Here is a 66,549-nt window from a genome sequence, read left to right as displayed (position 1 = left end):
TTTATTAGGGCGTTGAATCAAATATCTTAAATTGGGGCCTTTGATATTTAATTTGATTGGGTTTTTTCTTTGATTCAAATTTCTTTAATCAAGGCTTATTATAATTAATTTGATTAAGGCTTTTCTTGTATTTGATTATAATTGTTTTTCTTTAATTAAGGTTATGACTTATCATTTTTTATATTTAATTTTATAGTTTATTTATTATTTATTTTTCTTGTAGTTGAGGGTTATATTTATGGTTTATTTATGATTATTTTCTTTTATTTTAAGTTTTATGTATTATTTCTGTTTTTAAAATTTATATATAAAAAATATGAATTCTTGTTTTTATCAAATTACCCAAAATTTAAATATTTTTATACTTGAATCCAATTAAGATCCATATTAGAGGCTAAAATTTATAATATTTTGATAAACTTTCGTAATTAGATCCAATATGATATTTATTAAAAAAATTATACCCCAAAAAATATCAATTCTTATTTTTTTCTCAAATTACCCAAATTTTATACATTTTTTTGTATGTCAACCCAATTTGAGATTCATATTCGGAACTAAAATCCATAATAAACATGTTGAAACACTCATATGTTGGGGTGAATTGAGTTGTACCATCTAAAATAAAGTTACCTAACCCATTATTCATGTATCCAAGTTATTCGCAAAACCTAAAAATCAAGCAAAAACAAAGATCACAACTTCTTGTTCAATCAAAGCAAATATTGGATGCATTAAAGTTATTGCAGAACATACATGTTATGCCTGTTATATTCTATTGTTCTGTTCAATTTGAATAAGAAATAAAGTTGTTTGTCCTTACGGGCGGGTCACGTAGTGGAGAGAGAGACGAACTAAGAATATCAACATTACGACAGGTTCAACTGACGTTGAAACCGGCAAACAAAACAAACAGGACCCAGAACGACAAAGAACACATAAGCCACAAAAAAGAGCACAAAATACAAAATAGAAACAGAGACGATCAGTCCGGATCCAGGGGAGGCCTTAGCGGCAAGTGGCGCTGAAGATCAGGGAGACAGATGCGTAACGAGACGTATACATCTGCCATAATATAATTTACTATTGAAATGAATCGGGTTCCTCCTGAAAATATCATTGTTGCGCGCCATCTAAATAGCCCACCAGGAAGAAAGCAACTAAGTTCTCCAAATGATCTGCCAACTTTTACATCTACAAACTGGCGAGGGTCCCACAAGAGGTCCACATCGAAAGACTCCTGGTGCACGCACACGATCGGCTTATTCCAGGTAACCTTAAAGATATTCTGAAAGACCTAGCATTCCCAGAATAGGTGTAGTGTAGATTCCTCGGCCACCTCGCAGAGAGCACATTTACTCACAATACAGAAACCTATGGACTTGAGGAAGTTATCTGTCTGCAACCGATCGTGCAGAATAAGCCAAGCAAGGAAGCACGCTCTCGGAGGAGGACCTTTGCCCCCAGATAATACTCGCAGGGCATCGATTCACACCTGACGAAAGGAGAGAAAGGTAGGTTGCTCTGGTGCGGAAGGAGTCATTCGGGGTGATCGCTCTACAAAAGAATTGGCTTTGGTGACGTTGTCACCTTCGCCAACACACACAACAGACCAAGCTTGAATCCATAATCTACGCAGGTGCGAAAGGGGCAACCTAATCGCGCGTTGACCCCCAAATAAAGACTCCACCAATCCGTATTTAGCCAGAAGGAAGTTTGCACAAGGGGACCCTGGTTGGTGCGCAAGCCAGCTTTGCTTAACAACAAGAACAATTCTTCTTAACCTGGAGTCTAAAATCCCCATCCCCCTCTATTCTGCGGCAACCTTATATAATCCCAACCCATAAGGTGACATTTTTTATTGTTACCTTGCCCAGACCACATAAACCTGACCAATAACATATAGAGCTTCTTATTGATCCCCATAGACATAAGGAACACATAGATAAAAATTTCTAGCATAGCATTTAAAACATGCTTGATGAGGGTAAGCCTACCGACAATCGAAAGGTAGGAGGCTTGCCAGGTCGAAATCTTAGTCTGAACCTTTTGGAGAGTGTCGTTTCAAGCAGCCGATGGAATACGTGAGAGCTGAAGCGGCAGACCAAGGTAAGAGAAAAACTTATCATAAGTGGCGCACTGAAAGATCTTCTGACCGATGGCCTGCATATGCGGAAGAACATTAATCATCGAAATACAACACTTATTATTGTACAACGAGAGACCCGACATCGATAGGAAAAAGTGGATGATAAGCTTAACTCTTAACATTTGTTGGATGGAGCCAATGCCGAAAACAATCATGTCATCGGCGTAAGTAAGAACATGGCTCGAGAACTCCTGAATTCTGATTGGTTTAATAAAACCACAACTCATGACCCTCTTGAACAAGACCACAATGCCTTCGGAAATGACGTTAAAAAGCAGAGGAGACAAGGGGCATCCTTGCCAAATACCCCGCCCAAGCTTAAACTGCTTACCACGGACCCCATTAATCTGAAATTGGGATTGTGCATTAGTGACCAACTCACACACCCAACTAGAGAAGCGTCGACCAAATCTAAAGTTCTCCAACATGTGAAAGAAGAAAGGCCAGTGCACTGAGTCATAAGGTTTGTGGAAGTCAAGCGTAAGAGTAAAGAACGGGCTTCCACTGGACTTGAGAGAGTGAACCACTTTCATGGCCAGAATAAACGAATGTTACATCCGTCTATGGGGAATGAAGGCAAATTGAGCATTTGAAAAAATTTGATTAGCGACAAAGCGCATTCTGGTAGCCAATACCTTGGCGATGATCTGATAGATTCCTCCTAAGACAGAGATGGGTTGGTACCGCGCTATGTCCACCGATGTAGTGTCTTTAGGAATAAGAGATACAATAGCCAGGTGATAGATAGACGGTAACCGACCGCTGCGGTGGAACTCAACAAACATACGCAGAATATCTTCATTAACGCACGACCAAAAGGTGCAATAGAAGTCCATAGGATAACCATCAAAACCTGGGGCTTTCCAACCTGACAAAGTTGTTACTGCCGCAAAGATTTCCTCTTCAGAAAAGGACACCTGCAAAGACTTGAATAACGCGTGGTCGATGCAACGAACAAAGTCCGTACCCATCGGCCGAAGCATTACCGACATAAAGCTTGATGAAGAAATCAGTCACCACTTGGCGAACCCGATCCCCAAAATGGTAGACACCTTCAATGTTGATGAAAAGAATGGTCTGCCTCAGATGCCTATGAGAGGCAACGAAATGGGAAAAATGTGTATTTCTGTCACCCGCTTTAAGCCAAATAGTACGAGACTGTTGCCTCCAGCGAATCTTCTCTTTCAGGTGCCACGACCGTAATAGCAGAGTTAACTCTACGGATCTAGCATTCAGACTGGCAATATTGGAGTTTGACATGGAGGCCAAAACTGAGAGAGACTGATGGATCGATGATAGCTCGTGCTCTCAATCCCCCAAATGTTGAAATTTGCCGATATGTCTCGAGATAAGCCACAATTTAATTGCTCGAGACAAGCGGCGACACTTAGCCACGCAACGAGTATCCGCCCTAGCTACGGTGCACGAGCCACACCAAGATAGACGAACTACAGACTCAAAGTCTGGCTCTCTAATCCACCATTGCTCGATTCGAAAATTGATGTGATGAGAAAATCCATGAATCCATCAAATAACCAACTGACTATGGTCAGAGACAGATGGAGGGAGAAGACAACACGAGAGGTCATTTAGTGAGGCCAGCAGATCCGGGGAGACGAGCACACGTTCAAGCAGGCGGTAGCATGGGCGAGAGCAGCGATTGAACCAAGAGAAAGCTTCGCCACAATGCGGAACAGAATACAGTTGGTTTGATTGAATGAAATTTTGGAACCTAATCATAGAAGCCGTGCAAGAGATAGGATTACTTGAGTCAGAGGAGAACAACAGGCAGTTGAAATCGCCCATGATGAGGTGCTGGTCCCCGAACGACTGAAGGAGCCTATTTAGGTCCACCCAAAATCCCCCCCGACAGCTCTGGCGGTGCGAACCGTACACCATGGTGACCACTGCCGACACTGACTTAGCCGAAAGAGGAAAGGCGTTGGATAGTCAAAATGCGCTTTCATCAAGCTGGTAGACTCTGAGACGACCTCCCAAGAACAAGGATACCACCCGCAAAGTGCAACAATAGCTTGAAGAAAGAAACCGCGCCATGCCAGATCTCAAAAACTACAAAGCGAGGAACCTCCGCCATCTTGGTCTCACAAATAGCGACAAGGTCAGGGTTTTCCTGTCGGATCCAACTAGTAAGGAACATGCGCTTTTGAGGGCAGTTCAAGCCCCTGATATTTCAGCATGGAATCTTCATGTCAGGAAATCAGGAAAGCCTCATGGAGAGAGGATCCTCGCTGAATGCCTTGGAGATACCCCAAACTGATATGCAGAGAACTTTGAAGGCTGTCGCCGACCCCTAAGGGAGCGTCATCCCGCCCGGACGGAGAAATCCCCCCGATTGCAGACGAGGAAAGCGAGGAGACAGAAGGGGGACCAGAGGCATCAACGTCCACCAAAGGCAAATCCTTGATGATATCAGCGAACGACTCCCTCATCAAGATAAAGATGTTGCGAATCTGCGGCTGAGAGAGCAAGAGATGAAGACACTGAGCTGCTACGTCCACTGAACAACCCAAGTAGGAAGATAAATGGTTGCACTGAGAATACAGATCGACTACCGAAGACGATGGCTGAATGGGAGAGACATTCTGCCCAACAAAACCTGACTCCCCGAAGGGATGCAGCGCAGTAGATGATAAGTGTGGCCCGACAACCGCGAAGAAAGGGGAAGGAGGGATGAAACTGCATAAAATCCAACATAACGGAGAGGAGCAACAATGATCACCGATAGCTGACACCACGAATGAGGGACCCTCTTCGAGGAAGCAACATATACAAAGTTATGCCAAATCACCAAACAGACGCAGATTAGATACCTCCGTAGATACTAAACTCTTCGAGAACTGAGCCGATGGCCAAAGCAAGAACAACCGACCTGAGCAAACCACGAGAATAGGAGAGACGCCAAAGCCCAGAGCCCTAGGAGCCACCGAGATGCCAAAGCCCAGAGCCCTTGGCGCCACCAAGGTAGAGACCACCAAGACTAATGGCAAGGATGCAGCACACCGATCGAATAGCCTCTGAGCCCCCCAATACGAGGGGGGTGAGATCGAGGCATAACAGACTCGATAACACCGTCAGTCCACCATAATCGAGCCTGACGCCTCAGGAAAGGTCATTGAGAGGGGGAAGAATAAAAGAAAAAGAGTTGTGGACACCACCCCCATACAAGCACCAGCCTCCCAAGTGACTCAGAGCGCCCCCCAAAGACGACAATCAATACTGACTACCGTGCTCATCAACTGATAGACGACGATAGAGGAAAGCAACATGGGAACTGACAGGGACGGATAAATGCTCCATGCAGGCCCCAAGATAGGTAGTATAGGAAGCTGCGACAGATAAGCCGATGCACGATAATGAGTACCACCATGGAAAACAGGACCCACGAGTGATATAGCCTTGAAAGACGAGTGGATCGTGACCCACAACCCCTTGAAGATCTCAACTAGACACGAGAACCTAGCAACGACCAAAAAAGATGCCACCAAGGCCAAAGGCAACATCGAGCCTCGAGCACCGATAAACCCACACACCCTCCCAAGGACAATGAGCACGAGGATGAGGGAAAACGAAGGGGCAGCCCGCCATTCCTCTGGCCTCAAAAATGCCTTGAGAAGCAAAAAAAGGGGTAGGCAAGGATAAAAAACGTCGGCTAGGAGAAATCATAACACCCTCGGAACTCACCGAGCACATGGACGACCTCCCAGACTTGCAATCAACACTGAAAGGAGACTCTGAATAGTTGGTGGCATCACTCGAGAGCGCTGAGGCAGGCAAGGCATCACATGATCCAGGCGGGGCGAATTAGGTGAGAGGATCACCGAGCTGGACACAACCCAAAACAAGCAGGAAGTGCTTACCGTGAACGACATCAGAAATGATGGCGCCAGAAGGGTTGGCACCCAAGATGACCCGATCTTGATTCCTAGGATAGAAGAGGAAGGATCCTGCAGCTTGGCGATCCTCACCCAAGGCGAGAAGGAGGCCTTGTGCCACGAGATCTTAATTTTAGATGAATCTCGATCGCAAGGAGGAGGAGAGCTGAAATCACCAGAGCGCCTGCAGACCGGGTGGCGCCTGGAATGAAAGGGCGAGGCACAATGAAGGCAGGCACGACGCTTGCAAAAATTGAGTGCCAAACAAGCAGCACACCACTAGTCACCTGACTGAGCTTGGAGAAGACATGGACCAAAAATGCTCCATGAAAAGGACCGCTGCCAGGAAGGCGAAACCTCCTGCCAAACGCGAGAGCTGCCCGACCACGAAAAGCAATGGTAGAAAAATGGGGCCCGAAGAAGAGCACCAACAAAGCAAGCCTGAAGTAGTTACACTCTGACGGCCCACGTGAAGCGACATATGTTACGAGGAAACAACGAACCGAAGGCCAGACAGGAATCAAATATCTTTGAGAGGGAAAGGAACAAACAAAAAGATAATAAGGATGACTCAACGACGCAAGGCAAAAGCGAGCCCCCATTCGTTCAAAGGCTCTTGGATCGAGGAAAGGGCCAGCTGGTTGGAACACAAAGAGAATGAAGGGCATAAGCCTCAGAAGAAGGGGGAAGGGGGTGCATGGGGCCACGCAGAAAAATCACTCAAAACCCATCCGAGAGGAGACAAGAGAGAGAGAGAGAGAGAGAGAGAGAGAGAGAGCTCAGGGCAACAAGGTGGGAGAGATGGGCGAGAGAGAGATATCTCAGAGCGACATGGTGGGAGAGATGGGTGAGAGCGAGCGAGAGCACTACAAGAAAAACTGAAATTAACTACGGAAATTCGTGACAGATTTTTTCTGTCACAAATTTATGATGGATTAGCTAGAGAAAACTATATGTCGCTAATTAGCGATGGCATTTGTCCATCGCTAATCTGTCGATAAATAACGACAAAATTTGTTTGTTGCTAATCCATCGCTATTTGTCGACAAATTAGCGACGATAAAAAAATCGTATCAGACTTCATCACAACTTAGCAACGAATTAGCAACAAAAGGCATTCGTTGCTACGAAAGTCGTTACTTAGCGATGGAATTGATGAACGACCATCGTCCCCCTTTTCAGCAGGCGCCACCGACCGAAGTTGCTAGTGACCCTAAGTACTCCCCTTTGCTCCCGTTCGGCAAACCCTACGAGCAGAGCCACCGCCTCTATCATTGACACACCGACAACCTCTCGGTCACAATCTTCATGCTCCCCCCTTTTTTGTGTCATCGCTGTAGTCCCCAACGCGCCTCACGATCGTCGTTTCCTTTGTTCCCCGTCTGTGAGCTCCTACAAGCCGGTCCTCTGTGCCAGCCCTATCGTCGTTGTCTTTCCCGGCGTCTCCCTGGTAAACTCTGCGACCCCCTCTTGCCTTTTCCCCCTTTCTTTTGGGATCGCCGGAGCACTGACAGAGGACCAATGTCCTCTGTCGGAGCCTCCCCTTTCCCTGGGGTTGTTTGGGTTCGACAGGGGGGCAGTGGCCTCTGTCAAACCCTCCCCCTTTCTTTTGATAGTTGTCTGAGGGCCGATAGAGGCCCAAATGCCTCTGTCAAAGCCCTCCCCATCCATCCGGGATCGATGGAGGGGGTATTCATCCTTGCCCTCATGATTCCGTTGGCCCCCTGTTTTCCCTCAGGTTTTCAGTCTTTTTTTCTCATCATTTTGGTTTCTTGACCGCATTTGTTTGATCCGAGTTATTTTGTGTTTCCCCGCTCGAATGATAGTGTTTTCCCTTGTTTGTAGTTGTTTATGCTTAAAAGAGATCTTTGAGCTGGGTTCTCTGAGTTAATGAGTGGAGGATGTGAAGAACTGGTGCTTGTAATTGCACCTTTGGAGCATTTTGTGTGGTGCAAGGTCTTGGATAGTTCGTACATTGTTGATTCATGCAATATTTTTTGCTTTTCTGGATGTTCCATAGTGAAATTAGTGATGATAGATCTAGTAGTTGAGATTGCAAATGATTTTGCTTGCATTGCATTGATGATGTAAAATTATTGCAACGATGATAGAGAGTTGTGCCTCTATTTCTAATAGCATATTTGCTGGAGTTCTATTACGTATATCTTTGTTATAGATTTTCAATTTTGATTTGAAATGCTCTTTTTTTAGCGAACATTATTCCTTGCTCCTTGAGATGGATGGTTCGTTACAAGACTGTTGTGAGTACTGCATAAGAGAAGATCTCTTTACTAAATAATTTGCTTAAGTTGTGTTTAGGACTTTGATAGTTTGCAACAAACTTCGTCTCCAAAAGTCTATCAAAGACCTCACTACGTTCAAAGATCCATTCCATTCATAGATCCTAGTTTCAGTTTCTTATGCTTGCTTGGGCGTTTTATTACAGAAGCTACTTCTGTTAACTTTAATGCTAATTTTTTACTGAATATTTATTTTTAATTTGTTTGGATAGTGTAGCTGAGGGTATGCTTTTGGTAAGTCTTTAGTGATCTTTACCAAGATTTTCCCCTGCTCCAGGGGTATCTTTAGTTTGAAAACTGATATTAGGCTTTTATGTTCTGCATTTTTTCTGTATCATGATCACACGGTCTTGTAAAATATTTTTTGTTCCTGCTTGTGTGACATCTCTGCTATTTTCTTCTATTTTTTCTAATATTCGGGCGAATTGTGATTATTTATATATCCATTGAGATTCTTGAGCTAATATTAATTTCACTAGTGCCTTTCTGATATTGATTCCATTTTGTGGTATTTCAGGAATGAGGCTAGGGAATATGTATTGTGGTCCATTGATGGTTGTTGGCCATAAAATCATCATGAGACAACGTTGGACACCAAGCCAGATGCATCTTCAAGTACTTGAGAATATCTTTGAACAAGAAAATGAAACACTTAGCAAGCAAATAAATAAAAGAGATAGCCTCTGAACTGTTGCACCATGGACCAATTTCAAAAACCAATGTGTATAATTGGTTCCAGAATAAGAGGGCCCGGTCAAACCAATGTGTCGGTGATTTTCTCTTCAGGTTTTTCTTCTTCCCTCTTGAAAGAAAAGAAATATTAAGAGTTCTATCTTTTGTTTTCTTTTCCAGTTCTGCTAAATATTTTCTGAGCCTCTTCAGATTCCACATTCTTAACCTTGCATCTAACTTTTGGTGTGTGAATGCAGAGATTGAGCATCTTATGGGAAAAATGAAAGGCCCAGACTTCAGTCCATTCCGCAAGAAATTTTTTTTGAGGCGTGCCTCGCCTCGCCTCGGTTTGAGGCGCGCCTCAAGGCGTATGAGGCGCACGCCTTGGGGCTATTTTTTTTTAAAAAAAAATTTAGAAATTTGGTGATGGATTAGCGGCGAATATTATCCGTCGCTAATATGAAATTTTGATGTTTTGCGACGGATTATATTCCATCGCTAATGTAGCGATGGACAAGCGACGAAATATAATTCGTCGCAAAACCAAATCAGTCTCGGATTAGCGACGGATCATGTCTGTCGCTAATCCATTGCTAATTAGCGACGGATTAGAAACAGATAAAATCTGTCACAGTTTAGCGACTAGAATTATGTGACGGACGCGATCCGTCGCGAATCCGTCGCTAAACACGTTAGTGACGGATGTTGCGATGTATCAGCGACGAATAGCGTCCGTCGCTAATACGCGTTTTTCTTGTATATATATATATATATATATATATATATATATATATATATATATATATATATATATATATATATATATATAGAGAGAGAGAGAGAGAGAGAGAGAGAGAGAGAGAGAGAGAGCTGGAACAATGTTCCGTAATACCTACGGTTGCAATAAGTTGGCCATTAAAACAAATGCAGCAAAGTTTACAATACCTTTGCCATTAATGTCACCTAGCAATAGCGAACACTTCCTTTTGTTGTACCATCTCACATATTTACTTCATTTATGACTTCTCTTAGGGTATGTTTAAAAGTGGGAAAGACGTAGAAAAAGTTATACAATATGTAAAATTGTAAGTGAAAATTTGTATGGTTTTTTCGATCCTTTCAAACAGAAGAACGATTCTCTTTGAAAGAGTTTTTCTAAAGTACATTTTTTGATAAAAAAAATATTCTTTCAGAGAAGGGTCAAATAATGTTTTAAAGAAAATTTTGTGGGCCCTCTCTCCATCTTACCACCATCTATCTTCACCACCCACCCACCACCATCACCACCATTCATCTTACCACCGCCAGCACCACCCACCATCACCACTTGGGAGGAGGGGGGATTGAAGGCGAAGAGAAAGAGGTGGAGCTTGGAGGGCTTCATGTCTTCGAGCATGACAAAGAGAGTGGCGGAGAAGATGATGCCGAACCAGCTGTCAGATTGCTGCATGTACATGAGCATGGTTGCAGCGGCACCCATGGACTCGCCGAAGAAGAAGTGCATGCAGGAGGCTGAGGTAGGCGGGAGAGTCGCGAATGGACTGGAAGAAGAGGTAGGTAGGCGGGAGAGTTGAGAATGGACTGGAAGAAGAGGAGGGAGGAGTCTTCTTCCCTTCATTTTCTAACATTTTTCCTTTTATTTTTCTCATACTGCACAAAGAGAAATTTTTTCATTTAGAAAATTTATCATATCAAAACTTTCATAAGCAAATTTTTTTTTTCTATGAGAGTTTTTCTTGGTTCCGAGCATGCCCTTAGATTCAAGGAACCTTGGGCAAAAATAGTTTCAAGTCTCTTGGATGACGTCGAAAGCAAAGATGAGTGGCATCGAGAAACCCCAAAAAGGTGGTTAGACAAATATGAACCATCCATTATGCCGCCTCCGATGATATTCATCTATGCAATGTCTATACCATTTGGTGGGTTTTTCGCCAGTCATCTTGGCGATTAACATGTAAAGTACCTCAGACACTTTTTAGGTCCAAGGTCCCACTGGGACCTGATCTTCTCTCTCTCTCTCTCTCTCTCTCTCTCTCTCTCTCTCATGGCACCATTTCCTATTATTATGTTCTGATCGAATAGCACCATTCAATCAAGCCAGTCTTTGAATTAAGACAGAAGTGCAGCAATGAGAGCAACAACGTTAATGATTAATGACATCAAAGAAATGAAATTGTGTATGAATCTTATCATTCTCATTATTAAATGGCTTCATTGTTACATAACAAGCAGTGGCTTCACCACAATCTCAGCAATGCTGGTCAACAATTGTTCCTGCACCTTATTCAATGAAAAATCATTATCATGTAGTCAAGGAATAAGTCAATGTTGAATGCATAGGGAGTACCTGCGTTCAACTAAAGAAAACCTCAGCTCAAATATGTCATAAAAGATACATACAATTCAATCAACACCAAGAAAAGCTTAAAAAGCCCTTTAAGAAAGAGACCCACAGTCCAGCAAGTATATTTGACCATGGATAAGATGATTTTGAAGCCAAAAATATAAATTTTCAAGCTTGGGTGTATAAAAGGAGAGAGAGAGATAGACTTTTAGAAGTTTTACACTACACACGGACAGTGACCGTAAGTACTGCAGGCAAAGCCAACACAGCTAGGTCTCTGATCGTGGTTTCTCGATGTAAATATAAAAAAATAAAAACTCAAAAATCTTGAGTATCAACAATAAAGGCAATCCAGAGGAACACATTCTACATGATCCGTCCAGATCAGTCAACCCCAAATGGAGTCACCTCCTTGAGCCCATATTTGAGATATCAGAAGTGATGATACGAATATGAGCTAGGGAGTTTGGACAATGAGTTTAGTTATGTGCACTGTCAAATCCTTCAAGTCAAAGGAGAAATGAAGCCTTATATGGTTGGTCATGCATAATTTCATACATTTTCATGCATGATCATGTGCGATAATCGCTTAAAAATGCTTGTTTACGAAGGTTTCTATGGTTTTTATCAAAAATGTAATTTGAGCAAATTGAGTCTTTTTGAAATAAATTAGTAAAACTAATTAAGCTTTTAGAAAATATTTTTAGAAAGAAAGGTCTTTTGAAATATTAAAAATTTTACAAACTCTTTTTGAAAGATTTTCTGAAAAAACTAATTAGAAGACTATAAATAGTTATTTTTTAGAAAGAAAAAACAATTTTTCCCCTCGGGAGTTCATGCTCCCACCTCTGCCTCTCTATCTCTTTCCCCTCTCTGATTCCTACTAATTTCTTCTGTGTTCTTCCTTTCTTCTTTCTCTTCTTCTAAACTCTTTCATCACCGGTATCTTTATTCTTTATTCATCGAAGAGAAGTGTGCGATAAGTGAAAAGGTCATCTTCTTTCTTTCAACCCTTCCGTCAGAGGTAAGCCGTAGGTAAACCTCTTTTCTCCCTTTTTCGTAGTATTTAGGACCATTGCATGCATCGTAGTTAGTTTTATTTTTACCATCTTCATCGCATATAGCATGATTTGATTTCTATCTTGTTTTATTTTCAGCATATTGCATCTTAGGTAGTTTATTGATTATCGTTTTCTGAAGAAGTAATATAACGTAGTATAGCATGCTTAGCGTTAGTCATTTTTATTATATATTTGTTTTTATTATTTGCCACAATCAGAGATACTCGATGTGTACTGATCAAACAGACCAAGCTGTGGATCAACTTATATATTTTTTTAAGAAATAAATTTTTTGTTTAGCTGATCCTGGGCACCACATTCGATCTCAGAGATAGAGTTGGCTCAGATCCAACACATCTAATCTGACATGCGTGATACGAGTTCAGTAGACACGGCAAGAGTGAGAGCCACACCACCGCAAGGCAGTACGTAACCAAAGGACACGACAACAGGTTGAGAGGCAGATGGAAAGCGTAAAGGCAGCCAGACAAATCAGCAAGAGGGGTAGAAGTGGCCAATATGGTTTGCAACAAAGAATAAGGGTCATCAACAGAGAGTTTTGAAGTGTGGATCGCCCTATGAGCTAGCACACACTACAGGTAAGTCTATAAAAAGAGGTCACAAGTGTAAATGGGGATTATTGAATCATTTTGTAATTTTGAGTTGAGATTAATAAAATTTCAACTTATGGCTTTACATTTTGGAGATCGGCCTCTACAAGAGGAGTTTGGCCTTTATCATACCGTACGCAGTTGATAAAGGATTTCCCTCACCTCATCTCCTATCAGATCCATCAGCTGGCTACCAGTTCTAATGAATTCAACAAGGAACCACATCTGCTCACTCACCGCATGTTTAGAAGATCGGACTCCGGGCTCCAGGTGCTCTAATAAGCTGAACGCTCATTGACACCTATGACCGATCTTCAGCTAAGTGCATCAATGAAATTCAAATTCGATTTTGCTTAAGAGTATAGATTAAGATATGTTCTCATGCAGGATTTGAAGTCTGTGCAGAGTGTGGTTGGCTGCCTTCCTTGTGAGCTTGACACACTATGAGCTAACAATGATCGGGATCGTTCAGAACATCTGATTCTGTGCACGTTGATTATGAAGCTCGTTTATGAGCTAGATTTTACGAGATAAGCTCCTATGCAAGCAACCAGAGTGAGCGATGTTCCTGTGTAAATGGTCGATGGTAAAAGTCCAAAGCCTGCGGACGCTGAGATTAGCTAACACATGCATGTTTTCAAAAAAGTGAGCACCTGCCAGCGCCGAGTAAATGTGCACATGTGCGAGCCGCAGTGAGCAATTGAGAGGGAATTGTAGTAGATCATGCAGATTCAACTGATTAAGAACTCTACTAAGCATCTAGAGGCAACATCGTATTGATCCTTCAAACGAGCATGTATCATGCAGAACATACATGATTATCATACGAACCAACCAAGGCTTGCTGCCATATTTTTTTCTCGAGCCCGAAGATGCAACCCGAGCAGCACATAAACTGCAACTTTCTTTCTTTTTGGGTCTGTAGCAGATCGGCATAGAGTGTATAACCGATCAGTTTATAGCCAACCCTTAAACGACTTCCTTAGTAGCCAGCCCAATGTAATCTCTGAATCAGAATCAGCAAATGGTCTGCACGCTCATCGAGCCTTTGCATATTGCGGCAGCTTGAATGCATGTGGTCTTTGTTTCTTAGTTTAATATAGCTTGCTAATTAGTTTCAATTAATGTCTTTTAGTCATTAGATTATGTTTTTTTGTCATTCATTAACGTGCTTACTTATTTAGTTTAGTGGTTAGTTTATTGTTAATTAATTTAATTCGATCATTCAGTCAAGTTTATGGTTCAAATTGATTAGATTAATTCATAGGGTGCTATAGTTAGTTTACTATGCTTATTTGTCTTTTAGTTAGTTTGTTTCATAATTTGATTCATGTTAATTATAGAGTTAGTTATGCTATTTTATCTTGTAGTGTAGTTTGGCATGTTAGTTTGTTTAGTGCTTTTGTGATTTTTTTTCAAACTAACCTTTGATTTTCTCATAGTTTTTCTTTGTATTTTTGTGTTCTATATTTTTATTTTTATAGGAGAGCGTTTAGATATGCGGTGATCCCTTAAAAATACCCTAAAAGACTCTCTGAGATCCCCAAAAGGGCCCTTAAGCCCCTAAGGGAGCCTTTAATAACAAGGAAGAAGCAGGAGATGATAAGAAGGGACTAGAGCTCAGAGCACTGAAAACTTTTCCTTATTTTTTAGTTTAGGCTATTATTTTATTTCAATTAAATTGAGTTTGTAATAAGGCACTTATTATTAGTTTTATTTGTTTAAGTCCTCTATAGGGGGCCGCACTCTCATTTATTTAATTAATTAATTTTTATTCTCAAGGCAATAAAGAGTAGTTTAGCTTTTATATGAAATACAAAGTATTTTTTCCGTTCCTTGAGATCGACCCGGACTCCACCACTCGTGGGAGCCAATTTTTATTATTTGGTGTCTAGCTTGCATAAACCATTTTCATCAAAAATATCTTTTGAAAATCTATTTCATAAAATTACACCAAATTTTTGGTGTCGTTGCTAAGGAACAACGATTAAAATACGAGTATTCACTTTATTGCCATTGTCTGTTCGCATTTACTTAGGTTGCTAGCTTTCTTTCTGTTCTTTACTTAGGATTGCTAGTTTCTTTCCCTATTTAATTATTTAGGATTGTTAGTTTCTTTTAGTATTTAGGATCTAAAACCATGTCTTTGCAAACCCTAGATACCAGCTTACCTTTCTTGCACAACCCACCTATTAGGCTTTCCCTAAGAGGTGACTGCGCACGCTTGGTACCATGCGCTTAGTTTATTTTCGAAAGATATTTGTTGGGTGCAAGTGTGTGGTGTTGTGTGTACTGCTTTTTAGTTTTCTTTTTCTTTGCATGCTTTGTAGTTTGTTGTGGTTTGACCGCTCTGCACATTAAGTAGATAGAAAATCAACTCCTTAGGACGGTTGTTGCACCGGTTTACCCTCAGGTGCATGCAGAGGTGATGCTTACTTGACTCTGAGCTTGCTGAGTTAGTTGAGGAGCCCGAGTCCCTTATTAGAAGAGCCCGTTTATCCGACCCCATGGCTGAGGATCAACAAATGACCTATCTCCTAAGGGAGTATTTCATACCTAATGAATATACTCATGCCTCCTACATCGCTAGACCCAATATAGGAGCCCATCATTTTGAGATCAAGGTCAGTATCATCCAAATGCTATCATCCTTTTATGGCCTGAGCAACGAAGACCCCTACAGTCATCTTGATAAGTTCCTCAAGATCTGCTCTACTCTACGGATCAATAATTTTGGGAATTATGCATTGAGGTTGTTCTAGTTCACCCTCAATGACAAAGTCAAGCACTGGTTGAAGGCCCTAGACACTTTTCAAATTACCACTTGAGAACACATGTAGCATGAGTTCCTCAAGAAATATTTCCCAATTGGTAAGATGAACCAGTATCGAAAGGTTATCACCAGCTTTTCTTAGATTGAGGGAAAATAATTTCATGAGACATGGGAGAGGATGAAAGATCTTCTCCGAAAATGTCCTCACCACTAGGGGCCCCATTGGCAACTGGTGCAGTACTTTTATGATGGTCTAACTGAGAAAGACAAGCAAATGATTGATTTTTGGTATGAGGGCACATTCATGATCAAGAGCAAGGATGAGGCATGGGCCCTATTCAAAATGTTGAGTGAAAATGCTATGCACCATGCCCTGTCATCAATACTTGATAGGACCATATTTGTTCCTAGTGTTCCTAAAAAGGGAGGGATTTATGGAGTTGGCTCCAAACATGAATTGCAAATCAAAGTGGATCAGTTGACCAAAAAGGTTGATTAATTACTAGCCAACACAACATAATTAAATCATGTAGAAAAAGTGTGCAAGCTATGCACTAGCCTTGCACACTATATTTTGGACTATCCGACATCGTCACTCTATCCTGAATTCGTTTAGAAGCAAGTGAGTGTTGTCCAAGGTTTTGCCAAACCAATGCACAATCCTTATGCGACCCGAGATGACGCAATTACCTCAACTTTGCATGGAGCAATCCACAAGCTTCATCTTATCTGCCTTCCCAAACACATGCAAGACCTGGTAACCTTCCACAAGGTTACCTGCGGTCCACATTCCAACAGGCCCATCCCCAACTTACCTTGCCTTGTCCTCAGGAGCCCACATCGATTCAATCTTTTCAGGAGAAGTTTTTTGAGGCCTTTTCTAACATCAAGGTCAACCTCAGTTCTCATACGCAATTGATAGCCAAGCTAGAGACTCAGATGAGACAGTTGGCTGAGGCCTTAAGTAGGCAAAGCGAAGGAAGCCTCTTAAGTCAGTCTATTGTCAACCCAAGGGGTAAAGAACCTATGCACCACGACCTGCACCTCACAGAGTCTCATTAAGAGCAGACCAACTCTGTTATGACCCTTCAGAGTGGGAGGGAACTCTACCCTATTTAGGAGAAGACTGGAGAGCACATTGGCATACTTATTGACCAATTGATCTCTCATACCAGGCCTAAGGAAAGTAGGCAGGGCCCACAACCTGTGTCTTCTCTTTCCTATATTCTTAGAGCCCTATTTTCTCAAGTCATAGTAAAACTAAATGATTTTAGCAAGCAAGGAGCCAGAATACACGAAATGCTTGACATATTCAAGCATGTTCATATAACCCCCCCCCCCCCTGTTTGACGTCATCCAACAAGTGTTCGCCTAGGCAAAGTTTTTTAAGAAACTTTGCACCCAAAAAAGAAAATCAAGGTCATTATCCAAGAAGATCTTTCTGACTTAGCAAGTGAGCTCGGTGCTTTGACACCAAACTCTACCTAAACTAAAGGATCCTGGGGCACTAATCATCTCTTGTGTTATAGGAAACATGAACATTGAGCATGTATTGCTTGATCTTGGGGCAAGTGTGAATATATTATTGGATTTCTGTTATCATCGCAAAATTGTTTCCTCTCTCTGTGAGAGAGAGAAACGATTCTGCGAGTCAAACTCGACCAAAGTTTTGAAAATTACTCGCCTTTGTTTTTAAAATTTGCGAGAAAAATCCGTAGAATGAGACTCGCTTGTCGGTACGAGGTTCAACCGTTCCTGGTGCCTTTACGAGGGGTAATTGAACCAAGGATCAATGTGTGCTTAGCTAGGCTCAATTGTCTAAATTATGCTTTTTTTTCTAAATGCACAGAGAATCAGGCATGTGCTGTGAAATTTTGAAAAGATGCACATTCTGAGAAATATGATGTTTGTTTGAAAAATCATGAATTTCATTGGAAAATGACTTTCGCTTGGAAAATAGATTCTCAAGAAAATGGGAACTTTGAGAAAATCATTTTTTTTTTTGAAATTTGATTTGAATACTCTTTATGAAGAAATCAATTTCTAAAGGAGATTTGAGAATTCTGATAAAAACCAGTTTCAGAGATAATTCCAAGATTTTGAGAAAAATAATTTCTGAAAACTTTGGATTTTGAGACTTGAGGATGTTAAAACATTGGAAAATCATGATTTGAACTTGGAAAATGCTTGAAATATCCTTTAAAAACTCAGAGTTTTTTAGAAAATTATTTTTTGAGAAAGAATTATGAAATTTTGAGAAAATTGATCTCTCTAAAATGGAATTGGAATTTGAGTTAGAAAAAAATGATGCAAAATGAATGAAATGAATGAATATGGATTTGAAAGATATTTTTTGAGGAATTAAGAAAATCTTTTATATTTTTGAGAAATGTAGTGCATTTTTTTTAAGTTAGCCTAATAGTGTAAGCTGAATGTGGCTAATACGAAGATCACAAATCTAGGTTTCATTCGTATTCTTACTATGACCATAAATACAAATTCCACCAAGTTTGTCATTTTCCTAAGAGCTTGTGCACATGCCATTCGTATCAACCATGGTGGATTTAAAAAACAAATGTGCATGAATCATACATCAGATATTGAAATTATATGAAAGCAAACTATATGTAATGCATCATATTCTAAGCAGAAATGTAACTCTTATTCCAAATTTATTTACAATTTACATCACTAATTAAATTTAAATAAATGAAAATAAAAGAGAATACAACCTTGAATATCCCTGCAAAACTAGAAAGCTTTTTAGTGAAGATATGTTGGCTTTTCTAGATTTATCCAATAATATCCAAAAATTTCTGGATTTATCTAGATATAAGCCTTTTCCCATATTTTCCCGATATAATCATAATAAAATATGAAATAAAATTAAAGAAATACTAAAGATAAACAACTTTGAAATTCAAAATTTAAGAAAAATTGACAAAAATACCCTGAAAACAAGACTACCCTGAAATCAGGGCTTTCAGAAAATATTTTGGTAAACTTTTGGGTTTAGGGCTAAAAAAGACTCAAATCAAAGCCAAATCGAATATGCAATGCCTTAGCATGATTTTAAACATGAAAAAATCCTAAAAACACAAACTTTTATGAAGAAAATAAAAAATAACACAAAAAACATGATTTTGCCAGTATTTCGGGATCCTGCGGGCACCCTGTTTTGCAATATAATCAATTCAAGCATCAAATGAATTCCAAAATTAATAAAAATCAACACCTACACTGCTGATGACCCTAAAAGTAAACTAGAATCATAAAAATTTATTTTTGACATTATTTCAATCCGAAAATTATATAAAACCCTAAAATATGTTATTTTTACCCTCAAGCACATACCTATCATAGTGTCAGACCCGAATCATGGGTCAAATTACCATGAAAATTCATAAAATTTTATAGAGGAATACTAGACAGAAAAAAAAAGATTCTTCTTTTTACAGATTGGAAAAATCATCTTTGGTTAGGGAGATATCATTCCAGCAATCCATGCTTGAATTTAACAAATATAAAATATATTAAAACAGGTGCTTCTGATTTTGGGAACAGGGAAAAATAGCAAACTTCATTCAAATTTTTTGAAAGTTAAGCAGTAAATAGAAGACACTCAAACAAATATTTTTCATTTTATAAATCATCAATTGGATCTCCGGTTAGGGAGATACAATTGACACAAGTAATCTTAGGGTTTAAAAGAAGCATAACGAGTTTTGAGAAGTAGATCTTACTTTCTGACAGAGAAAAAATAGCATACAGAAACAGAAAATTATTAAAAAATTACAAAAAGTAATAGACATCAATACAAAGCTACTGCAGTTCACGAATTGTAAATTAAACCTTGAATGACAAAAATATCACATCTGCAAGTTATACCTAAATATCAATAGCGATTTTAAGAAACAAGAACCACAATTAAACTTTATATTTTTCTTACAGAGTTTTCGAACCCAAAAACATCTGAATTTTTTATAAGGAGTTACTGACAAACCCATGGACCAACCATAAAAAAATTAGAAATTTTTACTAAAGATTTAAATACAAAATAACATGATTTCTATAGACCTAAAATCAAACCACACAAATATCTAATAAAACACTAAAAAAACTAATTTAAACATGGAAACTAATAAAAAAAAAACATGAACAACATAACGAAATTTGATTTGATGTTGGAATATATAAAATAAACACTAATATGATAAGAAAATAAAAAACAATATAGGGAATCCATGGTTGAATTTGATTTGCCCTTTGGAAAGATGGATTTAGCCCATTTAACGGGCAAATCACACCTTTCTTTGGTTAACATAAAAAATGTGTTTATAAACGATTCTAACGAATTAGAATCCTGGAAAACATTATCAAACTGGGTTAAATCATCTTCTTGAACCGATTTTGAGGTTCTTGGATGAAACCCTTGGTTGAAATCTAAGAATAAAGGGTTCCCATGATGGAATCCATGGTGAAAACATAAAAAATTAATAAAAATTATGAAATAACATTAAAGAATCTTACCTTGGGGGCTGCAACTGCTAAGGAGGAAGGAGAGGGTGCTGAGAGGAGAGAGAAGCTCTAAGAAAATCTAAGAGAGAGGAATAAGGATCGACCCCCCTATGGGCATATATTTATAAAAAAAAAATTAGGTTAAAGAGTTTGGAAAAATCCAAACACTTTCTTTCCTAATTGGATTTGTTTAGAGGGGGGGGGGGGGGGGGGGGATTTTCATGAGACATTATTATCCTACCCCTAGATCTAACTAACCTAATTAGCATCTAAGTAAACTCCTAACTAGCTTAAAAGACCTCTAAATGTGGTGCCACCTAATGTGGGCCCATATTGGGTTTTTAAAACTCCAATTTAAAACCTAGAAAAACAATAGTTAAAAACCAAAGTTAAAATGGATTTTCAAAAATTAATTTTGACTCTTCTAAACCTCTAATCTAACTAGGACACTGACCAACCCTAGTCTAACCCTAACTTATGAAAATGTGGCACCACCCCGAGTGGGACCCATTTTATTTTTTAAAACAATTTTAACACTTGAAAATGAGGAATTTTTCAAAAGATATTCAAAAGTAGACTTGAAATTGAAAGTTTTGAAATGACACAGAGTCCTGAGTGAGTCAAAACTTCTCTAGATATGACACCAACTGAGTGGGCCCCACATCAAGGTTTTGAAAAATTTGAAATGAAGACTGAAAATAGTTTTAAAAAGGAGTTAAAATCAACAGACGGAATTCAAAAGTTTTGAAATTAGAGTTCCAAGTGGGCTGAGACTCTAGACCAGAGTTCTGAACCAATTAGGAATCTAGGATTTAGATTTTTGAAAGCTAAATGAAGGAGTTTTTGAAAGATTTTATCAGAACTGGTGAAAATATGTCAAAAAATACAGTCAGGGTTAGAGTCCTAACTCAACCGAAACTCTGAAAAAGAGTCCTGAATCAACCGAAACTCTGCAAAATAGACTAATTTTGGAAAAACAAATAGAGAAAATGGAAATGAAGGTAGAAACAAGATTCAGAATAGAGTCTTGATCAGATTGGGACTCTGAGATAGGATCCTGATCAGACTGAAACTTTAGTTTTGGGGTCTTTTCTGAAAAACAGATGAAAGAATTTATGAAAACCAGTGAAAATGGCAACAAGCAGTGAAATCAAAACAAAGTTCTGATCCAACCGAGATTTTGGGGACAGAGTCTTAATTTGACCAGGACTCTAAAAATTTTAGATTTTTGAGAAAATAAATGAGAATTTTTTTAAAAATAGGTGAAAATAAGGAAAAAATTGGAGTCTGGTTCAGAGTCCTGAATTGACTAGGACTCTGAGAAAGAGTCCTAATTTGACTAGGACTCTGAGAATTTTTGGTTTTTCAGAAAGCAAATGATGAGATTTTTAAAAAGAACTTTTGAAAACAAATGAAGATGAAGTAAGAAAATGCGTGAACTAAAGAAAACCATCTAAATTAAATCTAATTAATTCTGGAATAGCCTATATTAGTAAAAGAAACTTAACCAAACGGATTATTCTACTCTAGTTGACGTCAATAAGCTAATATTGATTTACTCAACTAACTCACCACTAAAAAAACATGAAATGGTATCTCGAATGGTAGCACGTTAACTGATCTATCATGCAATAACTAATTAAGATCAAAATTGATGAGAAGAAGATAATGAACCTAACTATAAACCAAAGAAACAAACCACATATGTAGCTGAATAGCTAACTAACCTTATTTGTTAATATCTAAAAATAACCAGTAATGAAAATAGGGATCAACAACTTGATCTAATAAATTTTGAAATGACTCATTCAAGAAAACATTGATCTATACTAATTAATTATTTAGCCTACAAAATTCGTAACTATCAAACAAAGAACTAGTTATTGCCTATGCATGTTTGACGTTAATCTCAACGTTAGCTTGTGATGGTGATGTCCGTTCTTTGGATTATGCTGCCAGAAATTTTTTTAGTTAATATTTTGATTATGCAAGTTCCAGTGGCTTAATGCAAGACTGCAGTTTAGAGTCGGTACACTTGCTGATCGGGCTGAGCTGGGTTATGCCGATCGGTCTGGGCATGTGATTGGAAGATCACGCCAATATGAGTGCGTTAAACAACATGCACATCAACGTCGTTTATTGTTCTCACGCACCACAAAGTCCAGCCAAGCGTAAAGATGGACACGATTTACACTATGAAAGGAAAGCTACTATGGTGTTCGAACTACAATTTTTACTAATCTATATGCACTAAAACCACATAAAATACCTTATACCATATGCAATGACAATGCAGAAAATAAATGTGCATGTGATGATATGATCCTAAAATCTACGGAGATGGGGGAGAAGAGACAAATTGTGTTTTGCCTCCGATGGAGGAGTTAAGAAGAAGAAAAAGAACAAGACTTTTCTTTTGAGCAGTGCGTGCCTCCGTCGAGTAAAACAAGAAGAACCGACGACAGAGATACATTAGAAGTAACATGAATTCGAGGAGAAAAGGAAGAGAACATGGGAGAACCAGTTGGGAACAAAGAGGAGGAGGAAGAGAAGAGAAGAGGTCTGCATTTTTTCAAGAAGGAAAAACATGGAGGTGTGTTGGAAAAGTTTTATTTATAATAAAAATTAGGTCAAAACACGATTTCTATGGAAGTCCCAAAAATTTTCAAAAATTTCAAAACAAGTCTTCTTTAAAAATATGTTTTTCAAATAAGGTTCTTTTAAAACTAATTAAAAATTAGTAAAACACTCCTGATCTAATTAAACTTGAAAGGTTTTAAAGAAATTGGTTGAAAACATGTAAAAATAACGACGAAAGATAGAGTCATAATCTGACTAAAACTCTGAAAAATAGTCCTAATCCAACTGGAACTCTAGAATTTTGGCTCTTTTGAAAATCAGATGAGAAGGTTTTTTAAAACAGGTGAAGAACAAGAGTAAAGGATGAAATCAGGATAGAGTCTTGATTCGATTAGGACTCTGAGAAAGAGTCCTAATTCGATTATGACTCTAGAATTTTAGCCAAAATGAAGGATTTTGAAAGATTTTCTTAAAAACAGGTAAAATGGTAGTAAAAGGTAGAGTTCTGATCCAACTGGGACTCTAGAAAATGATTATTGATCCAACTAGGACTCTGAGATTTTGACCAAAATGAAAAGAAATGAACAGAGGGTGAGATCACCTCTGATTATAATCAAATGGAGTTTTAAAAGGGTTTAAAAAGATGAAAAGACAAAGTCCTCATCCAACTAGGACTTTAAAATTTTTGAGAAATTTGATAAATGAAGGAATAAAAAATTGTCACCACTTGAATGGGTCTCATCTGAGGATTGAAATTAGTTGAAATTGAGTTTAAAACGAATCCAGATTGTTTTCTAAGAAAAACATTTAAAATATAAGATCCTGGGGTTGGCAAATGGTAGAATATCGATTTAAAACCCAGGTATTTGAAATTAATTTCGAAAGAAAGTTTTAAAACTCGAATCTAGATTCAATATTTTGAAAACAAGAGTGTTGGATCTCGAAAATGAGATGCAATGACATGCTATGTTATGAAATGCAGTGAAATGATATGCCAAATGCATGCAATGATATGCAATGACACATAAAATGTAAACCCTGAATGAGGGACTTGGAATCCCGGATCCCTGACAGAGATAAAGAATTTAGAGATTCTCATCTGAGGATGAGAACTGACAATCGAAATTGAGCCAAAACAAGGATTAAATCTTGATTGTAAGGTGGAGTGTTGAAATTTTTATGAAATTTGGGCTGTGAACATCCCTGGCTCAAACATCGACCAACTGGTTCCTTGAAGACTATAAAAAGTGGGTCCCAGTGGCAGGAGGCAGGTGTTTGTAAATGAGGGTAAAAATTTAGGGTGTTTACAATTTCCTATACGACACTTTTGGGATTGGGAATTTAAAGCCCACAATGACCGTCTTACAGTTGGTCAACAGGTCTACCAAGCTCCCCTGAAGAATCTTGAAAGATGTGTCAGTCAAGGTCAAGGACTTTTATTTCTTTATTGATTTTCTCATTCTGGACATAAAGGGCACTGATATCACTCGTCAGACCCCCATCATTTTGGGCAGACCATTCTTGGCCATTGTCCACGCTCGTATTGATTGTCGTACTGGAGAGATGGATGTTTCTTTTGGTAACAAGTATTTGCACGTAAACATTTTTTATGTTGCCATGAGAATGACAAGAAATAATGAATGCTTCCATGTGACAGACATCAAAGGGAAGCAATTCGATCCACAGTTGAAACCTTGCATGGGTAGATGTTCGGTTTATGACTCACCATCTTGTGAGAATAGTCTTCACATGAAAACTAAGTTTGTTCTTAGCAACCATGAGAGTCATTCTAGGGTCTAGAGGGGTAGAGTTGTAGAAAATGTTATGGGTAGAGTTATAGATGAACCCATTTTCCTCATACCTCTCGATTGAGTATGACTTCACGTCTATTGATCTCATGGACAATGAAGGATCACCAACGATCCATCTGGCTGAAGACATAAAATTTAACGCTCTATGGGAGACAACCCATATTAGTGTTGTGATATTAGTAGTTTTGAAATTTTTCTGTCATTTTCTTTATTCTTGAGCATGAATGTTAGATCATGTATGCATTGCATTTTATGCATTTTTATGAGTAGTAAACATTAATGAGACATGGAAAATCTCTGTAGAGCCACTACAGAGTGGCATGAGTAAGATTCTATAGTATGAATCAGGTGACTTCTACTACTTTCCTCTTATTATTTTCTGTTGTTCATGTGCATTCATATAGTTTCATGCAAGCATGAAAGAGTGCCACTGGGGACATTGTCATTCAAGCATGGGAGAGGGCGTAGTTTGCACAGATTTTTTGCACTAGATTTTTTTTCTTTTTACTTGTACATTGATGAAAACTCATAAAAATTGGGCTTTTAAGGAATGAGTTTGACCTTATATGAATGTTTTACATAATCTAATATTTTTAGAGAATTTTTAAGCCCCATAACTTTTTTTTCTCACATTGATCTAGAAAAACATGGTTATTTATGTGGATTTCAAAAAAATGGTGATAGATGCATGTTAGAGTTTATTTTGAATCACAAGTATAAATATGCACAGTTTATTTTTTAAAACTAAGCAAATAAATAACATTAAAACTAAAAGTGAAAAAAGAGCATACATTTAGTTGTTTGATCTCTTTGTATTTTTTAGTAACTAGGCTCAGACAAAAGTTGAAGTATTTGATTTCATGTTGAAAAGAATAACAAAGCAAGTCATTTCTTTGTCTAAGTTAATATTTATGGCCTATTTGGTTCAAGCAAGTAGAGCTTGAGGGGTATTTACACCTGGTGTGTAAGACCCGTGAATTTTTTGAGGAAAATTTAATTCATGATGTGAATTCTGAGATAAATATTTTGTATGGCTAAAGGGATTTTTGTACGCATAATCAGTCAAAGCTTTATATATAAATATATCTAATTATGCATGCGAAAATCCTCATAGCCATACAAAATATTTATCTCAGAATTCACATCATGAGTTAAATTTTCCTCAAAAAATTTGCGAGTCTTACATAGTGCCTTAAAGCCATCTTGTTTGGGAGCCACCGGGCCGAAAGCCCATTACATGGACTTTATAGAGAGCCTAATAGATGTTGACATTGCACATGACAAGAAGTAAGCTATACGTAAACTATGAGAATGAAAGGTCTAATGACTTGAATGATTAAGTTCGAGGGAAACTTTGTATCTGGTGCCCTAAGGTCGTCTGACCTGGGAGTCATTGACCAAAAGCTCATTACATGGGTTACGAAAACTAGAAATTTGAAATAGTGCTTAATAGAAAGAAAGAAAAAGTGTGAAAATTGAAAATCAAGAAAAAAAAAGAAAGAAAATTAAGAGTAAGGAAGAAAAAGTTCATTGCTTAGGAATAAATATTGAGAAAACTTATGCAAAAAACATATAAGTGGGGAGTAATAAATAATGGCATGCATGTATTTGATTTTTTTAGAATAAAGCATAAATGATTATGGTTTTCTTAGAGAAAGTATAAGAAAAACTTTTATTCTAAGGTGGTATGTAAAAGGCTCTAATTATGTTGTGAAAGTATAATGACAAAATATTTGTGAAAACAAACTTCTTAATTACCTAATACTTTTTAAAGTTAAATTTTTATGCATACATGACAGAGATGTTTATGCGTAGCATCACTGCAAACCCTTACGAGACCTTACTCGTCCACTAGGGTAACCCAGGAGTTTAAAGGGCTTATTACATACGCTAAATGCAACTGTGAATCCTACGAAAGTGAGTTAAGTTTTTGTTCTTTTTAGTTAGTTTGTTTTTGTTAGGCCAGTTTGCTCGAGGACTAGCAAATGATAAGCATGAAGAAATTTGATCATGCATAATTTTATGCATAATTTCATACATTTTTATGCATGATCATGTGCAATAATCACTTAAAATGCTTGTTTGCGAAGGTTTTTATGATTTTTATCAAAAATATAATTTAAGCAAATTGAGCCTTTTTGGAGTAAATTGAAGAAACTAATTAAGTTTTAAGAAAATATTTTTAGAAAGAGAGGTCTTTTAAAATATTAAAAAATTTATGGACTCTTTTTGAAATATTTTCTGAAAACCTAATTAGAAGACTATAAATAGTTAGTTTTGAGAAAGAGGGGACATTTTTTCACTCTAGAGTTCACGCCCCCTCCTCTGCCTCTCTCTCTCCTTTCTCTCTCTTTCCCCTCTCTCTTCCTACCGGCTCCTTTCTTGTTCTTCCTTTCTTCTTTCTCTTCTTCTCGTCTTCTCTTCTTCTAAACCCTTTCATCGCGGGTATCTTCGTTCTTTATTCGTCGAAGAGGCGTGTACGACAAGTGAAAAGGCCATCTTCTTTCTCTCAACCCTTCCATCGGAGGTAAGTTGTAGGTAAACTTCTTCTCTCCTTTTTCCGTAGTATTTAGGACCATCATCCATCGTAGTTAGTTTTATTTTTACCATCTTCATCGCATATAGCATGATTTAATTTCTATCTTGTTTTATTTTCAGCATATTTCATCTTAGGTAGTTTATTGATTATCGTTTTTTGAAGAAGTAATATAGCGTAGCATAGCATGCTTAGCGTTAGTCATTTTTATTATATATATTTGTTTTTATTATTTGCCACAATCAGAGATACTCTATGTGCACTGATCAAACGGACTAGGCTATGGATCTGTTTATATTTTTTTTTAAGAAATAAGTTGTTTGTTTAGCCAATCCAGAGCACGACATTCAATCTCAGAGATCAAGTTGGCTCAGATCCAGCACATCTAATCTGACATGCGTGATCTCTTGATCATGCAAATCAGACGTGATTATCATACGAACCAACTGCCATATTTTTTTCCCAAGCCCGAAGATACAACCCGAGCAGCACATAAACTGCAACTTCCTTTCTTTTCGGGTATGTAGCAAATTGGCATAGAGTGTATGCTCGATCAATTTGCAGCAAACCCTTGGATCACTTTCTTAGCAGCCAGCCCAACATAATCTCTGAATCATCGAGCCTTTGCATATTGTGACATCTTGAATGCATGCGGTCTTTGTTTTTTAGTTTAATATAACTTGCTAATTAGTTTCAATTAATATCTTTTAGTCATTAGATTAAGTTTTTTTGTCATTCATTAACATGCTTACTTATTTAGTTTAGTGGTTAGTTCATTGTTAATTAATTTAATTAGATTGTTCCGTCAAGTTTATGGTTCAAATTGATTAGATTAATTCATAGGGTGCTATAGTTAGTTTATTATGCTTATTTGTCTTTTAGTTAGTTTGTTTCATAATTTGATTCATGTTAGTTATAGCGTTAGTTATGCTATTTTGTCTTGCGTAGTTTGGCATGTTAGCTTATTTAGTGTTTTTATGATTTTTCTTCAAACTAACCTTTGATTTTCTCATAGTTTTTTTCGTATTTTTGTGTTCTATATTTTTATTTTTATAGGAGAGCATTTAGATATGCGGTGATTCCTCAAAAGTACCCTAAAAGAGCTCTCTGAGATCCCCAAAAGGTCCTCTCAAAAGGGCCCTCAAGCCCCTCAGAGAGCCCTCATTAACAAGGAAGAAGCAGAAGATGATAAGAAGGGACTAGAGCTCAGAGCACTGAAGACTTTTCCTTATTTTTTAGTTTAGGCTGTTATTTTATTTCAATTAAATTGGGTTTATAATAAAGCACTTATTATTATTTTTATTTGTTTAAGCCCTCTACACGGAGTCACACTCTCATTTATTTAGTTAATTATTTTTTATTTTCATGGCAACAAAGAGTAGTTTAACTTTTCTATGGATTACAACATATTTTTTTCATTCCCTGAGATCGGCCTGGACTCCACAACTCATGCAAGCCAATTTTTATTATTTGGTGTCTGACTTGCATAAACCGTTTTCATCAAAAATATCTTTTAAAATCTATTTCATTAAGCTTACACCAATGGTCTAATTCTTCATATTGGATCTTGATGAAATTCTAGAAGAAGCTCCACAAAAATTTATCAAGTACAATGGAGTTGGGGATCCTGAGACCTCATTGTTGCTTAATGACTATCGATTACCAAAACAATGCTCGAGCTCTCATCAACTGGTTTCCCAGAAGCATAGAAGGAGAAGATCTGGCCTAGTTTTTCATATTGAACATTCACTGCATTAAGAAATTTGATATGATGGCTGATTTATTTATGGAATGATTCATATACAATGTTGATGCACTGACAACAATTAGTGAGTTGTTAGACCTGACACAAAAGAAGGATGAGGACTCTCAAGTATTCATCAATCGATGGAGAGTTATGTGCCATCAAATTAAAGAGCCAGTACAATAGTCTCATGCACTCACTATCATTCTCAACAATTTCAATAAATCATTAAAGGGTCTTCTTGTCACACATAAGTGTGATACTTTTGTAGAGTTGATACAACCACCTGGTTGAAATTAAATTTTAAAAGATGACTATAAAGGGACTATCATAAAAATGGAGAAAGCAAGAACTCATGCTCCAAGAAGTCTGACTCCAAGAACCAAGTCAACACTATGAGCTCAGAATGATCAAACTGAGGTCAAAGGCAGTCAGACACTTCTCGTAATCAAGCACAACAAAGTCCAGTTATCCAAAAGCCTCAGAATAAAAAACGCTAGAGTCCCAAAAGCAAGGGCAACCTAGTTTCAATTACAATCAAAACTGGACTCGAGATCAAAAGTTAGCTAAGTTCAAGCAGTCTTTCACAAAAGTCCTTGAGTTCTTGTTGCAAGCCAAAATTATTAAGCTCATTGAGGTCAAGTTTTGTAAATTTCATTAAACTGTGGGTTATGATATTGAGCAATGCATTATTCTCTTTCACATCATTCAAGATTACCTTGAAAAAGAAGACCATAAGCTCATAGGAGAAGAAAGTTTGAAAATCATAACATTAGTATTTACACCAACATGTTCTCTTCCCATCAATCCAACAATGTTGAGATAGTGGAAGAAAGAGGTAGTCACTCTCAACTGATTTTTCATCAAGCCAAAAAAGTCAAATGTGGGTTATTTCAAGTTTTGCTAAGGTGTTCATTATCAAGATCAGACTCAAGCCTCTTGATGAAGGTCTGCCTAGCCAACCATAGCTGGTCAACGTTATTTTCCTTGATTAGTTAATCAAGAGTCTCACGTGCTCCCAAAATAGGAAGTCAAGGGTCTCCTAGTCAAAAAGTGCTCTAAACTTTTTTCTTTGTCTTTATCTTCTAATTGCACATCGTCTTTTGGTGTTGATTGCCTCATGCGGTCTAGATGGATATACCAACTAAAACAACTCAAAAAAGGCATTCCCCCCTTGCCACACCAAATGGTGTCACACACTAAGCAAGATCCAAAAGAAGAAGTGTGAGCTGCTTCGGCTGGGGCAACCCAAGGAAGAAGGGTCAATTTGGCATTAAGGGTCATTCAACCAAGCTCATGACACCCTATTTTGAAATTGATCAGAGTGTCAACAGAGCATTAAGCAGGCTGGAGAGAAAATTCTCAACAAAGTCAGAGTGCCCTCGTCTACAAAACTGAATGGTCTAGTCACATTAGTGTCTCAAATCACGATCCAAATACTCATCACTTTCTCAAAAGATGATTCGCCTAGACCTCTCTTTACTCACACCAAAGATCTTCATATTATTGTCTAAATCAATAGGTTCTCTATCCCAAATTGCCTAATTGAAGGTTGTTTCAAATTGCCTAATTGTCTCAAAAAAGCTCAACATAACTCGGTCTTTGTTGGGGGGGGGGGGGGGTTATAGAATTCAAATTAGTGGGTATGATGAAAACATAACAATTTATTCGGCTAGTAGCCCTGAATTTCTACACATAATAAACTTGTATTTGATGACATTTTACAATACATACACAGAAATATTTTTGCACATAATGAGCATGTATGTGATGACATTTTACAATGCCTAAATAATTATATTTTTGCACAAAATTAACATGTAGTTGATGACACTTTATAAAGCATGAATAGTAATATTTATTTTTTTATTGTTAATGGCAGCCTTACACTTAGTTTGATAATGATAAAAAAAATCAGTAGATCTGGATCAGATCTGCACGTAAGTGAATATCGATAGATCTGTCTAGATCTATTCATAATCAGAACCAGACATATCTGTTCAACCTTGTCCATGTATATATATGATAAATTTGAATGTAAGAATGTGTATATCAATTACTTTGTACTTATGCTACGCATATCGAGAAAAAAAAGAAATTGATATGAAGAGAAAATTGTCCTTCATAAAATATATCCATGCACATGTGAATATATATATATGCACCCGATAATGACAAATCTCATACTCATCTACGTAATCGAGGCACCAAAAAGAAATCTATCTACATGCTTCTTTCACTATATACTTTATTTTCATATTAAAATTTTAAAACCATGGGTATAGACAAATCTGAAAATGTATTTACATATATTTTTAGATTTGTGTACATGAAGAAATTGATTCACATATGTATAAATATATGTATCTGATAAAAATTAACATTATCTAATTTGTTTTGCAACCTGATTTTCCTTCTTCCCCAAACCCTTACACAAATCATATTTTTACTCATTCTTTCTCGTAAGGACTTAGAGAGAAATTGATACCTTTGTTGAGAAATAAAAAAGAAGATTGTCGATGATGAAAACAGAAAGTAATCCCTCTCTTCTTCTTCCTCATTTCATTCCCTCTCTCTCTCTCTTTTTCCTCTTTCCCTCCCTTTTTTTTTTGAGTTTTTATAGAGAATGGGCTTCTCTAGAGGGCGACGCCCCGTAGAGTCCCAATCCAGTTTGGAGATAGAGTTTCTAGAATTCTATCTCTCTCTTTTTTCATAACTACCTTATCTCTTATTATTATCTTTTTTTTTAATTATCTTTTGGGTTCTTCTAGAGGATGACACCCCTCTCTGGATGCCTTAATTAATAGATAATTGCCATATCCAAAATAAATTTCAAAATTAAATAATTATTAATATTTAATTAGTTATTTATTTATTATTTATTAAATAGTAAATATTCAAAAAAGTTCCAAAGGGTGTCTTATCCCTCTTGGAGTCTTTTAACTCTAAATTTTCTTCAATTAAACCTTTATATTGAATTTAAAACTTTAAATTCATGGGACCTAGATTTTGGATCTGAATCCAAACCCAAGATCCAAATCCATATCCAATATCCATATAGATCTCAAACTGAACCAGATCCTAAGTAATATGGGTTTTGGACTAGGTCTAGATCCACCTTAATCTTGGATCAAATTTGATCTAATCTAATCCATACTCAGGCACATCGAGACAGTTTTTTTTTTAAAGCAATTTTTGGGCCAACTGTATCTCGAATTTAGAAAAATATGACATCATTGAATTCAAAATTTTGAGCCGCATCTAATGATATATAACCTGAATTTTGCCTCCAAATTTTACCTGAATTTCACTCAAATTTTGCTCGATTTTAAATGTCAAAATAAAAAACTTTTACTATAGCTTAATTGGCTCATTTAGGTCGTGTCAATGAAACCTGGGCCAAACCCAAACTCAATTAACGCCACCAAAAATCAAGGATTTATCGATTTTACTGCAACACTTAGCCATTTTTTTTAAAATCTCAAAATTTAATATAATATAAAAACACACGATATTACATAATGAGACTATCTTAATGAAATTTAACTGTCTCAATTCATGAGCAATCGAACCAAAAACTCGAGTGCCTTTTGGATTTCCTTCTTGATCAAAACTGTTGTATTGTCATCATACCGTTGTCACGAAAAAGTTTCGCGAGTTATGAAGGAAGCTTCGGGCTCATATTGGTCATGGGTTGATAACGGGAGTTAAACTCTATGAGATTTAATCTCCCGTTGTTCCTCAATAACTCAGTGGTAGAGCGATCGACTGTTAACCGATTGGTCGTAGGTTCAAATCCTACTTGGGGAGATTAATGAAGGGGCTCACTTTGACCGTTAGGAGTAGGTAACCCGTTCCCTGTCTTTGTTTCTATTGCATTCTATCTCATCGTATGACATTCTGTTTTGCGATGTGAGAATCACCGTCAATACCTTCGTGTAGATCCGGGATAATCCTTAGTTCCATAGCCCTGGGCTATTACAACCAGCCAATTAAGAATTCTCAGGTGATGTACTGTAAAGCCCCATGAGTGCTCCCCCATGTCCATCGAGGATAGTTTCACCTTAGCTCATCCTTGGAGCAGTAGTGAACTTTGAAACTGCAGCAGTTACTCATAGCAGTGGAACAAACAACAAACTCCAATGATAAAATTAGTTATAGCTTAACACCATATAGCTTTTTTACATTACACACAAAATTGGTACCATGTTGTAGAGATGGAGGCGATAGCACCCTCAACAGGCATGTTGTAATGACATATAATGAACAATGATTAGTGGACCACTAAAATTTCTCTTAGAGCAGCAATTATCATCTTGGTCTGAAATCTCAATTACTAGCCTTTCTTTTCTTTCTCTCTCTTTTAATACTTCTTTGCACCTTGTTTTGCTTATATTCATGGACCATGTTGTAGACCTGTATATTAAAAGGCAACATGCATTAAGAAAAGGAAGGCATCATGAATATATCGACAAACAATCTCACGATTTGGTAACAAGTGAAAACATGAAAAAATAAAGAGAACATGACTCTGTTTGGGAGCTGGTAATGAAATGAGGAACTAGCAGAAGTAGTTTGGTCAAACTACTATGGAAGTGGTTCAAGAGAAATGAACTTAGGGCCTGTTTGGAATTTCAGTGCTGGGATGGGCATTTATGCATTTGGTGTTCCCCATGCAAAATCTTGGTCAAACGTCCATGGTGGGCCCGTTTGGAATCCCGGCACCAGGATGGGCATTTATGCATTTGGGACAGGAAGTGAGGTCCTTTCTCCTTTGTATTTACACTAAGGATGGATTTGGCAGCTAGCACCTCCTACAGGTGGCAGCTGGCAAAGCAGCTGCCGCTTCCTCAAATGCATAAACTCCATAAACGCCCATCCCAGCTACCGATCCCAAACAGGCCCTTATAAAGCATTTGAGGAATTCAGGAGGTAGTTGCAGCATTTATTCCTTATTTGCAATTGGCAACCAAATCCATAAATTGCATGGTTTCACTTCCCCAATTCCATAAATTCCCTCCAATAACCAGATCCCAAACAGAGCCCAATTGGATCTTAATATGATCATGCATTTCTACAGTTGTAGTATAGTACCATAGGTCTTGCATAATGTTTTTGTTGTTTGAAATGTGAACTATCAGTACCTTTCTCACACCAGATGTCAGTCCCATGCTCCTAATGGCATTTCCATCTACAGATTTCCATATAACGCTACCTTGATCCTCTCCACTCAGTAAAGCTTCTATTCCACCTGCATGACAAACAGAAAAATTGTAGTTGTGGCTTTTTAAGTAATGAAAATATTAGTGTAGTGATTCACAGAGCCTGAGTGATGGATGACTCAGCCTGATTTACCCCAAGACTAGATAAGAATCTCAGGGTCAATACTTGACTAAGGTTTCAGGCAACCTCTCCCACAATGACTGTGGGAGCAACTTGGGCCAACTTTGTTACAGTTAGTTTTCGCATTTGGTCCCACAGTTACTTATGAACGCCACCCATGGTGGCCAAAGATTGTTAGCAAAACCATGCAAGTATTATCTCGAGTAACTGAGTCCACAGAGAAAACTTTAAACAACAGAAATCAGAGAATCATATGTACTGCAAGGGAACTGAGCTCACATTTTGGATGAACAACTAGCCACTCAATGCACATGCGAAGTCGAATATGTGTGAAAACATGGACATGTTCTCCAATATTCTCTCTCAGAATCACACAGCAGCTTTTGTTGACATCAAGACCCAATGTCTTCTTCAAAAACTGGTTGATGGCTACTCTCCTCAAACTCGAGTCAACAACATGTTTGTCAAGCAGAACAGATGGGAATTCCCAAAGCCCAGCAAGCAATCCCTCATTTGGTCTCCTTTTAAGAAGAAAAACATCTTGTTCATTGTTCATTTTCCAGAGGCTTGGCTGACATTCCTTTGATATTTGAAGGACACAAACAGCAGCAAAATCATGCCTTTGCTTGGCTTTAACCACCTTCATAGGGTAATCTGTAACAGAGACACGGTTGGCCCATCTTTCTTGACTGCTATTGTCAGGATCATGATTTTGGGAGAACAAGAGTGCCTGACACTGATCAGAAATGGGACATGCAGAACATCTTGGGCTTGTTTTCGTGCACATGATCGACCCCAGTTCCATGAGTGCCTGGTTAAAATCTCCAGGTCGGTTGGGATCAACTAATTGCCCAGCCAGTTTCCTGCAGTGCATCAAGAATCATTATCTAACAAAAGTTTACTCTAAACAAAACTTAATGTGATACTAATGGAACAGTTGCTCTCAGACAGCTTCTTAAAATGCAGATTCAACCCTACAACCAGAGGAAGCCATAGGGGGGCGGCTATGGACCCTACACAGACTGAGCTGCTGGATGAAAGCCAAATCCATACTTGACCCTGGTGATTCACTACTCTATCAAAGAACTCTGACAGTTTGCTTCAAAGCCAAAGTCCATCAAAATTTGCAATTTCTTAGACTTTCTTGAACTGTGCCATTCAGTTCCTGAAGAGGTGCATCCGACTTTGAACTATCACACTTGGAATAGGAGAAACCTAGAGGTTCACAGTGAAGATGGTATCAAGAGCTCACCATAAACTCTTCACTGTAGCAGAATCTTTTGGATTTGCAGATATGGCCTTCAGTCTGGAGATCACTCTAATTACGTTGCCATCAACCACAGGCACTGCCTAGAAACATAAGCCACGATGAACAGCTTTAGGAAGGAGACACTAAATTTTTAAAATGATTTCCATACACACTGCAGTAAAGAAGAGGAGTAAGGAAGCTGACCTGCTTAAATGCTATAGAGGCGATCGCACCTGCTGTATAGTCCCCTATTCCACGGACCTTTCTAAGTTCATCTAATGTCTTTGGAAACTTGTCACCTTTTTCTGCAATTGATTTTGCTCCCTAGCAGAACCAGTTTTAGAAGATCAGTTAATATTTCAAGCATTCGTACATGAAAATAAATCTTTAATAATGAGCTCAAGGATCACAGCATCAAATTTCCTGGTGAATAGGAAAGTGAATAATTTTATTCAGAAAACAGGGAACACCAATTTCAACTTGCATCTCAAATCATCAATTACACAAACAAATAGAAGCAGAGAAAAGTGATCCAGCTGGAGTTGTCTAAGATATGTGTAAATCTTTAATGAGAATTACAGATTGTGGCTAACTGTGCCCACTTGCCTAGTGAATAATAATTAATAAAGTGAAGAAAAGTGATCCGGCTGGAGTTGTCTAAGATATGTATAAATCTTTAGTAATGAGAATTATGCATCATGCCTAACTGTGTCTACTTGCCTAGTGAATAAAAAAATGAGGAATTTTACTCAGAAATCAGGGGAGATTCAGTTTGACGTTCATTTCAAGTCACCACTTGCACAAGAAAATAATAGAAGCAGAAGAAATTTGATACAGCTGGAATGATATAAGAAGTGTGAATCGTAACTCTTGCTCTCCATGGTCAGCTGGATTTGAATTTAATCCTGGGTCCTCATCCACAAGATGAAAAGCAAAAGGCAGATCCTGGGAATCCTAAGAGGAGCCTACGTGGCCTACATCATCACCTAACCAAAAACATACAAGACAGCCCAAAAAGAAATATTTCATCTAGGAGGAGAACGCAGTTTCGGTGATTCCCTGTTTATTTTGCATTGAATGTGAGGAGACAGGTGGTACTGCCCTGACTTACATAGGTCCTCATAGATAGATCTATTTCGGTTTGTTCCAAGTAAATTTTCTTAATTCAACAATGATTAAAACAAAAAAAAACTGTGGAAGTTACTCTGTGATAAGCTCAAGAATTCACAGATACCATCTTGGTCATTGAGTTTTCACCCCATGCCGCAAACATTGAAAGCTGGGTATACTCGTCATTATATATACAGGAGATCCAGGCCAAGAGATCAACTCAATACATAATTGGACAAACAAAGAAAACGTGAAGGTGATAATTGTAAATGAAATAACATCATAGTAGGGTAATGCATCGGCACACCTCTAGAAGAAAGCGAGCACGCCTGTAGTAACCCAATCCTGCCCACATCTCATTAACCTCCTGCACAATATTCAGTAAGGATGTGCGAAATGAAGTTCTTCAAGAATAAGGTTGAATTATTCAAATCAGCTGCCAACCCTTGAAGGAAAAGCAGGTCAACATGGTTCCAAAATAAAAAACACCATACAAAATACAGCCCCTTACTCCAGTGTGATGGGGAAGGACATATTGTGGTTGGCCTTAACTTTCTGCTTTTCTGTGCGAGAAGTGGCTGCCCTCAGGACTTAGAACCACTATCTCCATGCTGACTGCCCAAGCATGTTACCCTTGCAAGTTCTCACGAGGACTTGCCAAGAGGTCACCCATCCCAAGTACTATTCTTGCAAACTGCTAAGCATACTCAACTTTGAACTGATGATGAGATCCGGTGCATTAGTGTTGGTATAATAGTACCCAAAAAGGAGAAAAACTCAGCGTAGAAGTCATGTACTTCAGGATGCTGAGGAGGGGCATATTGCACTTGCCCTAAACCTTCTTCCTTTAAAAGTGATGGTGCTTCGGACTCAAACTCCCTGAAAAGATCAGGTGCAATATGATTGCACAAACATTGTGCATTAAGCACCTGACCACCCTCCATTTGGGGACAGGGCCTGCCTGTCAGTTGTGGGGCCCAAGGCCTGATGGAGGGCAATCAGGTGCTTAATGCACAAATTTGTGCCATGTGATTGCACCCGATCCGGACTCTCAAACTCCTGTCCCCTCGGCACTGACAGCCCAAGCACTTGCTATTACACCAAGCAATGGGCCATCATGGTCCCAAATATTCGCATAAACTTTAAACCCACTGAGAGTCAATTCTATTTTTCAGATTCAGAGAGAAAAATAAAATGTTTATACTGCAACTTTCCTCAAAAGCCTGACTTGATTGGATCACTCAAGTTTTAAGATGTTGATGAACTTTAATCTCCATGCTACCTTAAGCTTGGTATATTGAAATCACAATGGCAAGGTTAACTCTTCTTTACTATTGTTATAAGATATTGCTAGAGTCTGATTTATGGACATCTTTTTCTTGAGTTGCTACATGAGAGTGTGATTTTTCTGGCTATAATGCAATGAAAGAAATTATCCAACTTATCTAAAAACTGATCGCAGATTTGATCATTTTATTTTCAAGTCATAGATGTGGACTTTGGACCTATGAATGGGGATATTTCTGATACTCCAATATTTGAGGCAAATTAGTTTCTTGAGAGGCTAAGTTCTTTTTGATAAGGGAATAGAGTGCAATTGTTGGATGGTAGAAACACGGGGAAGCTATCTCCGAATTAAACCATAAAAAAAAAACTTTTTATGGATAAGGAAATTTAGAAAATTCTCGGATCAAAATCTTACAGATTATTGTCTGGTAGGAACAATGAGTGCTCGTCACCTTGTATTGGGACGCTGCGAGTTCAAATCACAATGGTATGGTTGTATATCTGGTGGGGGTCTGCCTAACCCCAGCTTGCCTATCTAAAAAAACAGTTTCGTATTGAAAGCGAGGGGGGGGGGGGGGGGGGGGGGGGGGGGATCTTGCATTAGCATTCTTGTTTAGGTAGCGTAAGAAATGCCTTGAATATCATCTTGAAGTCATGCCTTTTTTCAAGTTTCAAGCATCCAGAGCACTAAAAAAACAGTGTATCTTATGATTATTGTGAAGTGTGAAGTTTTGAATGGTGCAGATTCCTCTACTTGTTTCAAATCCCAAACTTTCAAGTTGGGAATGAGAGTTCTTCCCTTATGTTGAACGCTTGATCTGAAGTTCACCATGATGACCATGATCCCTAAGATTAAAGGTATTTGTGAAGGGATATTTTCACCTCTTTTTACTGCCCGCCCCAATTTTCTGAAACACCAACTGCTTTCGTTGGGGATTCTTGGATGATGCATATACTGAAGAAAGGAACGAAACAAGAACCACGTACCTCCTGAGAGGCCTGAGCAAGATGGCGAAGAGTGGGCCATTTCTGCATCCAACGGTTGTAGTAATCCACGACCTTCGCAACCCTCGTCTGCTGGAGCATCACCTCCGACACCCACACTGCGTACGCACGAATCTCTTCCCCATCATCTTCTTCTTCTTCTTTCGATTCTTCTTTTGGTTGGCTCCGTTGGTTGGTCCTCCACGGCAGTACTCTCTGGTTCCTATCGTACCATTTGAGCAGAGACGGTCGAATCTTTTGAGTTGCTTCCACGGAGAAATCCTCGATGTCTGAAAGAACAACCATTTCTGCCTCATCTTCTTCTTCCTTGGGTTCCCTCTTCGCTAAGCGAGTCCTCCTTCCTCCTCCATCCATCGAGCACGCCGGTGGTTGTGAGAAGAGAGAGTCACGACTGTATGAGCTGGAGCGGGGGCCAGAGCTCTCGGATTTTTTGAACTCGTTCCTTCCCGCCGATAGAGATGCTACCCTGGTAGCCAGAGCAGCATCGGCGGCACACATTTCTTTCCCTTTTTCTGTTTTGTGTTCACATTGTATGCAGCGGCGCTGTATGATATCATTTTGTGTTCACTTTATATGCAGCGCCTCCGACAGCCACCCATCTTAGAATTTCTTAGGCGTGGTCTCCATCTTAAGAAATGTTGAGGTGTTGATGCAGCTGCCCATTTTGGCATTTTACTATATGGGTGTGGTCTCCATCTTGTAAAAATGTTGAGATGGGTGGTTGTAAGTCGCAGCGTAAAAAAATGCCCTCAATGTTGAGATGGGTGGTATCAGTGGTATAGTGACAAATCCAGTGAGATTTATGGAAAAATCTCATGAAAATATTGCGAGAAATTATCTGAAAGTTAAAAACGATAATTTCTCCTGATATTTTCAATTTCTCATGAGTTTTCCATCAAAAACATAAATATCATGTTTTACATGCGATATTTATGTTTTTATCAACTATTTATCTTGAAAAAATCATGTGTTTTTTATTCATATTTCTTATAAAAACATTTTTTATTTTAATTTAATTTTTATTGCTGGGATTTTGCAGAAAAAAATGAGATTTAAAAAAAAAAAAATCAAATTCCAGCGAGTTTTTGGCTGCTGATATTTTGTCATTTTTTAACTTTTGTCACTGTTGTCAGCGGCATCAGCTGGATAGAAAATGTCCTATTTTTTATTTATTTAAAAGCCGAATCATTGAATTTTTGGGTAATTGGTAAATAGGCGCTTGACTTATTTGAATTTATGGTTTGCCCCTCAATTTTCAAATACATACGATAAATGCATACTTTGAAGAAATAAATAAAAATATGGATACTTTAAAAAAAGCATTTTTTTATCTCGTGTCCGATTCCGAACCATTTTACATACTTTATTTAAAAACCGTATCCACCCAAAAATGTCATAGCTGGAGTTGGATATCTGATGCAAATCCGACCCACTTGCACCCAAGCCATGATCTAATAATCATAAAATATATATTGTTTTTTATAGTAGAACCTTATTTCAGCATGCATAAAAGAAAGATTCTTGATTTTCATGAAAATGTCTTTAACTCATCCATTTACATGGATTTATTCTTTTCTCAATAGAATTCCCTTTTCTTTTAAACTCGTTTATCTCAATAGAATCACCGCTGATTATAGTGACAAATGTTTTTTTTTTGGCAAAATTGAGTTTTTGAAAAATTCGTGACGAATTGAAAAAATTTCATAAATCTTGGATTTTTTTTTCAACAAAATCTCGGTGATAAAAAATAATTTTAAAATATAAAAAATAATTTTTATAATAAAATATTAATACAAATTATTTAAAAATAAAAATACACGGTTTTTTCATGATAAACAGCAGTTTAAAACATAAATATCATGATTAAATCATGGTATTTTTGTTTTTTCATAAATCTCACGATATTTTGAAAATCTTGCAAGAAATTGCCTTTTTAAACTTTCAGGCATATTATCGCAATATTTTCATAAATCTCGGGATATTTGTCACTATGCTGCTGATTGCTCAATTATTGCAAACAAGTAGTTTCTGTTTGTTATTTCTAAATAAATGAAAGGAAGATTTTGAATCTTTGATTCATTTCCAACAACACAAAATAGATTCTTTGAAGTTTTTTTTAGGCCCTATTTGGAAACTACCATTGTGTGGCAACTAAAGATGCAGTTTATGGAATCTCCAAATTTTGTGGTTTTATCAAATCCATATGGTTGTTTGGGATAAGTGAAACCGTTTCAGCTGGAGATTTACCATTTTCACTTGTACAATTGTTTGGAATGCAGCTAAAAAGCTTAAAGGCCTGTTTGGAATGTAGGAACTGAGATAGGAGTTAATGCATTTGGCAAAAAATCAAATTATCACCTGGTGGCTGTTTGGAAACTGGTAGCTGGGATGGGAGTTGTTACATTTGAGATGAAAGTGCCATTGTATTTACTCTAAAACATGAAATTGACAGCTACCACCGGCTAAATTCAGCTGCCACTTCCCATCCCAGCTACTAGTTTCCAAACATGACCTAAATTGATATTGGAAGAACATTGAGAAGGTCGTGGGAGCAGTCACTGGTAGGGATGCACACCAGCGGGGTTGAAGTCAAGCTTAGGCTGGCTTGGCTTGGCTCAACTAGAAAATCTGATTGTTCAAGCTCAAGCAAAGCTCTGCTCAGTTCAAGCTGAACACTGTTATTTTAAAAAGGTTTTAAAAGTTTTTAAAATGTGTCAAAAGCTTTTTAAAAAAAGAGAAAGATGGCAGTATTTGAACCTAAGCTACTTAAAAAAAAAAACAATGACTTACCCGTTGAGGTAAGACCTTTTTTTATAACCATATTATGAACAAAATGCATACAACAACTACGCCTTCATCCCAAAACAATTGGGGTCGGCGATATGAACCAACAAAGAAAATCATTATGGGTCTTCCACATAAATCCTTCTCCTCCATTCATTTCTATCCAATGCCATGTCCTCGGTGAGGTTCAAAGCATTCATATCCTTTCTTATCACCTCCATCCATGTCTTCCTAGGCCTACCCCGACCTCTTTTAACTAATATATTTTCCCATTTCTCCACCCTTCTAACTGGAGCATTATAAGTTGTCGATATGTCCGAGTGGTTAAGGAGACAAACTCGAAATCTGTTGGGCTTTGCCTGCGCAGGTTCGAATCGTGCTGTCGACAAAATGCATACATGTATAAAATATAAATTCTTTATATAACTATATGAGTCAAGCTTAATTGGGCTTAATGAGCTGGACTGTCTGTTCAAACTCGACTGGCAGGTTAGGAATTCTTTGAAAGAAATCCGCAATACCCAAGTGAAAAAAAGTGTGATGGCACTAAGAGATTGGGGAAGACTTAGGCTGCAGGCAAATCGGTTTCACTCATCCCCTATGTCATCTCTATCTTCATACCCCTTTCTTGGGACTTCATTGATGCAAGTTTTTTTTTTTTTTTTAGTTAGACGGACAAACCCAAAGCCTCAGGATAGTTTGATCATAGATCAACCCTCGGAGGGACTATGTGCTATGTCACAAGAACATGTCATTTTGGTGGTGTATCCTTGGCGACATGTGGACACGGACCACGTATCTTTGTGACATTAGACTATGTAGTTAGGACACTCAGCCTCAAGGCTTAACTGGGCTTGGGCTTGTGGAGAGAAGTGACATTCATAGGGATTGAACCTTAACCACCCTTATGATAACAAAGGCCCATCCACACTACACTATGGGGCTCTGCAGATGTGCATTTAAATCATCGAAAATTTGAAATCCGACATGTTTAGGATATTTTGGCGATTCAAAAAATCAATGGTTGATAAAATACAAAATTTTATAATTTAAAAATTTATATTTTTTCATTGAACAAATACATCGACCATGCTGAATCCATCCATAGGGTCAGAGTTGATAAAAAAAACTTGCATCACAAGGTATAAGAGGAGCATAAAGACAAGGGAGTTGACAGGGGATGAGTGGAATCCAATTCGGCCGCACGCACTGCAATTGATGGTGGTGTGATTCTTACAAAAGTCCAGACCCGTTTTCATTCTTTTAAGCGGGACCCACTTGCACAATATATATAACTCCTAGAACCGCCTTCTTCAAACCCCTCACAAAAACCCTAGGGTTTTCCAGCCCTCTCCGTCGCAGAATCAAACGCTTAGAGGGAGAAATCCTCCACCCCAAATCCCTATCAATCTAACGACAGAAGAATCCTCCCTAAACCCTAGATCCAATTCCCGAGCAAACCCCCAAACTGCCCAAATCCGGAAATTTCTCTCCTCCACCAAATCCTAAACCGCCCAAGACCAGAAAGATCTCTCCCATCAAACTCCCACCCACCCCCCACCCCCAAAAAATACAAAAAAAACTTTCTTCCCATAAACCCTAATTTTTTCCAGAACCGAGAAGTTTTCTCCCCCCCTGAAACCCTGAAAACCGCTCTTCGTCCCTCAAACCCTAGAACTGCCATTTATGGATCGCACATCGGATCGGCTTGATGAGAACACCAAGCTCTACAATCCCTACCAAGACCTCCAGATCCCCGTTCACAACCTCTACCGGCTGCCGACGTCGCCGGAATTCCTCTTCCAGGAGGAGGCAGCCACCCAACGCCGGTCGTGGGGCGAGAACCTCCAGTACTACACCGGATGCGGCTACCTCGCCGGCGCGACCGGCGGCGCCGTGAAGGGCCTTGTGGACGGGCTCAGGGCCGCCGAGCAGGGCGACTCCCTGAAGCTGCGCGTCAATCGCGTCCTGAATGCCTCCGGCCATACCGGCCGGAAGTTGGGCAACCGGCTGGGCGTGATGGGCTTGCTCTTTGCCGGGATGGAGAGCGCGATCATTGCTGCTAGGGACACGGACGACATCCTGAACAGCGTCATGGCCGGGCTCGGCACAGGAGCGCTCTTTAAGGCAGCGTCGGGCCCCCGGTCGGCGGCGGTCGCCGGCGCCATTGGAGGGTTGGCGGCCGGGGCAGCTGTTGCGGCAAAACAAGCAGCAAAGAGATACGTCCCCATTTAGAGTTTTTCCCTTTTGTTGGTGATCATGTTATGGTTTTGGGGTTTTGATGTGTTGGTGGCTAAGGAACACGATGAAACATGAGAGAAGTCCTATTTCTTGCTTTCTTAGATGATTAAATATTGTAATTCGTCAATCCGTCGACTTGATCTTTGCTCTCGCGGAAGGTATTTGATGTTGGCATATGCTAATTTCAGAAAAAAATTATGTTCATTCATAAGGATCGACTGTTATCTTGATTATTTTACATTCCTCGTTACAAATTGATAGAGAACACCAATAATTTCAGCTATCGCTTAAAAAAAACCATTGCGATTCGATCAGGTGCAACTTTCTTTTGCTTGTTTATGGTGTTTGGTGTAAATTTGAACCTCATTGATTCAGATGCTGACATGGTCGATGAAAATTTCTGTCAGAGTTTTATCTGGGATTGTCTCTGGTGTTGCATAATTGCTCGTCTTCTTGAATGGTTATTGCAGATCTTGGTACTGATTATGTACAAAATCCGAGTGTTGATCATTCGTTGTACGTTTTAGTTTTTGATTAATTCATGGAGTCTTGACGTTCAAAGACGTTAATTGATTTGTTTGAATCCATTTGTTTGTTATTCTAGGGTCCTTTGAGTCGTGCATGTGACCCTTGATGAGCTCTTTGGTGAGTGCATTGCATTTCAAATCCATGAAACTGAAGACTCACGCATGTTTGCAATGCCATGTGATGCATGAATTTTCTTAAGATTCTGTGATTGTATATCACAATCATAACACTTTCTCAAGGTTAGTGAAACATGAGAAAAGTACAAGTCGTGATTGTAATTGCCTGCTGTAATTGTTTTTGCCTTGAATCTTGTGAAAGATTGACCTTGTGATCAACAATCACAGCTTTTACTTTCTCAGCTGTGATTGTTCATCACCCAAAGCAAACATGCTGGAGCAAAAAGATCTTGAGATGAGTTATCAGGCCTTGGAAAACAATATCTGGGTTTTGCTGGTTATCAGATCAATATTTGTGTCTTGAGAAATCCATGACGGGTCATGAACATTGGGGCATACTCTAGATGTCATTTGGGAAATCAGATTCCTCTGGAAGTCCACACTTCCTACTGTTAACATTAACAAAAATTCCCATACATTCTCCATTTCCCAACAGCAGCGAAATGTGTGGAATATTTTGGGTTGCTAAATTTTCCCACTTGGCAGGTGGGAGTCAAGTTAAGACTTCTATAGCACGTTTTGTTAGCTTAATTGATTAACTTTCTCCTTTGTTTCTGATATATCATACTGTTGTCTGATTTTGGTTATGTATGTTCTTCTAGTCCCTGATGGAATAAAATGGAGTTTCTTATTGTCCTAGTAGTTGCAGTGTGAAATCCAGAATGAGGGAGGTCATTGTTCCCATTCGGCCATGTTTGGACGGGGTGATTGGCATGGAGCAGAAAGAGTACGTATCAGGACAGGGGGTACCCCTGACAAGTCCCTCTGATGCCGTTCATCTATGCAGTGGATGCCAATGGCATCACAAACACTTATTTTTTTCAAAATTTTGTGATTACAAATCACAATTGTAACACTTTCTCAAGTTTAGTGAAACATGAGAAAAGTATAAGTTGAGATTGTGACTCATTTGAGAATGCTCCTCTTGAAACTCGAGAAAGTTGGTGACAGGACTGGCCATGTGACAAACAATCACAGCTTGAACTTTCTAAAGTGTGATGGCTCATTTTACTTGTGACCAAAACAAGAATAATCTTCGAGCTTAGACATGCTTGTATTTGGTTATGGTTTTTTTTGTTAGAGAGAGAGAGAGAGAGAGAGAGAGAGAGAGAGAGAGAGAGAGCAAACCATAGTTACTAGGTAAATAAAATGGATACTAGAAATGATGCGTAAAGTAGAAGCTGGGAAGTGAGTGTTTAAAAGTAGTATGAAGTGGAAAATAGGATACGGTTGTGAAGCTATTATGCAAGCACATAAAAAAACAAAAGAGGAAATGCATATGAAGCACGAGAGGATGCAGGTAAGAAATGGCATGGAAGCTTGTTATAAAAAATTTACTATTTTTCATTATGAAAAATGTAGAAAGTGATTGAAAAGCAAGTGGGAAGCAACAACAAAGAGGGAAACCTCAAGGAAAAGAGGGGGAATCAATCTCAGAAACAGGAGGAAATGGACTACCCACGAAAGAGAAACAAGTTTTTATATTTCAAAAATGGGTTTCCCAATGCTTCCCTTTCTTTTGAGAAAGTGAAGAGTTTTTGGCTTCTCCAGCGCACTTTGGGGAAGGGAGCTTCCCCATGTACCAACAAGCTTTGGGTAACTATGGAGATATGGAGCAAACAATATGTTAAACGCTAAAACAGACATCATAGTTTTGTCTCGTGCACTGTCTGATAAAAGATGAGTTAACTCAGCAATATGCAATTTTTAACCTGGCAGCACATTGTGACAAATATCCTAGGATTTGTAGAACCTTATAGAAGCCCACGAGATTTTGGTAAGTTAAATTGCAAATAAAATTACGGTATTTTCAAAGTATTGTGGGTTCAATTTGACATGCATTATTGTTAGCACAATCTCGAGAGAAATATTCATTTTTCCATGCACTATTGTTTTTGAACTTTGGAAAGTAACATTTATTTTTGCGCACTTAATGGTGCATGAACAAGTGTTGTGAACTTGGCTCGTCCACAAAATGACAATCGTGTGTGGTGTCCATGTAAAAATTATAGAAATGGAGGCGTTTGTTACACTCCCAGTCAAGGGAAGCCTCTTTCCTTTGAAAGGGCCACTTTGGAGGGAAAGTGCTTTCCCAAGGAGAGGTGGGGAGTTGGGGGGAGGTATGAACTATAAACCCAATTTGATAGGAAACTGTTTTTTGGCACTTATTAGGTGGGTCCCACCATATATTTCTCATAAAGATGTTTGTTTAACCATTTGTAGGAAAAAGACCCTATTTCCTATGAAAGAGAGACTCTTTCAAAGGAAAGAGCATGAAACAGCGGCCGACATAGTGTTCAGTTTTCCTTAAGACAAGGGTTATGTATTTCATTATCTAAGAACCTATTCAAAAAATTAAGGTACCCTACGGCACTTAAACATCCATTTCCTCGAAAATTTTGTTGTAATTTTCTCATTAAGTAATATTAGTCGGCTCACTCAAGCATGAGATTTTAATTGGTGGAATTTGGTCAAGCATCTCATCCCGAACGAGCTTGCCTATTCAAAAAGAAAAAGAAAATAGAAGGTATCTCGAGAAAACAAGCTGCTCTGTGCTTTATGCTCCTAACATGACTGCAAAACATGGTCATGCCGATGCAACACTCATTGCGAACAGTTTGTGGATGATAACACTTACAAAAAGAACCACGAGAGCTGGATAAATAGATTAAACTACAAATTTTACATCTAGTCCAATGCTCTTCACTAAAAGCATAAGAATGTAACAAGAAAAAGAAGCTGTTTAGTGACAGATCAAGCATAAAAGCATGTTCCACTGATGCACTATTTATTTATTTGACGAGGAACCCTCTCCGAGGACTGGGTCACTTAATGAGCTTGCCCCCTGCGAGGTAAGCCCTGGATGAGGTCACCGACACCTAAGCCTTTATGAAACCCACCAGTTAAAGGCATCCACACACCTGGTGGGAGTTGAACCTGGGACCAAGGGGTCATCAGCTTCTCTCAGGCCCGCTGCCACTCGGGCAACCCAGGTGGGTGTTCTACTGATCATTATTAAAAAGTGAATTTGGAATAGCGTACAGCACAGACACATGAACATACACATATCGATAAAGGTTTTTGTTTCAACTTTCAAGTAGGTTAAGGTGCTCTCATGATTTTTTATACTTTTTTTCTTGTTGAATTGAACAGAATTGTTCTTATCAATGCATGCAGATGAAACCTGTTGAGACTGACCAATAATGATTGAACATGCATACAGAACCAAACAATACAATTAAACAAATAATAAGTGATAAAGTTACGACACAGAAGAACACAAGTCTTTATCATCTGCGATCTCTAGTACATTACTACCTGTGAAAAAAAACTACAGCAATGGAGCCAAGCAACCCTTCATGTGTCAGGACTCAGGAAATGGGTATGTACATTGACAAACGCATGTAGTATTGGATTGGATATCATAAATACAAAAGCCAAAGATGTGATATCAAATCATTCTAGTCAAGGCTGCTGCTTATTATGAAGAGTTTTTAGTGCTCCCATTTTCTAAAGATTGCTGACAATTAGCTATAGCAGCAGGTTCTGTAGTAAAGCTGATTGCATAAGAACTTAAATCAGCCACGTTCAGATAATTCTCTGGAGAGGTTATATGATATCTAATGGCTTTTTCCCTTTAGAAATAAAATGATCCAAATGCTGCAGAAAATTCTTCTCCAATCAGAAGAATGAACCAGGTATGAGCATTCCAATAAGATCTCATTCTTGAACAAAAACCCAATATGGGCGTGATTTGAGCTCCTATTGTAAGATACTAAGTTTTTTTTCTCACCATGAACTTGGAAGGTAAGGTGGCATTTCATGAAAGTAATCTCCAGGACCTCCTCTTTCATCCACATACTTTACTGTAACCTACCTTTAGAAATATAATGATCCAAATGCTGCAGAAAAATCTTCTCCAATCAGAAGAATGAACCAGGTATGAGCATTCCAATAAGATCTCATTGTTGAACAAAAACCCAATGTGGGGTTGATCGTTGAGCTCCTATTGTAAGATGATACCAAGTTTTTTTTTTGCCATGAACTTGGAAGGTAATTAGGTAAGGTGGCATTTCATGAAAGTAATCTCCAGGACCTCCTCTTTCATCCACATACTTTAGTGTAACCTCCCAGGATCAAGAAGGATGCCCTTAATCAACCATGATTGCATCTAGTTTAACTCTACTGGTTTCAACACCATCTACAAGCAACCTAAGTCCAGTTTTTAACTCCGGAATACCCTCCTCCAAGACTGCACATATAGGATAAATGGGAACATCCTGCACCCTTTTTTTCAGTTCTTCACAAACTTTGTCTGCACCTTCCTCATCAATTTTGTTAGCAACTACCAGAGACGGACGGTCAGATAAACCAGGCTGATGACTTTCTAGTTCCATAACCAGATCCCTTAGCTGTTCCCATGGTGGTATCCCCTTTTTCCCATCCAGTGAAGCTGATAAATCTACTACATAAGCAATAACCTTTGTACGCTCTATGTGACGCAGAAAGGCATGCCCCAGACCTCGATTTTCATGTGCTCCTTTTATTAGTCCAGGAATATCAGCAACCGTGACAGAGAAAAAGTCATCATAGTTCAGATTCCCTATATTGGGCCTCAATGTCGTAAAAGCATAATGCCCTATGTTAGGCTTTGCCCTTGAAATAGCACCTAGGAGGGTGCTTTTACCAGCATTAGGCATACCAACAAGACCAATATCGGCAATACTCTTGAGTTCTAAGACAAGAATGGTTTCTGAACCTGGCTTCCCTGCAGTATATGCAGCTTCATCATCCAAATCTTTGAGGTCACTTGAGTTATCACTTTGTTTAACATGTTTGTGATTCTTAGAATTAATAGCCCTTCCCAGAGAATCATTACCTAATCCACCCTCCCCACCCTGAGCAACAATTAGTCGTTGTCCAGGTTTTATTAGTTCAGCAACAGAATACTGCATAATTTCCTCTTCCATTTCTTCTTCAGATGCCTCATATTCAGATATCATGCATTCCACCTCGCTATCACTATGATCTGAATATGGAAGGCATTCTTCTGTTTGAGATCCAACTTCTTCATCAGAACAAAGTGAGGGACCCTTATTCATCATTGAAGAATTTTGATCTGTATGGTATAACAGTGGTGATCTCCCAGTAATCCTCTCACGATCAACATGTTTACCAGATAAACCATTTCTCTGGGACCCATCATGCGCCTGATTCTTTATACATTCAGTAGAACCAGTGTTCCTATCATCTGAGTAGTTGTCATCCTCAACATCATCGGGAATTTCCCATGGTTGCAGATCTTTATATGAATTGGTACTTTCTACAATTAAGGGACATTGCCCCTCAACTAAATGGATTACAGTACCAACTGGCACTTGAGCCACCTGCAAAAGTAAGATTTTTTTTTTCTAATTAAAAGCAACTTGAAATTTGCGTTTTACTAAAATCTTTTCTTTATTTGATAACTAGTTACACCAAATCAAAGGTAGCCATGAGCAAGTTATTCACGGTTTAAAAACAAATGCTTACAAATCATAACCTTGTCTGCTCCTCGGGTTCCAATCTTATTCTTGGACAATCCACGACCTCCTCTTTTTGCATTCTGTCATAAAGAATGTGATTAATAAAGACAAAGCAATAACGACTTCCAGAAATATAGATTTATAACAGTTTCGTAAACTAATGCTATTCATTAAAATGTAAGCAAATAGACAATCGATAACATAAATCAACATATATATATATATATAAAGAGCAAAAGAATAAAAAAGAATCTTTTTACTGCACACCAGGTGATGTTGTAGGTTACTTAAGTCCCAAACTGATGCAGAGCACTCAAGAATAACATTTCCACCTTTGCCACCATTGCCACCTACGTCATCAAAACATGATCATTACTGAAATCTTTGTGAAACAGTGATCACAAGAACAAACTTATCCATAAGATATCAAATTGAAAAAGATAAGGTTCACCGTTCTTTAATTAATCAATTCAAACAACTTCCACAACAAGCCTGCACCTAAACAAGTAGAGAGACAAAATTTTACTGTGGAAGTTTTATTTATCTTGAAGAACCACCTTTGCCCATTTCAGATTTTTTGGCATACAATAACAGGGATGTTTCTCAACCAATCTAATTAGGCAAATCCTGTATAAAGTCGAAAGACCAAAGACATCTTTGTAAACTGCTTCTCCTAAACAGACACAGCTAAAACTTAAGATTAACCAATTCTCCAATTCATGGGAATCCATGGATTGTTGGGCTACTCTGTGAAAATCGGTGTGCATTTTTTTTCCTGAGAATGCTGATCAGCAACCACAATTGGAAAAAAAGGAAGAAGGAACTCAGTTGTGGAATTTGAATCATACACCACAAGAAGTAAACAAGGAACCCTGTGAAAACAATGAATTAGTTTAAGATTACCATCAGGTCGGCCATGGCGATCATGTCGACTCCGTCGAAAACTTACACACCCGCTACCTCCCTCCCCTCCTTTCACCCACAGCTTGATTCTATCCACCATTTTTCTCTCCTGAATTTGAAAACCAAGAATCAAACCAACCTTGAGAAAATTTTAAAGGACAACGAAAAAAGGATCCACAAGATATGCATTAAGGTCTTCCTTCATAGCTTATCAGAAAAAAAATCTCAGTAATTCGTGGCTTCCAACTCCTACCCCTGAAAACCATAAACATTCCCTATTACTTGGTGGTTTCCTGACTTCCTCCACAGTCTTCTGATAAGACCATAATCAAACCACCCCCACCAAACACTGGGGTCTTTGGATATACCCACTTATCCAACAAACTAGGATTATCTGTGTAACACCCCAAAATTTCAAGCTTGCAAACCTTTCGAAAAAAAAGAAAAAAAGAAAAAAAAAGAAGACAAGAGACTAAAAAGGAATCTCTTCATCTCAGAGATGATTTACGAAATCAGCGGAAGACTATACTTTTATTAATTTCAGAAAGGCAAGCTGACAACTTTGAGCGCGTTAGCTAAAAGAACCAAAACGCACAACACATGCTACTTGCGGACACTTGGAAAAGCCACTTTCATTTAAGAAGTTCTCCAAATAGTACAAAATTAGGATCTCCCAAGGAAAATCCGTTACAAAACCCCAAACAACAGGACGCGAGCTAAGAGCAGGAAGAAGAACGTCTTGGAGCCATCTAGCCATCGCGCCATCGCCTGTGGTGTACCTAATCATCACCTGTACCCATAGAATGGGTTAGTTTCACGAAAAACTAGTAGGCGCACAAGAGAGACTACAAGGATCTGAATTATGTAATTTAATTCAGTAAGTTACACAGTTTAAAGCAAATATGCAGTTAAACATGTAAGCAATGCATGCAGATAACCAGTGCAAACGCGTAAGTAGTGCAAGCGAATACGTAGTGCAAGGAATCAGTAGTGCAGCGAATCAGTAGTGCAACGAATCAGTAGTGCAAGCAAGTCGGTGGTGCAAGCGAGTCAGTAGTGCAACGAATCAGTAGTGCAGCGAATCAGTAGTGCAAGCGAGTCAGTAGTGCAGCGAATCAGTAGTGCAGCGAATCAGTAGTGCAACGAATCAGTAGTGCAGCGAATCAGTAGTGCAACGAATCTCACGGCCCAGCAACCAAAGTGAACAGACTTTATGTTCCGATATTACTGGCCTGCGGGTACGCGCAGGCAAAACATAGAAACAACTGAGACTAGTTCGGGCGTCTATTATTCTATGTATTTTCAATAACCCGAATAGCTAGTTGAGTCCGCTCCAAAGGGGACGGCTTTAGCCGAGAGAGGATTCCCCAGAGGCTGAAAAGCAGTGCCACGGATGCATCCAACTTCTGCAGAAGTGTTAAGCTAACTATTGTAGCCCCTTTCCCCTAACTCCAATGACTGGGGAGGCCGGATCTTTGCCCGTGGGGTGGTTGTTAACAACCTGTCCATTGGAGTTTTTGTACCGATCTGTCCTCTCCCTTGACAGACAACCAGAAGCGAACGGGTGCGTTAGGGGTTGCTTAACTAACGACCCATTCTATGCTGTGGTCTTTAAACCACTCGAGCATCTTGCCTGTGAAGGCGAATGTGAGGCCATTTATGTGATTACAACAGTTTGCATTTAGCGTTGTTCGAGGTCGCACGACCGTCTCATCCGATCATCGCAGTACTAGACGTGTCGTGCACGACTATAAGTACTCTACGATAAAGGGGGTATAGCTCCTCAATAGAAGCCTCAACAGGAGTGTTTCACAAAGATGTAAAGTTTATCAACTTTACTCTATCTTTTGAAACAGCAGTACCTTGTGCCAACATGATGCATGTGATTATCTCGAATCACATCCGCTATCGGGGTATCTACATGTCTCGCATGACTCGATACCGGCCTCGATAGACGAGATACGGGTTTCTCAACAGAACACCCGCTAAGAAGTTCGCTCGCTCCCGACTAAACACTTGTCGCAAGAGGGAGAGTGGTAAATGCTCCTTGCATCCTCCACGAGGATGCCCTTAAGGCATCCGCAAAGAGCAAGAACCTGCACGTCATCTGCAACAGCCAGGCAATACCAACACGTATGCAAAAGCAAGAGGCTAGGCGCAGAGCGCGACGGCAAGGTAAAGGGCAAGGATTTGCGAAACCGCATCCTTGAGTGAAGTGGATACTCGTATAAATATATATATATATATATATATATATATATATATTCAATGGTAGCTTTTAGTTCAATTGAACTTAATTCAAATATCCAAGTCTTCCGTGCAATTTTCCCCTACCTTGGAGGGTTACGAGCTTGCTGACGTCTGCGGACGTACACGATTGACGGCTCGGGTCGCGGAGCGCGAGTGGGATCCGTCGTAGCTGCAAATATGCGATATTAACAAGCAAACTCTGACAAAAGCAAAAGCAAGGCAAAGACTCGACTTTTCCGATACATAGGGTTGGGGCCAACCGTCCCAATTGACTCGAAAAGAAGATGGGGCAGGATCAAAAGACTCTAGCTGCCAAAAGAGGGGTGTAGTCAAATGCGAACAGATGACTCACGCTACTAGGAATTCCTCGTTGGAGACCAACAATTGTAATGATCTGTCCCCATCACGATATAGCTTCCAAAGATTCCCCGGGCTTGTCGGCCAAGGGTATCGGCTTGCGCACAAAGGGCAGGGGGCCATCGGCCCCTGCTGGCAACAAAAAGGCAGGGGCCATCGGCCCCTGCTGGCATAACAAAAGGCAAGGGCCATCGGCCCCTGCTGGCATAATAAAAAGGCAGGGGCCGATGGCCCCTGCTGACAAACTAAAAAGGCAAGGGCCATGGGCCCCTGCTGGCACAAACAAAAGGCAGGGGCCGATGGCCCCTGCTGGCATAACAAAAGGCAAGGGCCATCAGCCCCTGCTGGCATAATAAAAAGGCAGGGGCCGATGGCCCCTGCTGGCATAATAAAAAGGCAGGGGCCGATGGCCCCTGCTGGTACAATAAAAAGGGGCAAGGAGGAGGGGCTCGGCCCCTCCCCTGCCGTAACAAAAAAACAGGGAGGAGGGGCTCGGCCCCTCCCCTACCGAAACGGAGAGCAGGGAGGGGTGTCGTGCCCCTCCCCTGCTAAAAGGGGGCAAAGGGAGGGGGTTTGACCCCTCCCGTGGCCACACAGAGAAATGAGGGAGAGAGAGAGAAGAGACGGAGAGGGAAAAGAGGGAGAAAGAAGAAGCGATGGCGTACCAGGGGGTTTTCGGAGGAACTCGCCGAAGAGGAGCTCGCCGGAAGGAAAAGGGGGGGGGGTCGCCGATGTCGGTGGCGGCGGCTGTCGGGGGTCGCCGGCGTCGGTGACCGTGGACGAGCGAGAGAGGGAAACGGAGAGACAGAGAGCGAGTGGCGGTGAGGGGGGTTTCGTAACCCTCCTCCCGCCTGCCTCGCTGTCTTTTAATGACAGCGAGGGGCGGTGGCCCGGGTCGGGTCCGGGTCGGATCCGGATCCGGCCCAAACCAAATTTTTTTTTTTTTTTTTTTGATATTACATCCTACCCTCCTTAAAATAATTTCGTCCGCGAAATTTCTATAGCATAAATTGGTCAAAATACAAGTCGGGGTATTTATCCCTGATATCCGACTCAAGCTCCCATGTACATTCACTAATTCCATGGTGTTGCCAACGTACTTTTACAAGAGAAATCGTCTTCGATCTGAGCACTTGGTCTCGACGATCAACGATTGCTACTGGTCTTTCCTCGAACGTCAAGTCCTTATGGATATCCACATCATCATAATGAATGATGTGCGATGGGTCGTGAACATATCTTCTCAGCATGGATACGTGAAAGACGTTGTGAATCTGAGCGTACTGAGGAGGCAGCGCAACGCGGTAAGCCGCCTCGCCGATCCGATCCAAGATCTCAAAAGGTCCGACGAATCGCGGACTCAGCTTTCCCTTTTTCCCGAACCGGAAGACGCTCTTGGTAGGAGATACCTTAACAAAAACCATATCTCCTGTTGAGAACACGAGCTCTCTACGTCGACGATCGGCGTAACACTTCTGCCGACTTTGCGCGGTACGCAGACGTTCCCTGATCATCTGCACTTGCTGAGTATAGTGCTGTAGCACTATAGGTGAATCTAGCATCCGTTCACCAACCTCATCCCAGTAAACGGGTGATCGACAAGGCTTCCCGTACAAGGCTTCGTAAGGGGCCATACCGATACTGGCATGATAACTATTATTGTACGCGAATTCTGCCAACCCAGTATGAGAGTCCCATTCTCCCCTCCAGTCCAACATGCACGCTCGCAGCATGTCTTCCAAAGTCTGAATCGTGCGTTCAGATTGTCCATCAGTCTGAGGGTGGAAGGCAGTGCTGAATTTTAGCTTTGTGCCCAAGGCCAACTGCAGCTGCCCCCAAAACCTGGAGGTGAACCTCGGGTCACGATCGGAGATGATTGACACAGGAACACCGTGCAATCTCACAATCTCCCTGACATAGAGGTCTGCCAAGCTATCCAGTGACTGACTGAGCCGTATAGGGAGGAAATGCGCCGATTTAGTGAGTCGATCCACGATCACCCAAATCGCATCGTGTTTCCTCCGCGTCCTCGGCAAACCGACGATGAAGTCCATCGTGATGTCCTCCCACTTCCATTGTGGAATCTCCATTTGCTGCACCACTCCGCCTGGTCGTTGGTGCTCGATCTTAACCTGTTGGCAAGTCAAGCACTTCGAAACGTACTCGGCTACGTCCCGCTTCATTCCGTTCCACCAATATCTGCGCTGCAAATCTTTGAACATCTTTGTGCCGCCCGGGTGGATCGTGTACTTGGACTTGTGGGCCTCAGTGAGAATCTCATCTCTCAAAAAAGGATCTTCTGGCACCCAGAGACGATCCTTACGCCATACACCTCCTTCCTCACTCAGTCGGAAAGGGGGTATCGGCCCGCTGCGCTAGAGCCTTCAGCTTATCATACTGCGCATCGATCTTCTGACTGACAAAGATCTTTGACAATAGCTCAGGCTGAGCTACCATGCTGGAAAGACTGATCGAAACTGGAGTGACCACAAACGGTTCCCACGATATCAGATCCTCGACCAGCTTCCACCCCGCAAACAACAAATTTACGGAAACGCTGGGAGACTTGCGGCTCAGAGCGTCGGCCACAACGTTCGCTTTTCCTGGGTGGTAGGACAAGGTAAAGTCGTAATCCTTGAGGAATTCCAGCCAACGTCGCTGCCTCATATTCAGCTCCTTCTGCGAGAACAAAAATTTTAGGCTCTTATGATCTGTAAAAGCCTCGAACCGCTCCCCATACAAATAGTGCCGCCATATCTTCAATGCGAAGACTACCGCTGCTAACTCCAAAACATGAGTCGGGTAATTCTTCTCATGTATTTTAAGTTGGCGCGATGCATAGGCGATCACTCTATCGTTCTGCATTAAGACGCAACCCAAACCTGTCCCGGAAGCGTCTGTGTAAATCACGAAGCCGCCTTGACCCGAAGGTAAGGCCAAAATGAGAGCAGTCGTAAGACGTTCCTTTAACCTCTGAAAACTGCTCTCACACATGTCGTCCCACACGAACCTAGCTTCTTTCTTCAGGAGCTGCGTCAAGGGTAGAGAGATCTTAGAAAAGTCCTGGATAAATCTTCGGTAATACCCAGCTAATCCAAGAAAACTCCGAATGTCACGAACATTCCTCGGTTGCTGCCAACTGAGTACAGCCTCAACTTTCGCTGGATCCACGGACACACCTTCCTTGGAGATGACATGTCCCAAAAACATGATCTCCTCGAGCCAAAACTCGCACTTAGAGTACTTAGCGAACAACCGCTCCTTTCGCAAGGTTTCGAGAATAACTCTCAAGTGCTCACGATGTTGCTCCCAGCTATCTGAATACACCAAGATGTCGTCGATGAACACGATCACGAAGGTGTCCAAAAAGGGTTTGAACACCCTATTCATGAGATCCATGAACGCTGCAGGAGCGTTAGTGAGTCCAAAGGGCATAACCGTAAATTCGTAATGCCCATACCTGGTCCGGAAGGCCGTCTTGGAGATATCATCTCCCTTAATTCTGAGTTGATGGTACCCAGATCTAAGGTCGATCTTTGAGAAGATCCTGGCCCTCTGCAACTGATCGAACAGATCCTCGATGCGCGGCAATGGGTACTTATTCTTTATTGTCGCCTGGTTAAGCATCCGATAATCGATGCACAACCGCAATGATCCGTCCTTCTTTTTCACGAACAAGACGGGAGCTCCCCAGGGCGAGACACTGGGGCGAATGAATCCCTGATCCATCAACTCCTGCAACTGCTTCTTGAGCTCTGCGAGCTCGGCTGGCGCCATCCGATATGGAGCCTTAGAAATTGGCGCAGTACCCGGCAGCAACTCGATGCTGAACTGCACCTCGCGAGGTGGAGGAAGGCCTGGCAGTTCCTCCGGGAAGACGTCTGGGAAATCTCGAACAATCTCCAAGTCTCCCATCGGGACTTGCGTCGGCCCGGACTGGATGACACTGACCAAAAAGGCAGTGCATCCCTTCCTCAGGTAGCTCTGCGCCTTCAACGACGAAATCAACTTGCTCGCCCGAACGGGTTTCAGGATCTTGAATTCCATCTTGGGCATTCCTGGTGGAGATAAAACAATCCTACTATCTCGGCAGAAAATCTTAGCATGATACTTGTGCAGCCAATCCATGCCTAGGATGACGTCAAATTCTGTCATCACTAGCAGGATAGCACAAGCCGGTAAATGCCGATCTGCTAAGACTACGTCCAACTCTGGTACGTAGGCCGCACAAATGGTATTTTTCCCAATCGGGTTATACACTTCAAGAGTATTATGCAAGGGTTTTACAGGTATGTGCAAACACTCGGCAAAATTTACCGAAATAAAAGAGTGTGTGGCACCACAATCAAAAAGCACAAAGGCCGCTTGGTTAGCGACAAAAAGGGTACCTTGCACTAGGTCGCCCTTGGTCAACTGCTCAGCCTTGGCTGAGTAGACACGTCCCGGCGCCCTCTTTTGACCGCTCGTCTGTGGTGGTGGCGACTGATACTGCTGTTGCGGCAGTGGCGGCCGAGGGAGCAAAGGTGCTCCGCTGGTCTGCCTGGAATCATCAGCCGCCTTTTTGCGGCAATCACGGACGTAGTGGCCCATCTTGCCACAATACAGGCATCCGCCTGTGTCGAGCGGGCACGCCTGCCCAAAGTGAGATCGCTGGCATCTGGGGCATACGCTGCCAGCCTGCTGCCTGGCTGGAGGATTGCCCTGTGGCCGTTGACGCTTCGAAGGAGGATATCGTTTCCTTCCTCCTTCGCTCTTTACAGGAAGGAACGGTCGTTTGCCTGAGTCGCCGGAAGGTGTCTTCGGCTCACCACCCGTAGCGGGTGGCCTCCTGCCCTGAGCACTCTTAGTGCGCTCCCATGCTTCACTCAGAACGGTAGCGGCAGCAACTGCCGCAGAGAAGGTCGAGGGCATGCTCGTTAGGACCCGATGCATGAGTCCCTCCTTCAGCCCCCGAACAAACTTTCCTGCTCGCTCGCGATCATCCGCGAACAGGTTAGGGCAGTAGGGTTCCAAACTCTGGAATTTGGCGATGTAATCCGTCAAACTCGAATTGCCCTGGCAGAGCTCCAAGAACTCCACCTTCTTCTCCCTTGCGTGAGGTGGGAAGTAGTTCTCCAAGAAAGCCTTCCTGAAAGCTTCCCAAGGAATGGGCGAAATTCCCGAAAACTGCACACCCCGCGCCATGTCCCACCAACTGCGGGCATTCCCCTTCAGCCTGAAGGTCCCGAAAAGCGTCTTCTTGTCATCGGGTACTGACAAGACCTCGTACACTCGTTCTACCTCCTTCACCCAGTTATCAGCCATATCTGGGTCGGGCTTGCCGTCGAAGGTCGGGGGGTCAAGCTTCAGAAATTTCTCATACGTCACTGCGGTATGCGGGATCGGCTCAGGAACGGGCGCTGGTTCCCTTTGGGAACGAATTTGGTCTCGCATAGCCGCTGCCAGGGAACCCAGGGAATCCATCACGAATCCCCGCTGATCTGACCATTCGTCAGCAGACCCTTCGTTCGAGTTCCTTGCCATCCTTGGAGTAAACAAGGAATACCCATAATTAGAAATTTTAGGAAACTCAAAACAAGCAAAAACATAAGTACTATTCATGTTTAACATGAGTAGTTTATGAAACCCCAACAATGCTGGTATACACACAAAACACGTCAAGCCACTTAACTTAACAATGCCTTGAGCACCTACTAAGCAAGAGGAAAAGTATACTCACAGTGCGATGCGGATGCCCAATGGTCAAGAATCCTTGCTTCCCTTAGCTCTGATACCAAGTTGTAACACCCCAAAATTTCAAGCTTGCAAACCTTTCGAAAAAAAAGAAGAAAAGAAAAAAAAAAAGACAAGAGACTAAAAAGGAATCTCTTCATCTCAGAGATGATTTACGAAATCAGCGGAAGACTATACTTTTATTAATTTCAGAAAGGCAAGCTGACAACTTTGAGCGCGTTAGCTAAAAGAACCAAAACGCACAACACATGCTACTTGCGGACACTTGGAAAAGCCACTTTCATTTAAGAAGTTCTCCAAATAGTACAAAATTAGGATCTCCCAAGGAAAATCCGTTACAAAACCCCAAACAACAGGACGCGAGCTAAGAGCAGGAAGAAGAACGTCTTGGAGCCATCTAGCCATCGCGCCATCGCCTGTGGTGTACCTAATCATCACCTGTACCCATAGAATGGGTTAGTTTCACGAAAAACTAGTAGGCGCACAAGAGAGACTACAAGGATCTGAATTATGTAATTTAATTCAGTAAGTTACACAGTTTAAAGCAAATATGCAGTTAAACATGTAAGCAATGCATGCAGATAACCAGTGCAAACGCGTAAGTAGTGCAAGCGAATACGTAGTGTAAGGAATCAGTAGTGCAGCGAATCAGTAGTGCAACGAATCAGTAGTGCAAGCAAGTCGGTGGTGCAAGCGAGTCAGTAGTGCAACGAATCAGTAGTGCAGCGAATCAGTAGTGCAAGCGAGTCAGTAGTGCAGCGAATCAGTAGTGCAGCGAATCAGTAGTGCAACGAATCAGTAGTGCAGCGAATCAGTAGTGCAACGAATCTCACGGCCCAGCAACCAAAGTGAACAGACTTTATGTTCCGATATTACTGGCCTGCGGGTACGCGCAGGCAAAACATAGAAACAACTGAGACTAGTTCGGGCGTCTATTATTCTATGTATTTTCAATAACCCGAATAGCTAGTTGAGTCCGCTCCAAAGGGGACGGCTTTAGCCGAGAGAGGATTCCCCAGAGGCTGAAAAGCAGTGCCACGGATGCATCCAACTTCTGCAGAAGTGTTAAGCTAACTATTGTAGCCCCTTTCCCCTAACTCCAATGACTGGGGAGGCCGGATCTTTGCCCGTGGGGTGGTTGTTAACAACCTGTCCATTGGAGTTTTTGTACCGATCTGTCCTCTCCCTTGACAGACAACTAGAAGCGAACGGGTGCGTTAGGGGTTGCTTAACTAACGACCCATTCTATGCTGTGGTCTTTAAACCACTCGAGCATCTTGCCTGTGAAGGCGAATGTGAGGCCATTTATGTGATTACAACAGTTTGCATTTAGCGTTGTTCGAGGTCGCACGACCGTCTCATCCGATCATCGCAGTACTAGACGTGTCGTGCACGACTATAAGTACTCTACGATAAAGGGGGTATAGCTCCTCAATAGAAGCCTCAACAGGAGTGTTTCACAAAGATGTAAAGTTTATCAACTTTACTCTATCTTTTGAAACAGCAGTACCTTGTGCCAACATGATGCATGTGATTATCTCGAATCACATCCGCTATCGGGGTATCTACATGTCTCGCATGACTCGATACCGGCCTCGATAGACGAGATACGGGTTTCTCAACAGAACACCCGCTAAGAAGTTCGCTCGCTCCCGACTAAACTCTTGTCGCAAGAGGGAGAGTGGTAAATGCTCCTTGCATCCTCCACGAGGATGCCCTTAAGGCATCCGCAAAGAGCAAGAACCTGCACGTCATCTGCAACAGCCAGGCAATACCAACACGTATGCAAAAGCAAGAGGCTAGGCGCAGAGCGCGACGGCAAGGTAAAGGGCAAGGATTTGCGAAACCGCATCCTTGAGTGAAGTGGATACTCGTATAAATATATACATATATATATATATATATATATATATATATATATATATATATATATATATATATATATTCAATGGTAGCTTTTAGTTCAATTGAACTTAATTCAAATATCCAAGTCTTCCGTGCAATTTTCCCCTACCTTGGAGGGTTACGAGCTTGCTGACGTCTGCGGACGTACACGATTGACGGCTCGGGTCGCGGAGCGCGAGTGGGATCCGTCGTAGCTGCAAATATGCGATATTAACAAGCAAACTCTGACAAAAGCAAAAGCAAGGCAAAGACTCGACTTTTCCGATACATAGGGTTGGGGCCAACCGTCCCAATTGACTCGAAAAGAAGATGGGGCAGGATCAAAAGACTCTAGCTGCCAAAAGAGGGGTGTAGTCAAATGCGAACAGATGACTCACGCTACTAGGAATTCCTCGTTGGAGACCAACAATTGTAATGATCTGTCCCCATCACGATATAGCTTCCAAAGATTCCCCGGGCTTGTCGGCCAAGGGTATCGGCTTGCGCACAAAGGGCAGGGGGCCATCGGCCCCTGCTGGCAACAAAAAGGCAGGGGCCATCGGCCCCTGCTGGCATAACAAAAGGCAAGGGCCATCGGCCCCTGCTGGCATAATAAAAAGGCAGGGGCCGATGGCCCCTGCTGACAAACTAAAAAGGCAGGGGCCATGGGCCCCTGCTGGCACAAACAAAAGGCAGGGGCCGATGGCCCCTGCTGGCATAACAAAAGGCAAGGGCCATCGGCCCCTGCTGGCATAATAAAAAGGCAGGGGCCGATGGCCCCTGCTGGCATAATAAAAAGGCAGGAGCCGATGGCCCCTGCTGGTACAATAAAAAGGGGCAAGGAGGAGGGGCTCGGCCCCTCCCCTGCCGTAACAAAAAAACAGGGAGGAGGGGCTCGACCCCTCCCCTACCGAAACGGAGAGCAGGGAGGGGTGTCGTGCCCCTCCCCTGCTAAAAGGGGGCAAAGGGAGGGGGTTTGACCCCTCCCGTGGCCACACAGAGAAATGAGGGAGAGAGAGAGAAGAGACGGAGAGGGAAAAGAGGGAGAAAGAAGAAGCGATGGCGTACCAGGGGGTTTTCGGAGGAACTCGCCGAAGAGGAGCTCGCCGGAAGGAAAAGGGGGGGGTCGCCGATGTCGGTGGCGGCGGCTGTCGGGGGTCGCCGGCGTCGGTGACCGTGGACGAGCGAGAGAGGGAAACGGAGAGACAGAGAGCGAGTGGCGGTGAGGGGGGTTTCGTAACCCTCCTCCCGCCTGCCTCGCTGTCTTTTAATGACAGCGAGGGGCGGTGGCCCGGGTCGGGTCCGGGTCGGATCCGGATCCGGCCCAAACCAAATTTTTTTTTTTTTTTTTTTGATATTACAATCTGGTGTTAGATCATAGTTCAGATCACATCGTTTCACAATCAACATCATGACATAAATCAAGATATAAATTAACACGGTAATCAAGATAAACAGTTGATTGAAACATGAACAGTGAGCAAACATGTCGATTTCCACATAATACCAGAATCAAGACAAAAGCAAATGACCAAACAGATGCATAGAACATAATAGAAACAACAGAAACATGTTAATATTATATAATAGGCTAAGTCGTACGAAAGTACTCCCCTTAGAGAAGATTCACCCCCCACATACGGTGCAAATAGGGTTCGACGTCCTTCCTCCAGGATACAATAGCCTCAACGAACTGGATCGGTGCACTCCGACGGTAGATCGTCCTTCGAAGACAACCTCTCGGAACCAATGTTGCAGAAAACCCCTTTCTCGGAAAACTCAGGAGAACGAGAGAGAAATTTAGCAGCAGGGAAAGAGAAAAAATGAAGAGTCAGGCGACTTCCTTTGTGTTCCTAACCCTAGCCCTAACTACATTTTTATAACCCACAAATGGTTACAAAAAACGTGGAAGAGACCCGTTACGGAATATGAGGGGTCGTGACCCGATAACGGATAGTTCTACCGGGTCTATCCGTTATCCATTCTCTTAACCCATTATCTAATCCAAATAAAAACAGAACATCGGGGAAAAAGGATCATTGGACTCTGATTGGATATGGCCCTAAAGGGCCAATTACCAGAACCCAAACCCGGCCCGGCTAAGCTCAACACGGCACGACGCGGCGGGCGAGCGCGCACGGGGTGGTAGTCATCCCACTCCCTTATTCTTTGGAACAAGTGTAAGAGCTTCCATGTAGGTTATAAAGCCCACAACATATATGAAACTCTTTAATATGAGACTATTCCACATCATCAAGTCCAAACATACTCCAAAAAGGAGTGGTCCCCATTGTTTTCCATTATTTGAATTCCCTCTTCTCCTCTTCTTACACCCAACATTCCCCCACAAATTCAAAGAATGAAAACAAGAGGAAACCAAGATGCAAGATAGAGTAATTTGCAGCAGGACATATCATGCTTTCAGTAATGGTACATTCCGGTTTGAACCACTACCTTAGTTGACTAACTTTACCTCCACAAGAACGAAGTGAACTGAAGTCTTGAACTTGAAACTTTGGTGTAGGAGTGTCCATTAGCAACAACACGATAAAGGTTCTGATTGTAATCTTTAGGGGCGACGCGTTAAAAGACATGCGCCCGAATCCTGTTTCATGAGTGACTTCAGGAATAACCCAATTCCTTAAACTGCGGCCACACAGTCACACTCACATAGGTGGCCTTCAGAGATGCACTGCTAACATCTCGCTTAGAAGGCTTTGAACCCATTCAGAGTTTTAACTCTTCCTTTACTTGCAGCTACAACACTTTTCCAGAGTAATCAGGGGAAAATACACAAATACATAGTATCACATTAAAAATGTGCTATCCAGTTCACCCTACAGCTTGTTATTACCACATTGAACCTACTTTGTGGGATCTCCACTCAAGATTGGGTTGTTACTGTAGATGAACTACTGATGGGTTTCAGTCTCATCCCCTCTCTGGATTTCAGGACTAATGACTTATCTAGTCCTTTCGTTAATGGATCAGCTGTGTTCTCTTTGGATCCAACATAGTCCACAACAACCACTAACTGAGACACCAGTTCCCTTACAGATTTTATTCTGACTTGGATGTGTCTTCTCTGCTTTTGATTATATTTTGTGCCTTTTATTTTTGCAATTGTGGCCATATTGTTACAATGCACAGATATTGCAGGAATTTGTTTGCTCATTAAAGAAAGTTCCTCAAGAAGTCCCTTTAACCATTCAGCTTCCATTCCTGTGATATCTAATGCACAAAGCTCAGCCTCAAAAGTAGACCGTGACAATATGGTCTACTTTACTGATCTCCAGGCGACTGCGCCGCCACCTAAGGTAAATACATACCCTGTTATGCCATAACTCCTAGAGTTCATGGTTATTCAACTTGCATCACTATATCCCTCAAGAACGACAGGGAATCTTTTGTAATGCAAACTCAAGGAAATAGTTCTTTTCAAGTATCTAAATACTCTGTCCAATGCCTTCCAATGTGTGCGATTTGGATAACTTGTGTATCTACTTAGTTTTGTCACAGAAAATAAAATATTCGGCCTTGTGCAATTTACAAAATACATCAAACTTCCAATAATATGAGAATATCTTAATTGAGACACATGGACACCAGTCGTATTCTTATAAGGAGGAATAGAAGGGTCATATGGAGTTGCTACAGATCTCCCTTAATTATAACCAAATTTCTCAAGTACTTTCTCAACATAATGAGATTGAAAAATAACTATATCATCAACTGAACGAGTCAACTTTAAGCCTAAGATCACATTTGCAACACCCATATCCTTCATATCAAATTTACTACTAAAAAATGACTTTGTCTCATTTACAAATCCCATATTAGAACCAAACAATAGAATATCATCTACATACATACATAAAATGATACATGCATCACTTTTAACTTTGCAATAAACACATTTATCAGATTCATTAACAACAAAGCCAAAAGATAAAATGACATTATCAAACTTCTCATGCCGTTGTTTAGGGGCTTGTTTTAGTCCATATAATGACTTAACAAGTCTACAAACTTTATTTCCATTACCAGGAGCCACATAACCCTCAGGTTGATCCATATAGATCTCTTCTTCAAGATCGCTATGTAAAAAGGCAGTCTTCACGTCCATTTGATGGACCGAGAGATTATAAATGGAAGTCAGTGCAAGAAGCACTGTAATTGTGGTCATCCGGGTAACCGGAGAATAGGTGTCAAAATAATTTATTCCCTCATTTTGTTTGAACCCTTTGGCAACCAGTCTCGCCTTGTATTTATCAATGGATCCATCTGGTTTCAACTTCTTAAAGATCCATTTGCACCAAATAGTGAAACTACCACGAGGGAGGTCAACCAGTTCCCAAGTGCCATTAGAGACAATGGAGTCCATTTCACTCTTTATGGCTTCTTTTCAATGCCTTGCTTCAGGTGAAGCCATTGCATCTCGAAAAGTGGGACGATCATCCTTGATAAGGTAAGTGATATAATAATTCCCCAAATCCTTGGTAATCCGTAGTCTCTTGCTCCTTCTTAGTTCAATCACTTTCTCAGACTCAATTGGTCTAGGGTGGGAACAAGATGGCTCAACCCTCACATCTGTCATCCTTTCCACATATTCGAGAATGGAACCAGAAGTTGAAGGTATATTTAGAGAAGAAAGATTCTGAGGTACACCAACTTTCATGTGAAATATATTCTCAAAGAATGTAGCTTCTCGAAGCTCAACAATAAAGTTTACATCTATGCCAGATATCTCAGACTTAATTACTAAGAACTTATAGGCATAACTGTTCTCTACATAACCCAAAAAGATAGCATCTACGGTTTTGGGACTCAGCTTCTTCCTGTTGTGCTCTAGGACAAGTACCTTTGCAAGGCACCCCCACACTTTAAGGTATTTCAAGCTAGATTTCCTATTTCTCCAAAGTTCAAAAAGGCTACTGTCCTTATGCTTCTGAGAAACTCTATTCAGAATATGACAAGTCGTATTCAGAGCATCCCCCCACATATAGGTAGGTAATCCAGAACTCACTAGTAGAGCATTTATCATGTCAGTTAGGGTTCTATTCTTCCTTTCTGTAATCCCATTAGATTGAGGAAAATATGGAACGGTAAACTCATGAATTATGCCAATAGATTTGTAATATTCATCAAGTTTGTTAGATGTATATTCTCCCCCTCTATCAGA

The 66,549-nt window shown here is 40.4% G+C and overlaps 2 protein-coding genes, 2 non-coding genes and 1 pseudogene across 5 annotated transcripts; 3 read left to right on the top strand and 2 right to left on the bottom strand.

Annotated features, from left to right (window-relative positions):
• Positions 1-32,730: 32,730 nt before the first annotated feature.
• Positions 32,731-32,802, top strand: TRNAN-GUU (transfer RNA asparagine (anticodon GUU)). The gene has a single exon. It is a non-coding gene; the product is annotated as a tRNA-Asn (tRNA).
• A 1,142-nt stretch (positions 32,803-33,944) lies between these two features.
• Positions 33,945-39,484, bottom strand: LOC149837975 (adenine DNA glycosylase-like). Its single transcript, XM_090008164.1, has 6 exons — positions 38,969-39,484; positions 37,002-37,061; positions 35,789-35,908; positions 35,588-35,685; positions 34,615-35,198; positions 33,945-34,243 (listed from the first exon to the last, which is right to left on the bottom strand). Exons 1-6 carry the CDS (start codon positions 39,482-39,484, stop codon positions 33,945-33,947), a joined length of 1,677 nt encoding a protein of 558 aa, XP_089864290.1.
• Positions 39,485-42,076: 2,592 nt separating this feature from the next.
• Positions 42,077-42,158, top strand: TRNAS-CGA (transfer RNA serine (anticodon CGA)). Its single transcript has one exon. It is a non-coding gene; the product is annotated as a tRNA-Ser (tRNA).
• Positions 42,159-43,094: 936 nt separating this feature from the next.
• LOC149837973 (mitochondrial import inner membrane translocase subunit TIM23-2 pseudogene) lies at positions 43,095-44,215 on the top strand (annotated as a pseudogene). Its single transcript, XR_016432144.1, has one exon. The product of XR_016432144.1 is annotated as a mitochondrial import inner membrane translocase subunit TIM23-2 pseudogene (transcript).
• Positions 44,216-47,965: 3,750 nt separating this feature from the next.
• Positions 47,966-51,243, bottom strand: LOC149837972 (putative GTP-binding protein OBGM, mitochondrial). The gene is made up of 4 exons (XM_090007548.1): positions 51,144-51,243; positions 50,508-50,590; positions 50,258-50,320; positions 47,966-50,102 (listed from the first exon to the last, which is right to left on the bottom strand). Exons 1-4 carry the CDS (start codon positions 51,241-51,243, stop codon positions 48,867-48,869), a joined length of 1,482 nt encoding a protein of 493 aa, XP_089863674.1. The 3' UTR covers positions 47,966-48,866.
• Positions 51,244-66,549: the final 15,306 nt, after the last annotated feature.

The sequence above is a fragment of the Nuphar pumila genome, chromosome 5, assembly GCF_984573655.1.
Source record: "Nuphar pumila chromosome 5, dmNupPumi1.hap1.1, whole genome shotgun sequence".
NCBI lineage: Eukaryota > Viridiplantae > Streptophyta > Magnoliopsida > Nymphaeales > Nymphaeaceae > Nuphar > Nuphar pumila.
This window is presented reverse-complemented; position numbering and strand designations above follow the sequence as displayed.

Coding starts and splice junctions, on each gene's coding strand:
- LOC149837975 (XM_090008164.1), bottom strand. CDS start 39,484: ATGTGTGCCGCCGATGCTGCTCTGGCTACCAGGGTAGCATCTCTATCG. Junction 35,686..35,788: donor CCTCTATAGCATTTAAGCAG/GTCAGCTTCCTT, acceptor TTATGTTTCTAG/GCAGTGCCTGTGGTTGATGG. Junction 35,199..35,587: donor GCTACAGTGAAGAGTTTATG/GTGAGCTCTTGA, acceptor GATGCACTGCAG/GAAACTGGCTGGGCAATTAG.
- LOC149837972 (XM_090007548.1), bottom strand. CDS start 51,243: ATGGTGGATAGAATCAAGCTGTGGGTGAAAGGAGGGGAGGGAGGTAGC. Junction 50,591..51,143: donor TCGCCATGGCCGACCTGATG/GTAATCTTAAAC, acceptor TTGATGACGTAG/GTGGCAATGGTGGCAAAGGT. Junction 50,321..50,507: donor GTAACCTACAACATCACCTG/GTGTGCAGTAAA, acceptor TCTTTATGACAG/AATGCAAAAAGAGGAGGTCG.